The 72089-nt window shown below is 39.5% G+C and overlaps 1 pseudogene; it reads right to left on the bottom strand.

The window, feature by feature from the left end:
• Positions 1–30499: 30499 nt before the first annotated feature.
• Positions 30500–33142, bottom strand: LOC149267523 (pentatricopeptide repeat-containing protein At2g03880, mitochondrial pseudogene; annotated as a pseudogene).
• Between the last annotated feature and the right edge of the window lie 38947 nt (positions 33143–72089).

Below are 72089 nucleotides of genomic sequence, written 5' to 3' on the forward strand. Positions count from 1 at the left end.
AGGAAGGAAAAATTATATTGGAACCGGAAGCAGTCACAGAAACAAGAACTCGACAGCTACGAAATCGATCAATTTCAGAGTATCTTATCAAGTGGAAGAACTTATCCGCTGAAGATTCCACATGGGAGGATGAGAATTTTATGCAGAAGTATCCAGAACTACTCAAGCGTTGAGGACAACACTTTTTTGAAGGAGAGGGGCATGTTGGGTCCCTATAATACTAGTGATTACCCCATTACTATTGTAGTTATACCCCTTATTTATATTGTTGTGCCCCTATTACCCCCATATTGTTATTTCTGTGCCCCATAGAATCCCTCTATTATTATTTTTGTGGCTTTATATTATTATTGTTAGGTCGGTTGGATTATATTGTGACTCCTTAGACTCCTATATATAGAAAGGAGGTTTTGTCATTTGTAGGATCCAAGAATTGTTCATTTATGTAATGTAAAGGAGGTTGCCCCCTCGAAGAGGCTGAATTCTAAGGCGTGGATCTCTCTTTTCTATCTTTTTGTGAGCTGGTTTCATAACATAATATTTCTCCTATTTGTTAAATTGCTTAAACAAATTATTTGCAGTTTTCTATGGAAAATATCAAAATACATACACTGAAGCCTTCACAATTAAAATTCTTTGGAAAATAAATACAAATAAAAATACTAATACATATATAACCACAATGACACAGTTATTTTTGGACAATTGTCCCCGGAAAAAACACAATGTGGGAAAACTGGTGAAACAGATGAGGGGTTCTTTTATTAATTTTCAACAATAATTTTTGTACAAGATACATATAGAAAAAATAGATGAAGAATCACTGAGAGAAATTTACTAATGAATTTCCCACACTCCACAGTGTTTTTATGACCCCGAAGAGGACCTTATTCCCTTTCACTCACCTTCTTGTGACTGCATAGTGCCTGTGTCACTCCTTTGTGCTGATGAACTGCATCCCTCTTCTGTGCTACCCCTTCCATATTTTTCCTGCACTCTTAGACTATTGTTGATGCCCTCTCTCTCCCACATGTAACTCACTCCCTGACTTGATTTTCTCTTGCCGAACTTCAGCCACTGAGAAAATCGATCTGCTTGAGCAACTGAGTATCTGCTCTGGTGTGTTCTCCATCAACCCATCAACTTCTTCTTATAATCTTCTGTTGGAGTACCAATGGCCAAGATTAAAACATAATCGATGGCTAGGATTAACTAGAAATCGATCCATCTCTTATTCTAGAAGATTCTCACCATGATTTAATTAATACCCTTTAATTAACCAGATTTCCTAAGTTTAGACTTAGGAACCATTAAAAAAAAGTTAATTATTTTAATTAAGTCGTCTCTAGGTGGAATTTCCAGAAACGATTTTTGGGTTTTGGAGAATACAAGTATTCTAGCCTCTCCACAAAATTTCATGGCTAGAACACATCCGATGCTACAAAAATCAACACTCCCTCTTAGAGAGGAATGTGTTCTAGTTTTGCAACCCACTAAAGCAACATCCTGTCTTTGCATCATCTCTTGTCACGTTGTTGATGTCTTGCTATTGCTTCCAATCAAATATTGCGTAACTTTGATATGTGTTGCATCTGTGTTGATGCTCACCCCGTTGAACTATTGTCAACTAAGAATATATTGAAAAAGATTCTCCACCATACCCATCTGTTCTCTGAACTGGATGAACTTAGCTCTCCCTAGAGCTTTTATGAGTATGTTTGCTACCTGATCGCCTGTGGGGACATACTGAAGCTGGACTTCCCTAGGTTGAACATAATCTATGATGAAATGACATGTGATATCAATGTGCTTCGACTTATCATGAAATACTAGATTCTCAGAGAGTTTTATGCAACTTTGATTATCACTGTAAACACTGGCCACCCCCATTTCTTCTTGAACAAACTCACCAGAAATTTCCTAATCCATATGGCTTCGCACGTAGTCATGTTGGTCGCCTTATATTTTTCTTATGTTGAGCTTAGTGCTACTGAATTCTACTTCCTATTGCACCAAGAGATCATCTCTGATCCAACGCTGAAGTAGTACCCGAAGGTACTTTTCCTGTCCACTGAACTATCAGTCCAATCTACATCTGTGAATCTTCTCAACCTGACATCATCTCCTCAAGTATATTTCAACCTGAGTCTGATTGTTCTAGGCACATATCTGAGAATGTGTCTAGTTGTTGCCTAATTTACCCTTTTCGGTTCCACCATGAACAGACTAAGGGTATTGACAATGAAACAAATGTTTGGCTTGGTGTTGACTAGATACATGAGTGACCCAATTAGCTGTCTGTACAAGGTGGGGTTGACTTCCTTGTCCCCTGAGGCATCTATCTTTTTCCAGTTAGTAATCATGGGTGTTGCCATGGGTTTGCAATCTTTCATTTTGAATCTCTGCAAAATTTCTGTAGCATATCTCCCTTGCCCAAGGAATATTTCCCCGTTCTTATGCCATACTTCCAACCCCAAAAAATAGCGCATCAACCTCATATCATTCATGTCAAGTTCTTTTGCAAGGTTACTTTTTTGGTCCTTTATGATCCTCGATGATCCTGTCAAAAACAGATCACCCACATATAAAACCAGAATGAGAGGCTCATTCTCCACCATCAGATAGTAGAGATTGGGATATGCATTTCTCTTAATGAATCCAAACTGCTATAAGTAATTGTCAATTCTACCGTACCATATCCTCGGTGCCTGCTTGATCCCATACAGGGCTTTCTTCAATCTGCACACATGAGTGTGTTTCTCACAAGTTTTGAAGCCTTAAGATTCCTCTATGTACACCTCTTCTTCAATCACCCTGATCAAGAATGTTGCCTTGACATCCATCTGATGAATTTCTCTTCCCATCTGCGCTGCTAGGGATATCACGGATTTGATAAAGGTATATCTTTTAACTGGGGCATGGGTATCCTCATAGTCTATTCCTTCTTTTTGTGCATACCCGTTTGAAACGAATCTAGCCTTATACTTCTCTACACTACCATCTGCAACGTGCTTGATCTTGTAGATCCATCTGGAACCCACAACTGATATATCTTCTAGTCTATCCACCACCTCCCAAACATAATTTGTCATGATATAACTGTGCTCTTCTACCATGGCATCCACCCACACCTGATGTTGTGTGGCTTCCTAAAAACTGGAGGGTTTTGCAACCTGGGCCACCAAGGCCTGGTATCTGTCAGGCTGCTTGTGCTGCCTCTTGTCGGTTCCAGGAGCTCCGACAAACTCTTCTGTGTCCTTCAAGGTTTAACGCACTTCCCTATTATTCCTACAACTGGTGGTGGGAGTTTCAATCTGTTCCTCCACCTATTCTTAGAACTTTGTCTGTTGAGAACTTCCTGGATCTCCTGCTACTGAGGATATGCCGGTACTATTCATTGTACTCGAATACCGTGACTATCCCCTTGCTTGTTCTACTTGTGGCCCCTACTGCTGTTGAAATAATGGAACATCTTATGACTAATCTCCTGCAAGCATCTCTTGAAATCTTCTGAAAGCTCTATCTTCCATGCACTTTACATATTGCCTTACTACAATCTTCCTCCTGCCAGGAATGTAGATTCTGTATGCTTTGAGGTCTCGCTATATCCTACGAGATACTGATTTTTTCAGTTTGATCCAACTTACTACGCTTCTCATCTAGAATGTGACAATAGGCCACACTCCTGAATATCCTCAAATGACCTACGTCAGGTTTCTTCCTGATGAAGACTCCCTCTGGCATTTTCTTCCCCAAAGCTCTGTGAGGTGTCCTATTTTTAATGTACAATGTTGTGTTGCATGCTTTTTCCCATAGAAATCTAGGCAAATCCTGATCATACAACATGGCCTTTGCTACCCTGACTATAGTTTTGTTCTTATGTTCCGCTACTCCATTATGCTATGGATTGTAGGGAGTTGTCCACTCTCTTTTGATACCTTCCTTCGCATAGAAATCTATGAAGTATTTATCCATGTATTCTCCACCATTATCTAAATGTAGTATCTTGATCTTTCTCCCTATCCTGTTTTCTACGAGAGGCTTGAACTCTCAAAACCGATCAAAGACCTCATCCTTGGTCTTTAAGAAGTAGATCCAGGTTTTTTGGAATGGTCATCAATAAAGGTGACAAAATACTCACCACCACTAAGATCTCTAGTGGACATAGGGCCGCAAATATCTGAGTGTATCAATCCCAAAATCTCATTGGCTCTATTGTCACTTATGGGGAATGTTTCTTTTGCATACTTCCTAAGTACACATCCTCAACATAGATCATCGTGCTCGGTGTTGAGATATGGAACTCCTGTTACATTCTCTCTTAGTATCCTAAGTTCTCCATGGTGCAAGTGTCCCGTTTGATTGTGCCATACTTCATTCAACTCCTTCTTACTGTTGTTATCACAACCTATAAGTGCCATTAGAGAATCGATCTGCAATCTATATGGCCTGTTGCTCGAGCCCCAATTTATCTCACATTCTTCTAGGTGGGATGCTTGACATATACTTTCCTTCCCACAAATTATACATTGTACCCTTTGTCCTGCAACTGGGACACTGAAATTAGGTTCATACCCAATCCTAGCACATGAAGTGCATTCGTGGCACTAGTGCTGGTTCCTTCTTCCATAGGAAAATCTATGGTGCCTCTCCCTACTAGAGTACACTTAGTTCTATTTCTCATAGTGATCTGGAAGTCCATTTTCTCCTCTTGATAGCTCGAGAAATATTCCCTTACTCCAGTCATGTGAGCTGAAGCTCTGCTATCAATATACCAAACACCAGCTGAAGTCGATCCTGACAGACACACAAATTCATTTTCCAATCTGAAAGATAATTCTGAGGCTTCTTGACTATCCATAATTTATGGTGCTATTTTCCTTCCCAACACTAAATTTGTAGCTGTAAAAATACACGTCCTACTCTGCGTGGAAACTATTGCGTTGCTGCCTCTGCCTCTGACAAATCTCGATCCCGAAAATTTTATTCTTTGTCAACTCACTCAGAGAATTAATTTTCTACGAAACTTTAACCACCTAGCCAATGGACTGCGCAGCCTCTCTGGGGTTTCGAACTGCTATCTATGCAGTGCTTTCAAAATCCTTCTCTTGTCTGCACCCGAGCTCTTCCTGATTTACCGGTGCTCTGATGCCATGTGAAAATTCATTGATCCTGATCCTACTGCAACAACTGATAATATTTCTCCTAATTGTTAAATTTCTTAAACAAATTATTTGCAATTTTCTATGGCAAATGTCAAAATACATACACTGCAGCCTTCACAAATAAAATTCCACGGAAAATAAATATAAAGAAAAATCCTAGCACATATATAACCACAATGACACAATTATTTTTGGACAATTGTCCCCAGGAAAAACCTAATGTTGGAAAACCAATGCAATAGATGAGGGTTTCTTTTATTAATCTTCAATAATAATTTATGTACAAGATACAAATAGACAAAATAGAGGAAGAATCATTGAGAGAAATTTACTGATGAATTTCTCACACTTCACAGCATTTTTCTAACCTCGAAGAGGACCTTCTGCCCTTTCCCTGGCCTTCTTGTGTCACCCCCTGCGTAGTGCCTGCGTCACTCCTCTGCACTAATGAATTGTGTCACTCCTCCGAACTGATGAATTAAGTCACTCCTCTGCACTGATGAATTGCATCCCTCCCTTGTGCTACCCCTTCCATATTTTTCCTACACTCTCAAACTATTGCTGATGCCCTCTCTCTCCCACTTGCAACTCACTCTCTGACTTGATTTTCTCTTGCCGAACTTCAGCCACTGAGAAAATCGATCTGCTTGAGAAACTGAGTATCTTCTCTAGCGTGTTCTCCATCAACCCATTGACTTCTTCTTATAATCTTCTATTGGACTACCAATTATCAAGATTAAAACATAATCGATGGTTAGGATTAATTAGAAATCGATCCATGTCTTCTTCTAGAAGATTCTCACCATGACTTAATTAATACCATTTAATTAACCAGATTTCCTAAGTTTAGACTTAGGAACATTTAAAAAAAGTTAATTATTTTAATTAAGTCGTCTCTAGGTGGAATTTCCAGAAATGATTGTTGGGTTTTGGAGAATACATGTATTCTAGCCTCTCCACAAATTTCGTGGCTAGAATACGTCCGATGCTAGAAAAATCAGCATTCCTCCTCCAATATATTCTACTCTTGTTATTCCCTCTGTTGATGTCATGCTTCCTGTATCCTCTATTTCCTCTTCTTCTCCAATTTTATTTCCGCTTTAAGTATGATTGGATCTAATTTCATATTGCGGCTTCGCTCTCCCCCTAGGCTATATGAAAACTTTCTCTTACCCTTTTTGTGCACTAGGTTGCGCCTCTCTGCTGGTACTACATCTGGAGTGACTTGTTTTTGCGGAGTAACTTGCAATGTTCCAATGAAGCTAACTGGTTCGCGAAACTTGGAGGCATTATAACAATTCTTCAATGCTTCCTCCTCAAGCCTGTGAAAGGTCCCTCTTATCCACTGATAATGAATCCTCACACAATGGTCGTTGCAAACATTCCTTGGATCGTACATATTGAAGTCCAAACAATTGAATCAAAACTCCTCTATTGCCTTGCCTTCAGTGTCAACAACTTTTAGATTCTTGATTTCGTACAATCCGATCTGCATAGGAAGAGCGGGCCAAGGTGCTTTCTTCTTCCTGTGCAAAGCTACTGACAACCCTATGGAGAGATGGTACAAAAATTCTTGAGTGACTAATTAATTGGTGGCATACCTTGGCAGAAGTTGCAAAGACTTCTATTTGCCTAACACTTGAGGAAAGTTCCATTCGACGAGGTAAACCAATCTACTATCTCTGACATTGCTTCCATTGCCCCATGTGACATGCAAGGTGGATCTTCCTCAAAGATCAATTTATACAATGGAATGAGGAAGTGATCAGTCAGCTTTTCCATTGCTCCTCTATGGATGCACTCTAAAAGAAACTTACAATAGATATGCATGACAAGCTCTCTTTGTGTGCAAGTCCAATTCATGCTAGGGAATGCATTGTGAGCGCTGATTGCATCTAGTAGATAGGTAGACATGTAAAATCTAGCTTGATTTCCCTTGGGAGGACTAAGGGAATTAGCTACATGGATCCTCAGCTATTGAGCCAACAAGTCTGACCAATTGAATGGTCTTCCTTCATTCACAACCTGGTTCAATAAAAATGTCCACCCTTCAGGGAAGGCCTCAGTTCTCTGCTGACTGTAGATTCTGCAACATAGAACTATCAAGGTTTGATAGGCCCTCCTGAGAGATTTTGTCTTCTAGGTGTTGGTGGGTGTCTGGCAGAACCTTGTTGGCTCTTTCACCTAGCTTTTCACAATGTCTTTCGTGCTCAAGTAGCTGGTGGCATCGTAGAAGTAAGAGTCGATGAGCGATTCCGGCTCCAACAAATGATACATGAGATGATAATCCGGTCCCAGAAAAGAAGCAAGCATTTTTCCACTAGCATTTTTCAGATTCATAGTCTTTGGATCTATATGGGACAATATCCAATTGATGATGTCTGCACATGGGTAAGCCAGGTACCTGCATGCAACCTTATGTAACCCTGACCATTATACATTGATATACACCTTCCGGTTTTCCAGGTCTGCTTTGAAGCTTCTTGCTGAGAATGATTCATTCACTTTCTGCCATGTGATATCTGATTCTTTCTCTATGAACAATTGAGTATCTGAGTAAACTGGAAAGTTCATTGGCATACTCTCAACTGCCTCCCTAGTGATGCTTTTTGTGGTGTCCTTTGAAGTGGATCTCTTTGGTGCCATGATGTCAATGACTAATGAAGACAAGTGCTCAAAAATTGCAATACTTGTAGGATGAAAATAACTCATGGCAAAGATAAATTAACTTCAGCAAAATGACTCACAAAGAAAGATCACAATAGAAACCACTAGACTGATAAGGGAAATTACACAATTCTTGAGGTGAAGGAGGGAAACTAGCTACATTAACTATGCATTGCGTAGTCTCAGCAATGAGGGTAGCAACTTGAGGCTAGAGATTGCGCAACGCGCAATCTTAGTCTAGGCAGACTGAGGTCAAGACTACACATTGCGTAGTCTCAATGGCCAAGGGACAGGCTTGAACCCTAGAACTACGCAATGCACTATTGTGCTAACTAGGTACTATGCATTTTTCAATCTCAGAGGCCAAGCATCAAGATTGAGCCTTGGACTTGCGCAATGCTCAACTAGACAAGGCAATTGCTAGGCAAGGGAAGGGAAAATTTGACCGAAAAGAGTGTGGAAAATTGACAGACCTGAGTGATGGTGCAAGTTAGAGTGCATATCTGACTAAGGATAGATGGATCAGTGCAAATCAAGTGTAAAATACCAACATTCAAAAGGAAAAACAAACATGCATGGAGAGTTGCCGAAACAATGACCGCTAATAGGAAAAAACAAGAATACTGATGTGACACTTGTAAAAGGCAAACGACGGACTGAACCAACACTTATACAAGCTAATATAAGTTAAAACACCAGCAACCATGAAAATAAACAAGTGAAATAGGACTCATAGAAGCGAAATGAAGAAACATGACAAAAGCAAAACTCACCCAGAAAATCACTGCAAGCTCCACCGAAGGCTCATTGATATCATTGGGAAGGATAGAGCTCCAATATTGAATGTACAAATGAGCTCTAGGGGTGTCCATTATATAGATTTATACTGATTATGGTTTATGATGCGCATGCCTAAAATCAAGGAAAAAACGACACTTGGCGAAAAGTAAAAAATAACAAGTTATGTCATCCTTTGGGAAACTAATTACCCACTCCCTATTTTCTAAGGATGCTTTTTTATTTTTTCTTTTTTCTTTTTCGGGAAACCGACCATTCACACTACTAAGGAAGATTGTGCAATTCCAAAGGACTGGGCAACTTCTTGACATAGTGCATAGCATAGTTTTTGAGTTGAGGAGATGCTTTGTGCAGTTTCTGGGCTCAAGGATGGGCTGCCATCCAAGACTATGTAGTTTATGAGCTCAAGGTATACATGTCATCCTGGATTGTGCAATTCCAATCATCAACGCTGACCTACCTTCCAAGATTGCGTAGTTTCTAGAGGCAAGCCCAACAATGCTGCAAGGTCAAGTCATAAGCTTGCTTGTGACTGCAAAGGTTCAAATCATGATCAAAACAAGGAATCACAAGCACAACATGAAAATATAAGTCTTGATCACAACATGAATACTTGATGAAAGTGAAAGATAAGCTCTTGTGGACAGAAGGGAGGCTCCAAAATCAAAGCATGGGAAAAATTTTGGAGGGTGGTTGTAATAGCTACAACAAGCTCATACACACATTTGACACAAGATATGCTCCTGGAAACCCTTTTGAGAGAAAAACCTACCTGGAAGGTGAGTCTACAAGTAAAACAAAGTATAGCATGTGCCTCGTGTGCTACTACAATGCACCAATCCTCTCTATGTGCTCTACCTCCTATCTCTCTTGGCTATTTTTGCTCAACTATGGAACAAATGCACTTGAAATAATGGAACCCCTTTTCTTCTTAGTAGCTTGATTATAACACAACCTGATAGCCTACTAATGGTTAGGTTTGACTACCTCAAATATTAACCAAAGTTACAATATATATTATTCTACAGTATTTTACATCATTATCACGTGGCTAGCCCTTTTTCATGAATAATGGGCGCTGACGTGGCACCCTCTTGAATTATGGTGGTGAAAATAAGAAGGTCAAGTTTGGAGTGGCATAACTTTTGCATATAGACTTTGATTGACGCAATTCTTGCACCATTGGAAAGGTCTCTATGTGTAGAATAGGAAAAAAATGGTGCAGTGCTAAAGAGGCAAATTTTTACCCCCAAAAAACATCGTTTGATGCCTCAAAATGCTCCCAAAAGTTTTCAGACCCTATTTTTCCAAACTGGGTCCTACCAGTAAAAAAAAATCCCGTGAGATGATTCCTCCACTTTTTCCACTTTGAAAGCATAGAGTTGGATGACAAACAATATAATGATCCAGTCCGAATCAACAAAGGTCCTTGTAGGACTAGGTAAAGACATCACTAAAGTATTTAAAAAGGCCCATTAACCTTTTTTTCTCGTCTTCAAAACATTGGGCCCCTATTTACAACATCTTGGGTTCCTTAGGGGTCCTAATATTAATTGATATTGTTTCACCACTTTCTCTTTTCGAATCCTCTTTATGTTTCTTTTTATTAGTTATCACATTGCTATGAGAGAATGAACCTTCCAAAGGAAAAAGTATGCTTGGGTACTTATTGTCTTTTAATGATATTTATCTCCTTTTTATTGGAACAATCATTGTGGATGAAAGCACATATGCTTTCATCATCAAAGAATACCTACCAATTTTCCTCATTGTTTGGCAAATGAGGATGGTATAAGGATTGTAGAATATAGCCAGGCCTTTCAGTCATTATCTGCCTTTGAGGATTGGAAACGTATACAACGAAGGGATTGGTCAAGGAATTTAATTCAATATGAACATGAGTAATATTAAAATCATGTAATTCAATTTTTTGGCCAAGCAACCTGAGTGTATCAGTTAATAAATTTATTAGAAGGAGAATAAATTTTTTTGATCAAATTAACAATAAGTTTGGAATCACAAAATGTAGTAAGGTATTTGCAACCTAGGCTAAGAACTTGTTCGATTCCCAAGGGTAATGATTCATACTTGAAAATATTATTAGTACAATCAAAATCAAGTCTGAATTCATATTGCTGCATTTTACCATGAGGGGAATAAAGCATAGTTCCTGCACTATTCCCTTCATGGGAAGATGCGCCATCAAAGTGTATGTGCCAAACTTGGTCATCTTGATGAATTTCAAGTGGAGGAGGTAGATCTTCTTTAGTAAAGATAGAATAAACACCAATATCTTCTTCAATATAGTTTACATGGGGTTGAGGTGAACCTTCAAAGTAGGGTGAGATTCTCCCTTCCCTTAAGACAATTATGTTCTTACCATCCTTAGGAAGACCCATATGGATACCATCCAAAGACAAATACCCACTTGTTTTCATTTTCTAGTCTCTACAGAGAAATATTGAGTAGCTACTTATTAGCATGTCCATCACTTGGATATTGTAGGTGGTTCTTATCTTTGGGTGAGAACATAGGACAAATGTGACGTCTTTGATTTCATCGATGGTTTCTTGTAGCAAATTGTTGAAGGCCAAAACTTTCTTGGTTGTGTTTTCAGAACACTGTAAGCCTAGTTCTTTCATGATAATATTTTCCATCACACTAGGGCCTGATCTACCATCAACTAAGAAACAATGTGCAATTTTTTCATGAACATTCATCGAAATGTAAGGAGGATTTTTTGGAAAATTCCTAGACTTATATACAGTGAAAACCTTATCTTCACAGGGATCCTCTTCTTGATGTACCTCAAGGGTATGTACAGTGGTAGGTATTGTTCATTCGAGGAAGGTTTTCAATTGTTATTATTGCTTAGGGATCGTAGCCATATCAAGCAAAGAATCATTAACTTTAATGTCGACCATCTATTTAAGAATATCAAATCAAGGCAAGCTTGAAGAGGAAAAGGGATTATAATTTATATTTGAAGGAGAGGGCACAATGCTAGGGATTTTTTTATTCTCAATTTATTTGAAATATTGATTTCTAGCATTCCGAGCCCTAAAAGTGTTTCTATTTTTGACAACCATCACCTCACTGTCATCAACACAATCTAAAGTTGCAATTGTAGGGTCATTATTTTTTCCAAATATTCTCTCTCGTGCATTTATTTTAATTTCACAAGTTTTCTCACCATGGTATTCCTCGCAAAAATTACACCATGGACAAGAGAGGAGAGAATTTGGTTGATAGACTTGGGGAGGATTCCTTATAAGTGTCAAAGTTGAACCCTTAGAGTGAGGTTGGGCTGCAATCCTCCTTTCAAAGAAGATCATCCAATTACTCATCTCTTGCATGAGTTGGAGGACTAATGATATATTATATTGATTGATATGGTCCTCTAATGGGAGATTGGTTTGGTGTGATTTCTCTTCATATTCCAAATATATTTGAAGTGTAGACCTTAAATTGTCAGTGTTCTTATCTTCTATTCCATGACGGTAGGGGCGAGGCAAAGTGTTGTACTAGTGCATCTTGGCAGCGTGATTCTGTGGCCCGATGATCTCAAGAATTTTGATTGTATAAACTGATTATTGTTTCTTAACCCCATTCTTCTTATGATCAGTAAACAATACAAATTCCCTTTGCAACAAATATTGCCTACATTTGTTCAAAGCTTGAAGAATTACATAGTACTCCTAAATATAAATTGATTGTTGTTTCTTAACCTCATTCTTCTTGCTAAAGAATGCTATGGAATTACATTCTTGGCTCAACACTTCTTAAATCGTTGAACCACTTGCATCACAATCTACTTGAAACACCTAATTGAAATATGGGAGTGTTGATACTGGTTGTTTAGTTATCTTTCTCTTCAAGGTGTTAGGATATTCCGACACATAGGATATAGTTAAGTTCAACTTGGTCTAGTATAGAGTTAGGTTAGAGTTAGGTAAAGTGTGTTTCTTTACCGTTGTACATTTTGTAACTTACAATCCGACGGTCACGATATGTAGTGATCCGACGGTTCACTCTCACCTCGGTATTACCGACACTTGATCCGTGGCTTGACACCCGATTGGTCCATGAGTTCTATTTAAAGCGCATGGAGGGTCATTGTTCGGGTAATCCGTGCATGAGAGAAGCTTATGTAAATTTTCATTCTTTGATTAATAAATTGTCTGTACCCACGTTGGGACAGGCCGTGGACTGTTTCCCTCCTTGCACTCTGAGGGTTTTAACCACGTCAAAAATACTGGTGTATTGATTTGAGATCTGGTTGTGAGCGGTGTCCTCTTGGTATTCTTTCTGAGGAACTTACCCTGTAAATTCCTACATGGTATCAGAGCTATTTGAGGGCCGCGTCCGTTGGTGATCCAAATCTGAAGCCGGTAGAACTGCATGCGGCTGTCGTTTCCTAGATCTGCTGTTTCTGACTGCTTTCGGGCCGAGAGGACTGCTCTGTTGCGTTCGGAGCATCTGTTTCAGTGAGGAACCCCTTTCGTTTCACGCGAAAAGGTTTCCGGTAGCCCTAGCTGCGTCATTTTTCAGATCGGGAGGTATACAGTGTTTTTTTTTTGCAGTTTACTGTCATTTTCTCTCTGCTTATTTCGGTTTCGGTTTATTTAGCCTTTTTTTTTCCGGATCTATACCTTTCATTTCTGCGTATGCTCTTTGCCCTGCGACTCTGTGCGATCTGGGCAAATCAGAAACAGAAAGAAAGGATTTTTCTCATGCGTATGCTCTTTTCCCTGCACCTTAGTGTGATCTCGGAAAATCAGAAACATTGAGAAAAATATTTAGTTTTTCGGCTAAAAGCTAACTTTGAGATTTTTTTTCAATTTCTAGTTTTTTGGCTAAAGCTAACTTCGAGCCGTAAGGTTCGTTTTTCTTTGGATATTCGTGTTGGGTTTTGTGTTTTGTGTTTTGTAGGGGAAAAGAGTCTTCCCAAGGCAAGCACGCAAATCGAGGCCCCCCCCCCTCTCTCTCTCTCTCTCTCTCTCTCTCTCTCTCTCTCTCAAATATTTTGTATAGATCAATTGGTTCAAAGACCTTTTAAGAGAGTAGAGGTCTTGGGTTCAAGTCTCCATTTTGTGGGGGCGGATTTTTTCATTCCCGCACATTCGCGCACTTTGCCGGCAACGTCAACAATTTTTTTTCAAAAAGCCATAACTTCTTCATCCGGAAGCCTTTTTCAGAGCCGTTTTTTTTAAAACCGCCTATTTTTTCGAGATCTATCCATTGGACCACTTACTTTCAGCATCTTCAGCTTCAGTTGTTTTTCAAAAAATGGAAAGTCCATGCCAAGTCATTCTTGACAGCACTAACTACTTCCAATGGGTAGCCTACATGGGAGATTTACTTAGAAGTAAAGGTCTCTTCAGAATAGCCACAGACCAAGAGAAGAAACCCAAAGATGAAGACAAGGCCGAAAAATGGGAAAATAGACAAGATCAAGCACGTGGTTTGATAGGAATGTCTGTTTCTCCTGATCTTAGATTCCACATTGCAGAAATTGAAACTCCTCATGAAGCATTAGAAAAACTTGCTAAAGTTTTTGGGATTAAAAATGAAATTAGAGCCCATCAACTTGAAAATGAGTTGCTTACTTTGGATCCTAATAATTTTTCTTGCATTGAAGATTTCTTGTCCAAATTCAAGACCCTTAGATATCTCTTGGAAGGTGTTAAAGTTAAGAAAGAAGATGGTAACCTTATTTATTCCATCCTTACTAAGTTGGGACCAGCCTACTCTGTATTTGTTTCCACTTTCCATTCTACCAGGGAAGCTTTCATTTGTCAAGGCAAAGACTACAAGCCCCCTTCCTTTGACTCCTTTTGTGATTCCTTAATAAGAGAACAAGAAAAACTCTTACACCTTGGTCTTCTTAATCTTGGAAACTCTTCCTCGAAAGCGTTAGCCGCCCAGCAGCAACCAAATTCAAAGAATCCTAAGAAGTCTTATCCTCAAAGGAATGGTCCTAAACCAACTCAGCCTCAAGATGAAAGATCATTTCAGCAATATGACAAGACCAATAAAAACAAATGGAAGAAGACTGACAGACATTGTAACTTTTGTAATCGAGATGGCCACTTAGAATCTAAATGCTTTAAGAAGATGGAAGCCTTGGAAGCCGCAATGAAGAAACATAACATCCATCTGGAGCCTACTTCAACTTCAACTTCCGGAACGGCATTTTCTGCATGTCATCGTCAATCATCTCAGTCTGGTTATGCATTAAATGTATCTTCTTCTTCTTCTCATTCTCATGAGTGGCTCATTGATTCTGGAGCCTCTTGTCACATGGCCAAAAACCAAGCCATGTTTTCTTCTTTAAATGATTGTAACACCAAAAATATATATGTTGGTGATGATAGATCTCTTAATGTTGTAGGGACTGGAACTGTTCATCTAGACAATGGTCAGTTCAATGATGTATTATGTGTTCCAAACTTATCCTGCAACCTTCTATCTGTCTATCAGATAACTCATTCAGGTGAAGGTAAAATTGTTGAATTTTCACCTCATGATGTTGTAATCAAGGATCTAAAAGATCCTAAACAGATTCTAGCTACTGGTCTTGCTGATGATTCCAAAAGGTTGTATAAGTTTCACAACTTTGGGTCATCCCATCTTCCCTCAGTATTTGTTGCTCATAATGATGAAGTGAGCAAACTTTGGCATGAGCGGTTTGGTCACTTAAACTATCGCTCCCTTCAGCATCTATGTAAAGAAAATATGGTGACAGGTCTTCCTATGGTATCTTGCAAAGATGGTGTTTGTTCCGGATGTGTACTCGGAAAACATCATCGGGACAGTTTTGACAAACGTGCCTCTTGGCACGCCTCAGCCCCTTTACAGCTTGTGCACAGTGATTTATGTGGTCCTCTTCCTGTTGCTTCATTCTCTGGCTGCAAGTACTTCTTAACTTTCATTGATGATTTCTCCAGACGCACTTGGGTATACTTCTTAAAACTCAAGAGCGAAGTATTTACCACCTTTTTGGCCTTCAAAGCATTCGTTGAAAAACAATCTGGACATCAAATTCTTAAGCTAAGAACTGATAATGGTGGAGAATATGTTAAAAATGCATTCATCAACTTTTGCACCGAAAATGGAATTCAAATGCAACATACTGTTCCATACACTCCACAACAAAATGGTGTAGCTGAAAGGAAAAATCGCACCTTAAAGGAAATGGCTAATTGTATGCTGCAATCTAAAGGACTCAGTCTTAGTTTTTGGGCCGAAGCAATTAATTGTGCAAATTATATAATCAATCGCACTCCTACTAAGGTTCTAGAGAATATCACTCCAGAAGAAGCTTGGAGTTCCATTAAACCAGATGTAAGTCACTTTCGTGTGTTTGGAAGTGAAGCATGGGCCCATATTCCAGATGAAAAGCATAAAGCTTAGAACCTAAGAGTGAGAAATGTACTTTTGTTGGATATTCTGAAGATGTAAAAGGTTATAGACTTATTCCATTTAAGTCCAAAAATGTTATCATTAGAAGAGATGTAAAATTTGATGAAAATAAATCGGCCTGCGAGCCTAGTCCGGCGGATGTGCCACCTCTTCCTATCTCTTCTATCTTTGAAAACATTTCTTCTTCTGATGATGAAAGCGAGGATGATAATCCTTCCCCACCTTCTCAGGATCCTCAACTTCCAAGATGGGTCCGTGCTACTCGGGATGCAGCAGGTGATCTTGCCGGTGATCCTACAGATCAGCGACGTACACGTTCTCAGTTTGAAAGAGCCTCTTCTTTACTGGCTCAAGCTCCAGTAAATCATGATCCTGACACTTTTGCAGAAGCTTCAGGCCATCCACATTGGGAAACAGCTATGAATGAAGAATATCATTCATTGATGACAAATGATACATGGGATCTTGTTCCTCTACCAAAGGGACGCAAACTTGTTAGATGCAAATGGGTTTACAGAACCAAGTATGGACCAGATGGGAAAGTTGATAAACATAAAGCTCGTCTAGTTGCTAAGGGCTTTTCACAGGTTGAAGGCATTGACTACACTGAAACCTTCTCTCCAGTTGCCAAAATGAACTCTATCCGCCTTGTTCTTTCCCTTGCTGCCTCTTTAAAATGGGAAGTCCATCAAATGGATGTTAAATCTGCCTTCTTGCATGGGGACTTGCAGGAAGAAATCTATATGGAACAACCCATTGGCTTCATACAAACAGACTCCAGCCTCGTTTGTCGACTTAAGAAATCCCTTTATGGCCTCAAGCAAGCTCCTCGAGCTTGGTATGCCAAAATGGATAGCTTTCTTTTAGAATCTGGCTTTTCTAGGTGTCATTCTGACAATACTGTCTACACCAAGAAAGTGGGCAACTCTCTCATCATCCTTGTTCTTTATGTTGATGATCTTATTCTTACTGGTAGTGATCCCAACCTTATAAACCATGTGAAGTCCAGCCTTAAAAAGAAATTTGAAATGACAGACTTAGGACACTTACACTATTTTCTCGGTCTTCAAGTCTTGCAATCCCAAGAGGGTATTTTCCTTTCCCAGTCCAAGTATGCTTGTGATATTCTTCGTCATTTTCACATGGAAGACTGTAAGCCAGCCCCTTCTCCCTTTCAGTCTGGAGTCAAACTTTCAGTCTCTTGTACTTCTCCTGAAGTTGATGCTACCTTATACCGTCAACTTGTCGGAAAACTCTTGTATTTAACCCATACTCGTCCTGATCTTTCCTTTGCTGTTGGCCTTGTTGCTCGTTTTATGCAAAACCCCCGTGAAAGTCATTGGAAAGCAGCTAAAAGAATACTTCGTTATGTTCGAGGTACAGTACAGTTTGGGATTCATTACAGTGCCAAAGCAGCTCCTCTGTTAGTTGGTTTCACTGATTCTGATTGGGCTGGTGACCTTGATGATCGGAAGTCTACTGCCGGTTATGTCTTCACTCTTGGTTCAGGACCTATTACATGGGCTTGTAAGAAACAGGCTGCCATTTCTCTTTCGTCAGCAGAAGCAGAGTATCGTGGTGCCGTGGAAGCTAGTAAGGAAGCCTTGTGGCTTCGTCAGATCCTATCAGAGTTTGGCTTTGAGCAGCAGCATCCAACCACACTTTGGTGTGATAATCAAAGTGCCATTCAGCTATGCAAAGATCCAGTCCAGCATCAGCGCAGCAAACACATTGAACTACACATGCACTTCATCAGAAAGCTCATTCATGACCATGTTCTTGAAGTGCAATATTGTCCAACAGATGATCAGGTTGCAGACATCTTCACAAAGGCTCTCACAGAGGCGAAGTTCACTAAACTTCGATATATGCTTGGAGTTCAGGAAGTTGTCACTAAGGGGGGATAGGCTCTAGTGCCTCCTTCCTTCTCCTATTGTGTCATATTTGTAAATCCTTCAATCCTATCCCAAGTTGTTCTTAAGGGGGGATGTTAGGATATTCCGACACATAGGATATAGTTAAGTTCAACTTGGTCTAGTATAGAGTTAGGTTAGAGTTAGGTAAAGTGTGTTTCTTTACCGTTGTACATTTTGTAACTTACAATCCGACGGTCACGATATGTAGTGATCCGACGGTTCACTCTCACCTCGGTATTACCGACACTTGATCCGTGGCTTGACACCCGATTGGTCCATGAGTTCTATTTAAAGCGCATGGAGGGTCATTGTTCGGGTAATCCGTGCATGAGAGAAGCTTATGTAAATTTTCATTCTTTGATTAATAAATTGTCTGTACCCACGTTGGGACAGGCCGTGGACTGTTTCCCTCCTTGCACTCTGAGGGTTTTAACCACGTCAAAAATACTGGTGTATTGATTTGAGATCTGGTTGTGAGCGGTGTCCTCTTGGTATTCTTTCTGAGGAACTTACCCTGTAAATTCCTACACAAGGTCTCAAAAGACTTTGTTGATGTTGTTGTTCATTGAAAAAATCCCTTATGCATTCAACTAGTGGTGCAAAAATGCCACTACAGTTCTTATAAAAGCTTGCCAAGCTAAGACAACTTTGTTCACATCAAAGGTGCATCTATGTATTAGCCATCCAATAATAGCTCTTACCTTTTCAGAATCCATTTTTAGACCTTCTAGGGAAATGAAAAAACCCGAACAAATCAACTACTCTTGCAAGAAAATATTTTCCAAGTTAATCAACTTCTCTTCTTTCAACTTTTCAAATGCTTTCTCAATATTACCAAATGTTCTTCAGACCTACTAAAAATCAGAAAATCATCAAGATAACAATGACAAGATTTCAAAGAAAAATCTTCCAAATGTAATTCATCAACCTCATAAATGTACTAGGTGCATAAGTTAATCCAAATGGAATAACCAACCACTCAAACAATACATCCTTCATTTTGAACATAATCTCCCACCCACCACCTTTCCTTATCCAAACATTTTAAAAATCTATCTTTCAAAAGTACTTTTCCCTACACAAGCAATACACAAGGCAATCCATACTTGGCAAGGTTAAACGGTATTTGATGGTAATCTTATTGACAGCCCTTGAATCAACACACATTATCCATCCACCACCTTCTTAGGTGCCAACATTAATAGTAAAACATAGGAACTTAAACTCTCTCATATCAAGCCCCTATCAGGCAATTCTTGTACTTGCATATTTACTTCTTCATCCTTTGCGGGATTCATTCATTAAAGAGATTTATTTGATAGACTTGATCCAGATATCAAGTCTTTCTAATGAGAATTACTTCTCACGGGAGGTATAACAACATGCATGTCATTTGAAACTGTCTCAATTTTGTTCAATACTAATGTTAAATTTCCACTGGCACATACCTCTTTTCATCAATGTCTCAGACTCTTTTCAACGTTATGGCCAAACAAAAATCAACCTTCTCCTTCTTTCTTCAAGCACAACATTACATAGTGGTTGTTGTTGCTACTACCATTGTTGTTATTATTCATCTTTGTCGCCTTCTCCTTTGTCATAGGCAACAATTTGAAACTCTTCCCATTCTTCAGAAATTCATAGGTACTCTTCATACCATCATGGAAATATTTATGGTTCAAACAACCACAGATAATTCCTAGAAGCACATGATAAGCATCCACCTTAATTAGATCACATAATACTTGGTCTATATAGTTATTACCCATATGAAAACTTAAAATGCATTGCTCCATCATGGTGACTAGTTAACCCTTTTGTAGCCATAAAATTGATGTGTGCTAGGATGGGGAATGCATTTCTTCCTATGTTGCACGAAACTTCTAGGAACCCGACATTTCTGGATGTACCCATACCCGAAACTCCGAAACTCAACCATCATGTAATCATCTATGAGAGTTAATATAGACTTGGTTTTCCTTCTAAAGTGTCATCTATGGGTCTTATTTCCCTTTTTTCTTCAATGTGTTAATCACTTGTATATATATATATATATATATATATATATATATATATATATACTCTCTCTCTCTCTCTATATATATATATATATAGAGATATATATATATAGAGAGATATATATATATATCTCTATATATATATATATATATATATCTCTCTCTCTATATATATATATCTCTATATATATATATATATAGAGAGAGAGAGAGAGTATATATATATATATATATATATAACGTTTCGGCCGATGTTTCCATTTTTGGGAGGTGACATTTCTAAACATACCCATTTCAGAAACTCTGAAACGTTTCGGCGCTTCGTGCAACTTAGATTTCTTCTCAATAACCTCCATGGAAAATAGATTTTCCGTACTCCTACCATCTACGACATTTACCTTGAATCTTGCATTTAGATATGAGGTTTATTAGCAATCTCCTTCTCAAGTTGGAGAATATCCTAAACATAAGATCCTCTCCCTATGTGATATGAGCCTAGGCCTCATTTTTTCTTCCTTGATTGTGATTCTCCAGACATCCTGATGCCTCCTGTCCTTATTTACATCCATAGCAAATGATGGTATACCTACTTCTTTGGTCTCTTTCAAAACCTCTACCTCTGCCAATGTTGTTACCTCCTCCAGTATTATGGTTGTTTGTCACTTCATCCTCTTTACCATTGCTAGACTATCCTTTGTAACACTTGTTCTCCCTCTACCCCTAGAGCCTCTTCCTTTGAAGTTCTACTACCATCTCCTATTCAACTTTTCCTCCACCTTTAAAGCAATCTAATAAGCTTCATCTAAAGTACGAAAACATATAGGGTTCTCATCTCATCTTGGATCTAGAACTTCAACCGATTACTGCATCTTGCTACCTTTTGGTACTCTGGCTCTTTAACCTGATCCAAGCAAAAATTTGACGAATTATTCTATATACTCTTGGAAAAATGTCTCCCGTCTCAAATTTTGCACATGCCTACATGAACTCTACTGGTAATAAACATAGAACTTCATCTTACTCACCATTTTCTTCCACATCTTGATCTTTTCTTTTCATCTCTCTACTCTATCTTTAACTTAGTTACAATAGAAGAAACCCTATTGGGGTCTTAAACATTTTCATATTCACTAAACCTCTCAAGCTCTCCTAACCTGTTATTGAGAGCCTCAACATTTAAATTACCACCATAAGAAGAAATTTATAGTGTAGAATTACTTCTTTCCTTAAAAAACTAGATCAATTGCATCTACGGGTGTCTTGCATTATTTTTTCGCTCTTTAGCTATTGCAGATTTTGGTTTTGAATATCCTTCAACATCTCTAGTTCTTCTAGTCTCCAGCTCTTAAACTCTCCTCTTCAATTCCTCCAATTCCTGGTTCTTCATGCCTCCTTAGGCTGCTCCTCTTCATGGTAGAATCCTCATAGTCATCAACCTGACTGCCATTCACAAACCTTCATTCCCAGTGCTGTTTCTCAAGAGCTACACTTCCAACAATCACACACAATGAGATAGCTTTGTCTCAAATTGCAAAACCACAAATTCAAACTGAAACAAATCTGAACAGGAACACATTCATAGGAATAGAGATTTCTTTGATACCACTAGATGCAAGGCTAGGCAATGAAGACTCAAACATTCTCTGTTGTAGAAACAAGCTTGTAGTTCGGAATGTTGCAACCACAAAAGTTTCACCTACACATGGACTTATGAAAACTATAGAACAAACGACAACAAAAAACCACCATGAGAATATAGGAAAACACAAACAACATAGGAGAATGGACATAATCAAAATTTACTTTGCATTAAGGATGGAATTGGCTTGTCATAGCTTTGTCTAGAGGTCCTAGTCTCTCTTCGACATGTACAACGCAACCCATGCATCCGTTGGTTGCAATTATGTTCCCAACTCCTAAATATCAAACTAGATATAGATCGCATAACTTCCTCTCCGCAAACTTATGAGTTGAACCCCACTTTTGGACAAGATTAATCTATTTATAAACTTTTGTCTTTTCATTCCCATCTGAAGGTCAATCATGTTCCCTCAGCTATTTGTCTTCTACATTGATGCTTCTCGTAATTTGCCTCTACAGCAAGCAAATGACTCCTCGTGGATTTTCTAAAATATATTTTAACTTTCTCCCTACCCTAGTTCTACAGCATCATCCTTGGAGTTCCATATCCACGCAATGATGCCACGTACATGTTCGCACAAAGTTCCATTACTCATACTTCATTTCTGTGTTAAAGGTTCTTGAGCTGTAGGCTTTGGTAGATAGGGAATTTTTTCTTCTGTAATAATGATACCAATGACCTTTTTATTTTGACCTCTTAAGTAAACTAACTCAGATTTAAATGAAAGGAGAAAACAAATATTTTTGGGTGATGTTGATCACTTGAAGCCAAGAATGCTCCTGCATCACAATGAATCTCAGAATAACCCCCTCAGTCAAATTCCACGCTGCAATTGAAAAGAAGGAATTCAGAATTAGAGGTTTTGATTGAAAATTTGTTAACAGGGGTTCTCACAATGAAGATTCACCCCTCAAACCCCTGCACTTGGTATGAAAGCATCCATCTAGACGAAAATCTTCAAGCTTGGCTTCACTAGGAAAATGATCAGATATTGATCAAGGACCTTAGTGATAGCTCAAATTTCAAAGTGTTCTAAAGAGTGTTGAACCTGAGCGACCGGATAGATCTCATCTTTTCGAACCAACTAGTGTGGTTCATCGTCAGGACAAGTTATTCTTTCAACTATTATGGATCACAGAAGCCTCAATTCAACTATAGATCTCATCTTCTTGATTCCGACACTGCAAACGGTTCAAAAAACCGACACCATATGACATAGTTATTGCAATTTGAAAAAGTCCAGTAAACTGCAATTTATGGACATTTGACCAAGAATAATTTGATTTTTGGAAATATTAATTAAACATCTTTATTTAAGTTTCGTATTGAGCATGTGGGTAGTATTCAGAAAGTGGGAAATGGTATCTCACACGGACAAAAAGATGTAAATGGTATTCTACGATTTCATGTGATTAACCTTAGTGGTCAACACATAGTAGGGGAAAACTACTTTTCTCGCGCGCTCTCGACCTGATATTGGTCCTACAAGAATCTGCGTGAGATTGCGTGAAAACCGTTCGATTGGACAGGTCACATCGACGGTGGAGATCGTCGGGGTTAGTTGGTGAGTGGACGATGCGATATCCGTTGGATCGAGTGAGATAGATCGACGATAGAGATTCCGCTATTTGAAATGTTTTTGGTGAGGATTATCCCTAACCGCCTCATATGCGTGCCCAAACAGTTATTGTAACGGCTCACCTTTGACAATTTAGCTTGGTAGAGCAGCTAAAAAGGTGGATATGCCATATTTAATTGGAGTTAAGTGCAGTTCACCAAATTTGGTGGAGTATCCCTAGGGGATATTGACTAAATGCACTCCAGGAGCAGTTTTCGACTAGAGAGAGTGAAACAAGAGGCTAGCTAGGATAATTGGAGCCTTCTGAAGCCAATGGAACAACCTAGAGAAGCTGAAGAAGTCATCTTCATAGAGATTTTCATCCACGGATATTTTGGAGCTAAGGGCCACTAGGAGTTGGAGGCAGTTGTAGGAGCTACTAGTACTCGTTCTCAGCGAACCAACAATCATTCCTGACTGTAATGAGTCTTCTGAATCCATCGCAGGGATTTGTAAAAGGATTTGAAGAATTCTAAAGGCCGAGATGCTATAGGGAAGTTTCAAGCAGCCCAGTTCCAACCATGGAGGAAGGCCTAATTTGGGGATGCAGTGCTCATTTTGAGCAAATGATCAGTCTATTTTCGATGTCTGATATGTGCTAGAGACAGTAGATGAGGTTTCAGTGATAGTTAAAGAATTCTGAAGGAGTTAGTGCCATCAAGAAGCTCAGGGTAGCTCAAAGCACTAATTGAAGGAATCAAGTCTAAGGGACCTTAGATCTGTTTGCAGAGTGATGACAGCCATGATAGGCATATAGATGGTATTCTAAGCCCATTGGTCAAGTTCAGTAACCTTTGGAGTTAAGTGAGGAACTTGTAAAAGAAACTTTGCCATAATCCCAAAGAGCCTAGTCAATATGACAAAAGCTCAAGGAGACGTAGCCCATGATATTCAGGTGAACTCCTAAATTAAATTTGTTGTTATGTGTAGATATTTATTTGCTGCATTATATGGTTGTTATATGTGTTTAATATCAGCAGAAACAAATGGACTTAAAGCACTTAAACAATTAAAAGAAAACATACACCTATCTCAAGTATTTAATTATGCAAATGTCATACATAAGCTAGATCATTTATTTTTCAAGCTTTGAATGGGAGGTTCTTGTAGTCATAACAAGTTGTTAAACCCCCATTTCAAATCAAGTGGTATCAGAGCAGGTTGCTTGATTGACAGAGCAATAGGTTTCTTGTTTGACTTGAAAGCTATTGATAGCTAAGTCCAGGAAAAGACAAGAAGGAAGAAGGGCTGAAGGCATTCTCCTTATCTAAAGGACCTCAAGGAAACCCTTGAAGCACAAGAGGGTTTGTTTGCAAAAGGCTGCTTGAATAAGAGTTTGACTCTACTGCCATTTAGTTCAAAAATTTTGTCAATAGATTTTGAAAGCTTTGTGAATTTTGTTGAAGTTCTTTTGTTCATTTTTATAATGACAACTTCTACAAGTGAGTTTTCAAAATCCTCCTCCTTCACAAGATTCTTTGATGAAGACATGAAGCAAGACTTGTTCATCATGATGGATATGGTGAAACAAATGTACGAAGATGAAAGGAAGAGCACAAAACTTCGAGAACAATTGAATTCCATGAAGGAAGAGAAGCAGTTGCTTTTTGACAAGTTGCACGGAATGGAGAGCCAACTTCATATTGCAAATATGAACCTAGAAAGGATGCATGAGTTGGAGACATAGCTTCTTGTTGCCAAAGAAGCCTTAGTCAAGCATCAGTTTGAAGAAGAGGTAAACAATCCTAGTTTGTCTTCAATTTCCTCTAAGAATGTTTATGTTGGTTCTTTTGAAAAACATACAAGAGGCATAGGGTCCAAGTTGATGTCAAAAATGGGCTATGAAGGAAAAGGATTGGGCAAACATGCATAAGGCATTGTTGAGCCAATAATGGTTGAGGAAAGGCCTAAGTATTTGGGTCTTGGCTATGGACAATCTTATGGAGAAAGTTCCAAAGCAGCCATGAAGGCAATTGAAACAGTTCCTAGAAGGAGTTTCATTTTAGGTTCTCTACCTCAAGTTTGTAAAAATTGAATTCATGGGGAATGCAATCATTTGAAACATACTTTGCAAGAAGAAGGTGTTCATAAGCATGCACTCGAACAAGAGAGTTGTGAAAGCTCTAAAATCATTGAAGAGATTGATGGTGTTTCGAAGGGAGCCACTTCTTCATTCGATTCACCTTCTCATGAAGGTAACAAAGGTGAAAGGGAAATGTATAAATCTGATTTCAATCACATTTCTTTTGATTATGTTAAGCATTGTAAATTTCCACATAAGCATTGGAAAAAAAATGCATGTTCCTTTTATGGTTTGGTTAACCATATTGTTTCTAGATGTTGGAAGAAAATGGCCACATACAGGAAACTTTTGAAGAAGAGGAGGCAAGAAGCCAAAGGTCCATTGGACAAGGCAAATTATGCTATAAAGAGGATGAACATGTGTTGCACTTATTGCCATAAGCAAGGACATATTGCTGAAAAGTGTTGGATTTTGAATCCAACAATGCTTCCACGAAATTTGAAGAAGGTGGAAAAAGAAAATGGCAAGAATGGAAATGAAGTTTCCATAATTGATGTGTTTCAGGATGATTCACATGTTGATGTCGATGTGCAGTTAAAGGAAGCGCCTTTGATGTGGATTGGTAAGAAATGGTTAGAGTTCTTATCCAATTAAAGTTGCATGTCTTTTGATTTGATACATTTCTTTGCCAATGGAATGCAAGTTGCGAGGTTTTACCAAAAAGGTGAATGAAAAAGTTGAGTATGAGACTTGCTTTATTGCACCAAAATTATGATAATTTCAGCTTTGTAGGTATATTTACATATGATTAAGGATCTTGTACTTATGATTGTGCTTGAGAGAAAGTTGAAGAATGGAATACATGCATGAGAATGGTGTGTATGAACAAAGGAATGTTGATGATTTCATTGTATTTGAACATGTATGTGTAATTGACTTGATGGTTGATAGCTTTGTTTAAACATGCATGCAATGTCATATCGACTTGGAAAAGTTGATTGTGTCTCCAAGATTGAAAAAGGGAGATAACGATGAAGTGTTTTCACAAGAGGTGGAATTCTTTCTACTTTGAAAAAGAATCGTCAAGTTCTTTTTGTACATGCTTGACTTGGAGAGTCAGTTGTTTGAAAAAGGTATGTTTTTGTCGGCTTGTGATTTAGTCGATCATTTGTACACAAGATGTAAGAGACATGATGATGATTCACATGATGTGAATTTATGTTGTCAAGTTGTTTCTTGCATTATGTTGTTTTTGACAAGATGTCAGAAGAAGATTTGCAGCAGCAAAAGTCGCCATAGAAGTGGCTTGGTAAGAAGTGGTTTGACTTCTTGACCCAATAAAACATACTTTCATTGGTACATATGCAAATTTCAGTTAAGTATGCATATATTTATGATGTAATCTCACGTTTGTTTGAGCCACCTTGGGTCGATGATCAAGGAAGCGATGTTCAGCTACCTTCTGTAAACTTCTCAACAGAAATTCTGAATGAGTTCAAGGAAGACAATTCTTAACAGGAGGACAAGCGCATCCAAGAAGGGAAGTATTGACTACCTTCGAGTTTTGGTTCAAAGGCACTAGCCATGCAAGGCAAGTGTATGGAGGCTAAAAGAAGAGGGTGTTGTACTCTCATCTACTGTACAGATCAATATATCAGTGTTTTGGGGTCCAAAAGATTCCTAATGGGGAGGAGTGATCAAATATTGATCAAGGACCTTAGTGATAGTTCAAATTTCAAAATGTTTGAAAGAGTGTCGAACTTGAGCGACCAGATAGATCTCTTCTTCCTGATTCTGACGCCGTGAACAGTTCGAAAAGCCAACACCGTATGAAGGAGTTATCGCAATTTGAGTAAACTGCAATTTATGGACATTTGACCAAGAATAATTTGATTTTTGGAAATATTAATTAAATGTCTTTCTTTAAGTTCCGTATTGAGCACGTGGGTAGTATTTGGAAAGTGGGAAACGGTATCTCGCGCGGACAAAAAGCTGTAAATGGTATTCTACGATTTCATGCGATTAACCTTAGTGGTCGACACGTAGCATGGGAAAACTACTTTTCTCGCGCGCTCTCAACCTGATATCGGTCGTGCAAGAATCTACACGAGATTGCGCGACAACTGTTCGATTGGACGGGTCACATCGATGGTGGAGATCGTCTGGGTTAGTTGGTGAGCGGATGACGCGATATCCGTTGGATCGAGCGGGATAGATTGATGGTGGAGATTCTGCTATTTGAAATGCTTCCGGTGAGGATTATCCCTAATCGTCGGGATTATACCGCCTCATATGTGTGCCCAAACAGTTATTGTAACGGCTCACCTCCTACGGTTTAGCTTGGCGAAGCGGCTGAAAAGGCAGATATGCCATTTTTAACTGGAGTTAAGTGCAGTTCACTAAATTTGGTGGAGTATCCCTAAGGGATATTGACTAAATGCACTCGAGGAGCAGTTTTCAACAAGAGAGAGTGAAACAAGAGGCTAGCTAGGCTAATTGGAGTCTTCTGAAGCCAATGGAATAGCCCAAAGAAGCTAAAGAAGTCATCTTCATAGAGATTTTCATCCAGGGAGATTTTGGATCTTAGGACCACCAGGAGTTGGAGGCAGTTATAGGAATTACCGGCGCTCGTTCTCAGCGAAACAACAGTGATTCCTGACCGTAATGAACCTTCTGAATCCATTGCAGGGATTTGCAGAAGCATTTGAAGACTTCTAAAGGCCGAGATGCTATAGGGAAGTTTCAGGCATCTTAGTTCCAACTGTGGAGAAAGGCCTAGTTTGGGGACGCAGTGCTCATTTTGAGCAAATGATCAGTGTATTTTCGGTGTCTGATATGTGCTGGAGACAATAGATGAGGTTTCAGTGATAGTTAAAGAATTCTGAAGGAGTTAGTGCCATCAGAAAGCTCAGGGTAGCTTAGAGCACTGATTGAAGGAATCAAGTCTAAGGGAGCTTAGATCTGTTTGCAGAGTGGTGACAACCATGACATGGATATAGATGGTCTTCTAAGCCCATTGGTTCAGTTCAATAATCTTTGGAGTTGAACATGGAACTTGTAAAAGAAACTTTGCCGTAATCCCAAAGAGCCCAGTCAAGATGACAAAAACTCAAAGAGACGTAGCCCACGATATTCGGATGAACTCCTAGATTAAATTTGTTGTTATGTGTAGATGTTTATTTGCTACATTATATGGATGTTATATGTGCTTAAGATCAGCAGAAACAAATGGACTTAAAGAACTTAAACAATTAAAAGAAAGCATACCCCTGTCTCAAGTATTTAATTCCGCAAATGTCATACATAAGCTAAATCATTTATTTGTCAAGCTTTGAGTGGGAGGTTCTTGTAAGCATAACAAGTTGTTAAACCCCCATTTCAGATCAGAAAAAAAACCCTAGTTTTAGAGCTTGATCAAGATTTTCCTGTCAATTGTTTACCTGTGCCTTCTCTTATATTTTGTTGGTTCATGGTTGCTCAATGGACAATGAAGTCCAAAGCAGTGTTGTGAACATCTTGATAACATCCTGATTTTATTTCGAAATCACGATTTTTTGGCCTAGCCAATGTTTGCCGATTTTTACCGATATTTTCCCGATTTTTACTATTTTTTGGTTTTTTAGACCCTTGCTGATTTATCCCGATGCTAATGTTTGTAACATTGGCCCAAAGCAGTTTAATGGAAAGCTAATAACCCTTTTAATGTCTTGGTTATCTTTTCAATATTCTGGTTGTTAAAAAACACTCCGTGTTGAAACCAATGTTGATAATATTGGCTATACTTTGCGAAATATCGTGATATTTTCAAGCAAACAATATTTCGGCAAGTAAATATAGCGATATTTTCAGATTTGAAAATATCACGATATTTTGAAAATCTTGGCTAAATATAGCGATATTTTGAAAATATCGGCTAAGTATCACCATATTTTGAAAATATCGGCTAAATATCATTATTGCTTTATATGTCTAAAAATCTGAGAAAATTGGTTTTTTATGTTTGCTGATATTGTTGATAAATTTTTTTCAGGATCCTCGCTGATATTTTGCCGATACCGATATTTTCAACACTGGTTGAAACTGTAGTTTCAATTTTGGTGGTGTTATGTTCTTTCTGGGTTTCTGTTTAAGCATATGGAAACCCTATTTAATGGTTTTGTACTCCTTTCATCTCCTTTAAATATAACTTTATCAGAAAACAAACCTCCTTTTTTTGTAGCTCTCTCATAAGTATTATCAAATAGATTCTATCTCACATGTATTTTCCCTTGATCTGACTTCGCTAGATTGCCGCTGGCATTATGCATGTCACTATTTCCATTCTTACCACAGGCAGTAACCAAAACCAGAATGCTGCTAAAGGACTCCAGTTTCTGGATTCTGCTTATCTTCTCTACTGTCCAAGTTATGACACCGATACAATGCTTTCCAAATGATGTAATTGGGCCACCCTGGTACTGAGTTATAAATCAACTCCAAAGGAGGTAGAAAACACAACGGAGAGTTCTTTTCCTGTCACTGGAAAATGTGATAAGTCAGAACAATATGGAAGGTCCATGGGATCATAGCGTGGAACAGCCTGCAACTGTAATTCACATAATGGGGTAAGGAGAAATTATAAGATTGGACATGCCCATAGGACAAAATTCTTCTTATTTCGATCATTAAGTGCAACAGGTGTTCATAAGAAGGTGTCACAAGATAGCCCAAGGGGTTAGCTTAACCAGTTATCACCAAGAGTGTTGGACATTTAGCTAGTTCAGTAGCAGTGGGTGCCCAGTTTGAATCTCTCTTGATTAGGTGCACTAGTTTAAATTCATTTGTTTACTAGGGATGCCATCCACAAATATGGGGAAGCATCTGTTGGATTTCTCCACAAGGTTTTCATTGAAAAAAAAGATGCTGTAGGAGTTGAAAAGCATGCTGCTATTATGATCTAAGTTGTATTAGGAGCATGAGAGGTTTGTCTTGGTGTTTAAAGGATTTTACAAATGATTGCATTTGCTGCCATTCAAGTCATTAATTATATGCCATATCTGCAAAATAAAAAATAAAAAAACCTATTTTTTATTTTTTTGGACTGCATGTCTATGCTTGGCTTTGGTTAATATATGCATTTCTGTTGTCCTCAGATTCAAGATGGAGAAGCATTGGAAAATAGTTTCTTGTCTTGAATTTTTGGTTGTGTGAAGATATCAGGTTATTTTTTGTTGTTCATTCTATGCAATCACCAGTAATCCCTACAAGTACAAAGACCATCTTGGAAATGATGAAAGCGGTTAGCATCTCTTACAACAATTTTTCGCCCAACAATCTTAGAGATAACCTTAACTGCATTGTGGCAATCACCACACATGCGAAGGCTATTAATAACTTGAATAGGCATTCCAGGGGGTAAGTTCATTAACCCAAAAGCAATAGCTAGCTTCTCACTGTGGTGATGAAGAGAGTGTTCCTTCATCTCCTGATCTGAATCATGCAATGCAAAATTAGTGTCGGGCACATACCCTGCTGCCTCCATCTGCTGCATCAATGCGTCCAACTTTGCATATATCTCTTTTGCTTGTTCATGCAATCTGTCTTCCACAAGAAACATATGCATCTTATTCTTAACCTCAATCCAGCTACATCCTGGCTGCTTCTTAAATCTGCTATTTCTCAATAATTGTCTCAAATTTGCTACCTCTTCCCACTTATGGGCTGCAGCATAAATATTTGAGAGGAGCACATGTGTTGCAACATCATGTGGTTCTACCTCTAAAATCTGTTCTGCAGCATTCTTTGCTAACTCCACATTACCATGAATTCTGCAAGCTGCAAGCAAAGTCCGCCATACAATAAGATCAGGTTGAAAAGGCATATTTTTGATAAAATTCTCTGCCTCAAACAGGTGCCCAGCACGTCCAAAGAGGTCAACCATACAAGCATAATGTTCCATTCTTGGTATTATTCCATGATCTTGAGGAATAGACCAGAAGTACAGAGTACCTTCATCCACAAGGCCTGCATGACTACATGCATAAAGAACAATAAGGAAGGTGGTGCTATTTGGCTTCATGCCTGTCAGGCACATATTTTCATAATATTGGAGGGCCTCCTTGCCACAGCCATGATGGGCAAGTCCTGCAATCAGAGCATTCCAACCAACTAAGTTGCGCTCTGGCATTTTATCAAAGATGCATTGTGCATCTTCTATATTCCCACATTTGGCATACATGTCCACAAGGGCACTGCCCACCATGGTATCTAACTCAAACCCGGTTTTATTGATGTAGGCATGGACTCGCTTTCCCTGCTGCAGTGCTGCTAGGCTAGAACACGCTTTTAAAACACTGGCAAATGTGAACTTATCTGCATTAATGCCTGCCTGTAGCATTTGGAAAAAGAAACTCAAAGCTTTTTCACCTTGCCCATGTTGAACATATCCTGCAATAATTGATGTCCAAGATATACAATTTTGTGTTGGTATTTGACTGAATAATTTCAATGCATCTTCCATGTTTCCAGCTTTTGCATACATATCGACAGCAGCATTACCCACAGAAACAGCTGACCTAAATCCAGCTTTAATAATGTGAGCATGAACCTGATTGCCCTCTTCCAGAGCCGCTACTGCGGAACATGCATTAAGAACACTGGTGAAAGTAAACACATCAAATTCCACGGTAGCATGTTTCATTTGTATAAATAGCTTTAGGGCTTCCTTAAAGTTTCCATTCTGTACATATCCTGCAATTATTGCATTGAAAGAAACCAAATTCCATTCTGCTATTCTATCAAAAACGTTTCTTGCATCTTCCATGTTTCCACACTTAGCATACATGTCAACAAGGGCACTCGCTACAAAGGCATCCAGTTGAGACGTTTTGATAACATGGGCATGAACCCACTTACCCTGTTCCAAACATGCTAGACCACCGCATGCCCTCAAAACACTGGCAAATGTGTAGCTGTCAATCACTATACCCGACTGCTGCATTAGAGAAAAGACTCTCAGTGCCTGGTCACCATACCCGTTCTGAACACATGCTACAATCATAGATGTCCAAGAGACCAAATTCCTTTCAGGCATTTCATCAAACACTTGGCACGCATCCTCCAGGTTTCCGCATTTGGCATACATATCAAGAAGGGCACTGCCCACATAAACGTCCCCTTGAAATCCAACTTTCAGGATATGAACATGGACCTGCTTCCCTCCTTCCGGAGCGGCCGCCACTGCGCTAGCTCGAAGAACGCTGGCAAAAGAGAACTGATTTGGATTTACACCTGCCATTATCATTCTACAGAAGAGTTTCTGCGCCTCTTCCTCATTACTACACTGAGCATATCCAGCAATCATTGCAGTCCAAGAGACCACGTCTCGTTCAGTCATTGTTTCAAACACTTTGCGTGCATCTTCCAAATTGCCACACTTAACATACATGTTAATGACATTGTTTTGCAGATAATTGTTTCGCTGAAATCCAGTTTTATTTATGAAGGCATGAACCCTTTTTCCCTCTGCAAAAGCCCTCATGTCACTACATAACCGCAAGAGATGAAGGTAGGTACTGGAATCTACCTGGATGCTTTGTTGTTCTGTAAAATTCAGTATGTCCACCGCCTCCTTCAATCGTCTCTCCATGCACAGTTTGATTATACTGTTACAGGTTCTACTAGAAATTTCATGGCTTGCTTTGATAAAAATTAGCCTTTCCTCGGCAGCAAGCTTGCAAATATTTGTCCTGCTACCATGAGGAAACGCCGCATACCAATTTATGTGATTCCAGAGGTGGAATCTAAAAGCAGCTTTCAGAAAACCGTGTGGGTTGTTGGCCGCTACTAATTTGAGCATAGGAGTGAAGATAACATTGTAAAACATATTCATTGCAGAGACTTGTTAAGGAATTCATCTCAATCATACAGTTCAGACAAAACTGAGTTGAACTTACGCTGGAAGATTATTATTATTGACTTAAAACAATCAAGATCAAGTTGCAAATTTGTGTTAATGTGAAACTCCAGAGCGGGTCTGAGTAAGGACCAGGTCGGTTTGAGGATTTTGAATGTCTACAAACAAAGCTACCGAACTTTAGCGGGAAAACCTCAGATTAAGCTTAGTGTCTTCATTGATTATTTTATCACTTACAAACGAGGGAAGTTGATCTTAGAATCAAAATTATTAATACTTGCCTATAATATATTATAGTATACAATATATTAGAAATTTCTCTCTAAGTTGCAAAAGATCAAAGGTATACTACACTATAATATATATTAGCAAGTTGATCACTATTAGTGATTTGCATAACAAGAGGAGAAGATCAAACTAATTTAGGTGGAACGTTTTGTGGTGTGTGATTCAGACTCTAGTTTTGGTTAGCAGCCTCACACTACCGTTGTTATCAACACACCAGTGGAGGTTTCATCTCAAGGCAACTTCAATTTTCTCTCTCTCGTGATTATATTAGACTAACAATCGTTTATGCTTTGAAGCATCTTTTGGTAAAAATCACATTGCAAAAATTATGTCGATGCATTTCAAACCATCTAGTGTGGTTTATTGTCAAGACAAGATGAAGAAATAGATCTAACCATAAGATTAAACAAAGATGGTGCCAAAAATAGATAATCAACTCTAACAGTTAGATTGAAATGACTAGTTTGAATCAAATAAAAATAATATTAAAAATAAGAATAGATCTGAATATTCAATTAAAAATCCCAAAAAATAATAATTTGGGTCAAATTTAACCAAAGAAATAGGGGAAGGTTACCCCAAATAAATGATAAATAAATCAATATCATGGTCAAAATTCAAAGTTATAATTAATTCATATTAAATTAATTAAATAATTAATCAATTTTGTTATCATAATTATTCTTGTTACTATTAACAAAGACGGACAAATAGAATATTGAAAATAACAAGACAAAATTATTTTAAATGAGAATAAAACATTAAATAATAAATTAAAATATTGTTCTTATATTTACATATAGAGGGAAAAAAAATTGGGATGAAGAAATTAATAATAATAAAATCAAAATAAATTAAAGGATGACATAATGAAAAATAGTAAATAATCAAGAATCAAAATAAAGATAAAATAAGCTAGAACCCACAAGGCCATAAAAAAAGGAAACAATGATATGAAACACAGGAAGGGAGGAAAAACTCGAAAAAGGAAAAATTAACCTTAAAATTAGAACCTAAGATGAGATGGTAGGGATCCAACGACTGCTAATGTTCCATCCATCATGTTTATGGATGGACATGATGGATCCCTAATGCTTCCCTAAACTTTCAGTGATGGAAATGGTCAGTCCTTGCAATGACCCGAGCCTCTTCAATGCATATGTGGTGTTTTGTCTTTTCAACACGTTCTACTAATGCTGAGGAGTGGGTCCTCCCATGCTTGATGTCGGTTGCATGCTCTTGAATCCTTTGATTTATTGAGCAGCCAGTCTCACCAATGTAGGGAGTCCCACATGCACATGGGATAACATAGACACCTTTCATGTTCTTAGGGTCCATGGGGTCTTTTACTGACCTTAAGGAGCTATGAATAGTGTTTAGGTGCCTAAAGGTCGAGGGAACCCTATGTTTCCTTAGGATCTTCACAATCTTATCTGTGGTCCCTTGGATAAACGGAAGATGCACCCCTGTGCTCGGATCTTTAGGTTCATTTTTAACCAGGACCTTTATCTGGCTTCTTATTTTTGTCTATGCTATATCTACTTCTATTATATTTTTATGACTCTCAATATGTCTTACTATGCTATATGTGAACACAGTTTTCTTTGACTACCCAACACTACCTATGCATGTAACTATTAATGTGATAGATAGTTAGAATGTTACTAAGTGTCTATGGTTGTCTTTTCTAGGATCATGGGAACAAGTTATTTTCAGTCTACGTGTCTCTGAGATCCCACAATGATTTTTGGAAACAAACGATATCAATGTGAAGTCAGTTGTCTAGTAATATAAATATCTTTATATAGCTTAGATTTGGGGAGATCATCTAGCCACAAATAGAGCCCTACCCATAAGGTCTGTCAAGGTCTCCAATGAAATCGATAATTAAAATATAAATGATTAATTATTAAAGATCATATATTGTTGCGATTAATTTTTTGGGGCTCGATAAGATTAGTCAAAATTAAATATTGTCACACTAATTCCCAACCACTTAAATTATAATTAATTTATAAATATCATTTTCCATATAGAAAATTAAATTCATTCATTAATTTATTATAATGAAAATTTAATAGTTTGATATCTTTACAATAATAATTAAAAAAAAGTATTTTCTTTCAAATTTATTAAACTTATATAATTAATCAACAATTTTACTCAATTTAATTACACAACTAACTTTATATTCTTATCTTCCCATAGATTTCCACTTCCAAACAAATTCCATAATCAAAATTTATAACTAACATAGATCCATATTAACTTCGGATTTACCAAGCCCAGGTTCAAATCTCTTAAGATACAAACCTCATTTAAAGTTAAAATAGATTTGGTCCCTCTCGGCTCATGATAGATCTAGAGTTAATATGGGTTTATGTTGGTTTAAAATTGAGATGGATGGATGAAGATGGATTAGTAACATTTGGTTCAAGTGAATTAATGAAGTCATTGTTTATTTATAACATTTCATAAATGGATGGTTAGTTGAAAATGAATTAATGAGTAGGTTATTTAATACTTTAGACAGATGATGGATAAAAATCAATATTTTTTTACAGTATATTTTAAAAATTCTTGTTTTCTTTTAAATAAATAAGCTATACGTAAATTGATAAAGTAATTATTTTGAACAATTAGATGAATGAAAATGTATTAATAAATTGGCTATTTAATACTTAAGATAGATAAGTACAAACAAATTCATAAATTTCTTTATAGTATTGATCCGAATTGGATCCTAAAAAAACTCTCTATGTTTTCATGACTATTTCAAATTAGGCTAAAAGATTCAAGTCCTAGAAAAGATCAAAACTATCAGAAGGAATCCTCATAACAATTGCAGTTGTGGCCAGAGCGAAGCAACGAGGACCCTCGGTTGAGCGCGCAGACCGTTGGCCCATGGTAAAGCGGAATGGCACAAAACTGGAAAAACCGGAGGCCAGATCAAGAAACATAGGTGAATTCTGATATAGCAGGGCATCCCCCTCAATGAAGGAAAGCCCCGAAGCGCCCAAACCCGAAATCGCTATAAAATTCGGAAAAGTAACAGTTTCGGTTCCGTAGCATGGGATTCCCCAAAATCGGCAGGATATCAGAAGGCTTCGAGGCGGTAAGCAGTTTTGACTGAGTCCCACCCGATGCCACACATCAAATGACACGCATGTGGTAGAAGAGAGAAAAAATTGCCCGCATCGAATGGGTAAATGTCATGCGACTTGTCTGCCTGATATGAAGGACAACCGTAGGAGCTCGGGGGTCCAGATCGATAGTGGAGATATATCCTGATGACTGACCGGATTTGACAAACCAAAAAGCAAGATGACAGGGGATTTGAAGTCTGATGTGGATGATGAGTTGGCAAATGATTCGTGTTTGTGGGCTATCTTGAAGCAAACAAATTAATGACCATTCGAATATGATTCAGGGAATTTTACGCCCAGTTCGTTAGAAAACAAGTGGCCACCTCCCTGTGAAGCATTACCCAGTGATGATGATGCAGAGCAGAGGAATTCGAATGGACAGAGGAAAGGAAACCAGGAGGCCAGGAAGCAGAAACGAGTAGTCAAAGAACAGACTAGCTTTAAAGCCATGAACTGGCAAAAGTAGAACATAGGAGGTAGACAACGAAGAGACACATAAAGCTAATAGTAGAGAACAGAGAGTAGAAGCCGAGCTGACCTGAAGGTAGCATTGAGCCAGACAAAGCCAGAGAGAGTCAGAGAGTCTGTGTACTCCATTCAAGGCTTGAGAGGTTCAAGCAAACTCCTCGGCATAGGGCTGTCATACTACTATGACCCTCAGAGGTCGAGTTTCAGTAAGGAGAGTCTGTGCACTCCATTTCTACTGACTTCACTCTGTTAGTGAGTCTCAAATCAAGCTCATTGTTGTAAAAACTCTGCTTGAAAACATAATAGAGAGGTCACCACTGAAAGGCTGGACCAGGAGACATAGCCCAGGAGCATTGGGTGAACTCCTTATTAAAGTTGTTTTGTTTACATGTTTGACTGTTATGTTTTCTCTGATTGCCTTAGTGTCTATGTATTCTAGCAATCTTATTGATCCGTTGCATAAGTAACATAGGCACATCCATGCACATGAGTCCATAATACCTTTCATTCTTTGTCCTGGATAAATTCCAGATCAAGTGGTAGCAGAGCATAGGGTTACTAAGGCTAGACAAGCTTGTGATGTATTTTGTTGTTGAATGCTAACTAGATTTAAATTAGGAGAAGGAGAATTGTCTGAAACTAACCCAGAAATTGGAAGAGTCTATTCTAAGAGGAAAATGTTAGAAGAAAATCCCTTGGAATCAGACCCCCGGTTCATGGATAGTTTTATGACCCTGAAATCCATGGTGGAGGAAATGTATAGGGACTATAAGAAACATAGAGATGAAGATTCATCCAGCTCTAAACAAGACAAAGGAGTAGAAGAATCTCTCCTCCATGACCACTCTAAAGGCAAAGGGAAAGAATAAAAATTTCTCACGCCTCCTAATAGCCCTGAAAATAAAAAGAAAACATCTTTGATTAAATTAGATGTTAAATTTGATTTACCAATATATGATGGAGAGTTGAATGCAGAGAAGCTGTAAGAAAATTATATATTACGGAGCAATGAAACACATAAAATATTGCAGAAATATAAACACAGAAAACGCACAAAACAAGAGAGACATAGATATACGTGGTTCACCCAGTTTGGGCTACGTCCACCCCGAACAGCCAGTCCTTCCTTTCTATTATCCAGCAAAATGAAGAGACACAACCTACAACAAATCCGTTGTAATATCCTTTGTTTTCTCTCATAGTCTCACCTCTCTGTTTCTCGCTCACAAAAAATACACATCTATATCTCTGCCTCAAATACCCTCATACAAAGAGAGGGGTTGCCTTCTAGGGCAAAAAACCCTAAACTAAACATAAGTTCTACCGTCAGATCATCTGCCTAATGAACGGCCCAGATTGACTAGAAATTACTATACTTTTACAAGGCAATTTTACATTTGTTTTTAGCTTCGGGGGCGTTGCCCCCGAGCCCCCGCCGGGGGACCACTGGCCCCCAGACCCCCCAGCCGGGGGGATCGGCCCCCCCGGACCCCCGCGGGGGGGACAAGTCCCCCCCGCACCCCCCCGCGTGGAGGGGTGTACAAACTTCCTGGGGTATACATTCGGCTGAAACAAAGACCTTTGAACAATCATGCTGCACACACAACAGAAGCTAGATAATTGGATCAGACAGATTGATGTTTATTGTAGAGTGCAAAGCATTGACTCAGACAAGAGTAAGATTCAGCTGGCCAGCCTACGCCTTGGAGGCACTGCCTTGGTATGGTGGGAAGGTAGGACACAAGCTGACATGAAGAAACATGGTAAGATTCTTTCTGTCTGGAGTGAATTTGTTTCTATAATTAAAAAGCAATTCTATCCACTAGCCTACATGCAGCAAGCCATGATGAGCTGGAAAACTCTTTGACAACTAAAAGGGCAAAGTGTACAAGGTTACACCCAAGAATTTAGGAAAAGAGCTTTGATTCTAGGAATTTATTTAGACTCACCTGAGACTCTGTTGAAGTATATAGGTGGTCTACACAGCTACATGAGGCACACTATCCTCATGTTTAATCCCACTAGCATAGATGAGGTATCTGTTTAGGTTACACATCTAGAAGCAAGAGGTAAGAATGGGAACCTAGAAGTTGGGGGATCATCCCAACCCACTGCAAGAAAAAATAAGGAGAAAAGAAAACAGAAATGGAAAGAGAGGAAGACAAACACTGTACGGAAGAGCAAGTCCTCATGCACTCACTCTAAGAAGGATGGGCATGACAATGAACACTACTGGATTCTGCATCCAGAGCTAAAACCTAAGATGTTCGAAGGCAAGAAGAAGAAGACTGTTGTAGCTATTCAAAAAGATTTAGGGTCAGACTCAGGAGATGAAGCAACAATCGAGGCCACAGGTATAAAAGGTAAAAATTCTGAAGCATCTACTAGTAATTCTGCACAATCTACTGATAATGAAGAAAATGATAGAAAAAGATGTGAGCTTTTTCATATTCGAGTTATTTCCAATCATCAAAAGATTGATACTTTATTTGATAGTGGCTCATAAGTAAATTTAATTTCTGAATAAATTGTAAAGAAGTTGGGATTACTAACCACACCTCACAAGAAACCATATCGATTAGGTTGGCTATGTGATAAAGCAAAGCTACAAGTGACTAGACAATGTAAACTAAAGTTTTCTTTTGGGTCAGCATTTGTAGATGAGGTTGATTTAGATATAGTTCCTTTGGATTTATGTGGAATTGTTTTAGGAAGTCCTTACTTGTATGATAGAAAATCTATTTTCTATAGAGCTGAGAACAAGTATCTACTCGTTAAAGATGGAATCGAATATATGGTAAGAGCTCATAAGCTCAAGAATAATTATACTCTCATAAACTCAGGACAGATGAAACGAATTGTAAATTCATGCAAACAATTTTTACTGATGGTTGTAAAGGAAAAGAAACCTGATAAAACCAATGTATTTGAGGGCTATGATGTTAAACAGCAAGCTGATTTAGAAAAAATTGTTTTAGAATATGATGTATTGTTTCAATAACCTAAAGGTTTGCCACCCAAAAAGGAAATAGTGCATGATATTAATTTGCAGCAAGATACTCCATTGCCTAACATCAGAATGTACAGGTTGTCCGCTTTAGAGAATGCAGAAATCAAGAAGCAGGTACATGAGCTGCTCGAGAAGGGGTTCATTAGACCTAGCACATCACCATGTGGGTCTCCAATTGTTTTGGTGAAAAGTAAAGATGGTTCGTGGAGAATGTGCATTGATTACCGAGCACTGAATAAGATAATGATAAAAAATCGTTATCCGCTTCCTCGCGTAGATGATCTATTAGATCAGTTGAAAGAAGTTGTTTGTTTTTCCAAGTTAGACTTGCATAGTGGCTATCATCAAGTCAAAGTTGCAGAGCAAGATGCATGGAAGACTGCTTTCAAAACAAAGCAGGGATTGTATGAGTGGCTGGTTATGCCTTTCGGCTTAACTAATGCTCCCGCTACTTTCATGAGAGTAATGAATGATGTACTCAGACCTTTTCTTGATGATTTTGTTATTGTATATCTGGATGACATTCTTATATTTAGCAAAACGTGGGAAGAAAATTTAAAGCATGTTAAGTAGACACTAGATGTTTTGAAAAGAGAAAAACTTTATGTCAAACTCTCAAAATGTGAATTTGGAAAAATATCTTTGAATTATTTGGGACATATAGTAGGGGGTGGTGAATGGAAGATAGATCCCTCTAAGGTTGCAGTCATTGTAAATTGGCCTAAACACAAATCTGCTATAGAGGTTAGAAGCTTCTTAGGAGCAGCACAATATTGGAGAAAGTTTATTTCTAACTTTTCCTTAATTGCAGTTCCCTTACATGCTTTAACAGGATTGAACAAGGTGTTTCAGTAGGGAGGCCAACACTAGAAAGCCTTCGACACCTTGAAAGAAAAGATTAGTACAACACCAGTACTAGCACTGCCCGATCTTCAAAGACCATTTGAGATTGAAACAGGTGCCAGTGACTATGCCATGGGAGCAGTGTTGATGCAACACGGTAAACCCATATGTTATCATTATGAGACATTTAATTATGTAGTAGTTAACTATCCCACGTATGATAAAGAATTGTATGCATTAGTACAGAGTGTGAAAAAGTAGAAACATTACTTAATGGGAAAAGAGACAGTTATACATATTGATCATCAACCACTTCAATATTTACACTCCCAAACTAAGTTGCAGCAATCAAGACACTATAGATGGATGGGTTTTCTACAACAGTTTCATTTTGTCATCAAATATAAAAAGGGCATACACAATAAAGTTGCAGATATGTTATCTAGACCAATTATACATGCATCTACTATACTTAAGCATAATTCAGTATAACACGAGAGCTACATTGAACAATATGCTCAAGATATAGATTTTAAAGATGTATATGCAACTTTAAGTCAAGGCAAATGAGTAGAAGAATTGGATTATCATATTAAGGACCAACTCTTGTATCATTGTGGGAAGCTATGCATTCCACAAACTGAAAGAGTAAAGATAATTCGAGAAGCACACACTTCTCTAATATCATGTCACTTTGGTGTAAGTAAAATGGTTGCACAGCTGCAAAGATTTTGTTATTGGAAAAAAATGAATGAGACAGTTTCTAGATATGTAAGAGGGTGTACCATGTGTGCTAAAAGCAAGCCCAACAATAGAAAACTAGGCTTGTACACTCCACTACCAATTCCTTCTCATCCTTGGGAAAGTGTTTCCATGGAATTTGTTGGAGGACTGCCAGCAAAATGTGTATTTTAATACCTTGTAACAAATAGATTATAGCTGAACAAATTGAAAATTTGTTCTTTCAGCATGTATGGGTTCATTTTAGATTACCCACTTCCATAATATCTGATCGAGATACCCGATTTGTTGGGAAATTTTGGTCAAGTTTGTGGGAATTAATGGACACCAGGCTGAAGAAAAGCATAGCTTTTCATCCGCAAACAGATGGCCAAACGGAAGTGGTCAACAGGACAGTGATCCAGTTGCTCAGAGGCTATTGTAGCAAGCATCCCAAACTTTGGGATGAACATTTATGTTATGTGCAACATGCTTACAACCGAGCTAAACATTCTTCTACACAGAGATCTCCTTTTGAGACTTGTTTTGGTTTCACATCAAGGTCTCCCTTGGATTTTGTCTTTGGTAAAGACATAGCAGTTGATGGACACAGTGATGTGGACAAGGAAACCAAGTTCATTGAACAAATTCAAGAGATTCACTTGGCAGTACAGGAACAGCTGGAAAAGAGCCAAGCCAAGTACAAGGCAAGGCATGACAAGCATTGGATGGAGCATAGTTTCCAAGTTGGTGACCAAGTCTGGCTATATATCATCAAAGACAGAATGCAAGGTGAAGGTAAGAAGATGAAGCCAATAAGGTATGGACCTTTCAAGATACTTGAAAAAATTGGTGAGAATTCTTTTCGCCTTGATCTACCAGCTTACATGCACATTTACTCAGTTGTTAATGCAGACAACTTGAGACTATTTGAACCTTCATTGATTGAAGATCCCGAAGAGTAGAGTCAATTGCCTTCTATTGATGATTCGTTACCTGAATATCTTAATGAGTTGCAGGAAGATACAATTCTGGACAGGAAGGTAAGAACTACACGCAGAGGAAATGTTGAGTACCTCAAGATCAGACTCAAAGGTTCAAAGCCAAGCAGTGCGAAATGGATAGAAATTGAGCAAGTGAGGAAGAAATACCATCACTTGATTGATGCTTAAAGAAAACCAAATTTTGGTGGTCCAAAAGCTTTTTTAGTGGGAAGGCTGTGATCCGAATTGGATCCTAAAAAAACTCTCTAAGTTTTCATGACTGTTTCAAATTAGGCTAAAAGATTCAAGTCATAGAAAAGATCAAAGCTATCAGAAGGAATCCTCATAACAAATGCAGTTGTGGCCAGAGCGGAGCAACGAGGACCCACAGTCAAGCGTGCAAATCATTGGCCCATGGTAAAGCATAATGGCAAAAAACTGGCAAAACCGGAGGCTAGATCAAGAAACAGAGGTGGATTATGATACACGATTAGCGTTAAGCGCTAATTGCGTATCACAGGGTGTCCCCCTCAGTGAAGGAAAGCCCCGAAGCGCCTGGACTCGAAATTGACATAAAATTCAGAAAAGTAACAGTTTGGTTCCGTAGTGCGGGATTCCCCAAAACTGGCAGGATATCGGAAGGCTTCTAGGCAGTAAACAGTTTTGACTGAGTCTCGCCCGATGCCACACATCGAGTGACACGCGTTCGGTGGAAGAGAGAGAAAAACACCTACATCAGACAGGTAAACGTCATGCGACTTGTCCGCTCGATATGAAGGACGACCGTAGGATCTGGGGGGTCTAGATCGACGGTGGAGATATGTCCTGATGACTGACTAGATTTGACAGGTCAAAAAGCAAGATGACAGAGGATTTGAAGTTCCACTTGGATGATGAGTTGGAAAATGATTCATGTTCGCAGGCGATCTTGAAGCAAACAGATTTAATGGCCATTCGAATATGATTCAGGGAATCTGACACCTAGTTCGTTAGCAAACAGGTGGCCACCTCCCTGCGAGGCATTACCCAGTGATGATGATGCAGAGCAAAGGAATTTGAACGGATAGAGGAAAGGAGGCCAGAAGGCCGGGAAGTGGAAATGAGCAGTCAAAGAACAGACTAGCTTTAAAGCGATGAATTGGCAGAAGTAGAACACAGGAGGCAGACAACGAAGAGACGCAGAAAGCTAATAGTAAAGAATAGAGAGTAGAAGCTGTGCTGACTTGAAGGCAACATCGAGCCAGATAGAGCCAAAGAGAGTCAAAGAGTTTGTGTACTCCATTGAAGGCTTGAGAGGTTCAAGCAAACTCCTTGGCATAGGCCTGTCATACTACTATGACCCTCAGAGGTCAAGTTTCAGTAAGGAGAGTTTGTGCACTCCAGTCCTATTGACTTCACTCTATTAGTGAGTCTCGAATCGAGCTCATTGTTGTAAAAACTCTGCTTGAAAACATAATAGAGAGGCCACCACTAAAAGGATGGACTAGGAGACGTAGCCCTGGAGCATTGGGTGAACTCCTTATTAAACTTGTTTTGTTTACATGTTTGACTGTTATGTTTTCTCTGATTGCCTCAATGTCTATGTATTCTAGCAATCTTATCGATTCGTTGCATAAGTAACATAGGCACATCCATGCACATGAGTCTGTAATACCTTTCATTCTTTGTCCTGGATAAATTCCAGATCAAGTATAGTTTGAATTATTTATATTTAAATTTTCATAAATAAATGTAAATTAATAAATTTTCTTCAATAAAATAAGATGATTAAAATATAACATATTATTTTATAACTAAAAAAATCTTCTTATTATAAAATTGCAATGGATCTTTAAATTCCTTATATCAAATATCAAGTAGTTGAAGGTCTTGGATTGGAGTGTTACTCCTCAAGTTTGATTCTTGAAGCATGAATCCCTTATTCCTTCTTTAGGAGTCAAATTAACAATAAATATAGTGTGATTTGTGAGGAAACATAATGATGAAAGCACAAGAATACTATATCGATTCCCCTGACAGTGAAATGGATGATCTCAATGTCTTTTGTAACCACCCCTCCCATATCCACCCAGTTTCACTGGCCTGCCAAGGTAAACATGAGAGGAGGATCCACTATGACATGACCCAACCTCCTAAGTTCCATCAAGTAAGTGGGGCCGGCTGCAGAAGATAAACTGACAACTCAACACATCCTACATGGGCTACTGTGGTCACTTAGAGGCTGAGTAACCACCCCAGGTGGCAAAAACATAAGTTGGACACCCTTTTTTAGGATCTGATCCATCAATCGTTCCCACAACAAGGCATCCATGCGTTTGGAAGCCTCCAACTTCTCCCACAAGCCTGCTTCCTAGAGGTTGCAATAAAAATTGTTTAGTTCAGAGCATGAGGTCCTAAAGTCTGAGCCCAATTTCCAAGTCAACTTCCATACCACTACCCATAACTCAATGAGACTTTCTAGAATCAATAATGACACTAGGAAAAAGTTATCCATGCAAAATTTCATCAAGGACTTGAGCTAACTAGGCCTAACCATGACAGTCATTTCGTCAACCATGTTGAGGACATGTAATCTACAAGTCACAAATGCATATTTAAACATAGGGGTTTGATACTTATATGAGAATCATCAAGAAGGTTTAATGCCCTCTCATAATAGTTGCAATAACATCTATTATCTCATGCATTCATTAACCATTCATCAATAAATCAAAACACATCAAGATCCATAACCAATATACATCTTATAACCAACAAATGAACATCATATACACCATGATAAAACAAAAATCAAAACCACATAATAAAAAGTACAATTACTCATGAAAATACAAGAGGAAAAGAGCTCTTATTAACATATTCAAAATCTAACCAAGTTAGGGACTTCCATGTACCACTCGACCATAGATTGGGTTGAACCAAATCTCTCTTTCAACCAATCACCCTCGTGCCATATTCCAAGCATGAATGTGGGATCTTATGGAATAATCCAAACAAAACCAAACCAGGGATTCCAGAGGCCAAACCACCTTAACCATCAACCAGTGATTCCACCTCACAGTCAGACATCACTAACACCAACCAAATCGGTCTCTACCCAAGTTATCCAAGGCTCCAAAACGTTTGTCCCAACTGCGGCTCTAGGAACTAATAACTCAACCCACAACCTTCTAGGGCTCCAGGGCATTTTTCCAACCAAGTATCTAGGAGCAGTAACTCAACCCACCAAGGGCTCTAAATAATTTTCCCAACCAAGGCTCCAAGTCTAGTAACTCAACCCAAGTTGTTCCAGGGCTCTAAAGCATTTGTTCCAACCAACAGCTCCAGGAACTAGTAACTCAACCAACAACCATAAGGAACCTAAGAACCAATAAGAAAATAAAGAGTGGAAAAATCAACAACACCATGGCTATCTAGGAATGGCAAGGCTAGGCAAAACCATTGTCAATCCAAGCAATCCCCCATGCCAATGACAAATCATAACCAAATAACCACATGCATATACCATGCATGCCAAAACTAACAAGGAAATCATACATCCAACTCGATAAATGAAAGGCAATATCATTGTAGCTTTTGATCCCTCTATCCCCTTGTGCTTTCATGCTTTTCCTTTACCTTCTTTCTCCAAATCCAATGAAAACTAGACTGCTCCAAGCATGTTCCAACAATGCTCCAAGATTTCTCTAAGTGTGCAAGAGTATGAGAGAGAGAGAATAGAATGAGAGTGCTAAATATTGAACTGAAAAAAGCTATGAACTGATCCTCATAAGCCTTTTTATCATTGAGGCCTTTATTTTCTTCATTTTCCTCTATTTTTCCTTTAATTTTCCTCACATGCAATTATGTGACCTTTCATCTCCCTTTTCTCCTATTTTCCTTTATTTTCATAAATAAAAGCCAGATAATGTTACTTTGCCTTTTCCAATGCCTTTGTCAATTTCCATAGCCATTAATTAATCACTAGTGATCCCCATCACTATGTTTTTCCCAACATTCAGCTTGGAATACATGTCCCATGACCTTGGTTATTATTTTTATTTATTTACATAGGAAATCAACCAGGGGTTGTTACAAACCCCTCCCCTTGGGGGAACACCGCCCTCGACATTCAATGACACTTATGGACCAACAAAACACATGTTTCATGTGGAGATTTATAGCACAACTCGATACACCATACAACTTATTGGAGATTTATAACACAACTCGATACAATATTTACATACATATGCATATATAGACATAACCAAAACACAACATTAAAACATATATATAAGCACATCCACTCAACCGACGAATAGAGAAGGATACATAGCCTGCATTTGATCAACCATCTCCCATGTAGCTTCATCAGGCCCAAAGTGCTTCCACTTCACTTTAACTTGCTCAATTTCTCGATTTCAGAGCATGAGCATCTTTCACTGCAAAATGCGCTAAGGTCCCGACTGAAATTTTCCTTTTGGCTCCACTTGGAATATAGACCATTCAATCACATGATCAACATATTTCATATACTTCTTATGTAATGACACATGGAAAACATCATGGACTTTTACTGTTAGAGGCAGTGCAAGTTGGTAGGCTACTGGTCCAATCCTCTCAAGAATCTTGAAAGGCTTGCAATACTGAGGTTCCAAGTTGGCACATGATCCAATCCTCAAATATCTCTTCTTGGGCTTGATGCGAAAGTACACCTGTTCCCTAACTTGAAATTCCTTAAACACCCTATGTTGATCTGCATAACTCTTCTGCATGTCCTATGTTGCCTTTAAATTATTCTTGATTACCTACATTTCCTATTCCATCTCTGCCAACATGTCTGGTCCAATGAACACCTTGTTCACTTGATCACTCCAACTGATAGGAGTATTACAACTCCGCCTATAAAGTGCCTCAAACGACCTCATCTTCAAAGATTTCCAATACCAATTATTGTATGCAAAATCCACCAGTGGAAGATACTCTTCCCACTTTCACTGTTGATGCATAACATACATTCTTAACATGTCCTTCCAAATCATGTTAACCCTCTCTATCTATCCATCTATCTGCAGATGATAAGTTGTACTTAAATCCAAGTCTATGTTATCTAGGAAATCCCTTCTATGAATAAAAGTGTTCCCTCTAGTCCAATGAGTGGATCTAGTAACAACAGAAACCAATACATGCAAAAATCTCCTAGTTGAAATTAGAATGACATGAGAGAGGAAAGATGGCCTACCTCACTCCTATGTGGTCGCTTTTCGATGTCGATCTCGATCGCCTTACTCCCAGGCTTGATCCTCGCTATTATATTGTGAATGAATACTTGCAAAAGAGATCAAACAAATGCAACAAAAGAAGAACATAGCATATACATTCTAATGTAAACCACATAACAGATCAAGGATCATCATAATAAGAAAGTAGTCATTTACACGCTTATGGAAAGTAAACATGCATTATATTAATAATAAACACAAGAGGGAAGCATACAACCATTGCCTTGATGTTGGAAGCCTCCTTTGGGATGGGTTTCCAAGTCTAAGCCAAGACTTCTCAAGCTCTCCTTTCTCCTTCACAAATTGGAAGAAGTTAGGCACAATTTAGCAGCATCATGACCAATCTAGTCTGACCAACCATTTGAGGGTATAAGGGAATGTATTTATAGGGAAGGAGAGGGAGTTAGGGATCCAAAAAAGGGGGAATAATGTCCACATCTTAAGGGGAAGATCCCTAAAGGTAGGATCAAGGACTAAAAATGGGAGAATCCAACCATATCCTTGTTCAAAAATAATCAGCTTGCCATTCTTGAAGCTTCTAGTAAGAGAAGCTTCTGCTCCATTTTTAGAGAAACTGCCTGAAGAGGATCAGCGCAGATTTTTCTATCCAAAGTCGTGATGCCAACACTAGTCACTATTTATACCAAAGGGTATCACCATGAGTTTTCCTTCTAAAAGTAGCATTGGGCTTGCAAATAAGGTTTTTTGACAAGCTCTTCTAGAATTACTTAAAGGCATTTCTTCTTCTTTTCTTCAGGGATGCTTTGGTCAATGTTTTTCATGGTGAATTCATTGACAGCTTTTGTCACTTTGTGACATTTTGGGAAAATTTTGATAGCTCGGCGTATGAGATAGGGAGTGCGACAAATTACTATATAATAGATGCCCCTAAATCATGAAGCCAGAATAGGAAGTGATGGCTGAAGCGATTTACAAGTCAAGGCAAGGACTTTGGAGAACTACCATCTGGAGAACTGCAAATCAAACATAATGCAACATATATGACATCTCTGAGTAAGGATTTAACAATACACGAATCCACAGAATGGGCACAACCATCCGATTAGAAAGGATCATGTGTATGGATCCACGACATGGACACAACCATCCATATAGAAGGAATCATGTATACAATCATGAATACTAAATAACTCCACGTAACCTAGATCTATTAGATGAAATCCAGGGTCTTCATCTTTGTCCCGATCCAACCAAAGTATGAATCTAACCATGTGAATAAATTTTTTGAAGTCGAACATGGTAGAAACCACTTGATTACCAGTCAATGATGTAAACTACTAACAGGCACGAGAGGAACCACCAATAATGAAAATGGTTCTCAAGCTACACCAGCAAAATCCATGAGTGTGAACAATGAAGTTGAAGTCGAACACTCATAAAATCATCCGATCGAAGGCCAATGATGTGAACCTATCGTCAAATGTAAAGAACCTTCCATTGAGGCATGCAAGCTCCAAGGTATTGAAAGGGAGTTTCTAGATCATCTTCCTGGATAATGAGTTGGAGTCGAAAGGAAGTTATCCATTGAAGGAGGGCCATAATGTTTACCACATCATCAACATGAAAAAAATGACTTTGTAAATTTGGTGAGAGTGATTCAGGATTGTAGCAGAGAAGGTCAAATGGGGTATAAGAGGTTTGAATTTGCAGACGAAACTTCTCTTGAACATATCAGTGACATGACTCTAGAGTTTGGCAGCATTTGATTCAAATGGGATTAATGGTCATGATGACGATAGGTGATAATAAAATGAGAGGCAAATGGATTTCCCAAACCCAAGAAGGCAAGTGACTAAGTGAGGATATCCCAAACCCGACATGAAATGAAAATGAGTGTCATGTTCATGAGCGACATGTTGTCTTTCATACAAAATACTAGACATATTTACTTCCATTTTTCCACCGCTATTTTTAGTGGGTACCTCTTTATTTTTAATTACAAGCTTGAAGAGGATACCATATTCTTGTCGTATAAGCTCATCCTTCAGATGAATCCATCCTAGTATTTTTAATGAGCCCTAGGAAGGAGTAGCTCGGTCTCATCATAGTAACAAGTCCTTCGTCGTTTTAGTTTTACGAGTCTGACAGAGGGGTAACTCGACATCTTTTTCATGTTTAGAGAGTTTGAAAAAGAGGCAAAAAGGAAATCTCCAGAGGTCCCTTTTTGTAGATAGTCTCTCGAATCCGAAAAGGTAGAAAAAAATATTCAAGAGAAACTCTTAGCCATGTTTTACTAAGGTATTCCTTTTTTGTAGCTAGTCTATCTTAGTCCGGAAAAGGGTTAAACTTATACTGAGTAGACATATTTTCATTTACTTTTATGAGTTTGAAAAGGCAAGTGCTCGACAATCTTTTTATATTTTGAGAGTTTGAGAATAGCTTAAAGATGAATCCTCTTAGAGGAACGAGTGGTGTAAAAGGATAGAAACTAGTTCTAGTGATGATGGAACTGCTCAAAACATGTAAAGGTCAAGAGGCTAGCTAATAAGACGACTCATCACAAATGTTCCTTAGGAAAGGGTAAAATGACCAAGTGAAAGCGTATGATCGACCAAAGAGATGGTGGCGATGGAATGAAAAATCCAAGGCTAATCTAGCAAAAATAGGTTGATAAAGCTGGCAATCACAAGAAGTAAAGTGAGAATGGTTTCATTTTTACACAAGATTGAAACAAAGATAAACTATGCTTGAAATGAGTTTGCATGCACCTAACATAATGACTCAATTCGAGGTACATGCCTGCCAAGCTTCATTTCGTTCACCTAATTAGACTACTGGTTACTATGGATGGAAAGAAGTTTCATTTACGAGATCAAGTGAAAGACTCGACTAGGAATTTACAAGATCTAAACAATGAATCGAATTGAAAGGGGATCTGTTTCATTTTTTTTAGAGCTTGACATGGGAAAATAACCATGCTCATGACACCTTGTTTTATTTTTTAACGAGCTTGACACGAGTAAAGGAACTATGCCCATAGGGACCTATTTCCTTTTTAAACGAGGTTGACATAATAAAAGAACTATCCTCATGGGGAACTATTTCATTTTCTAACAAGGTTGACATAGTAAAAGAACTATCCTCATGACACTTATTTCAATTTTTAACTAGGTTGACATAGTAAATGAACTATCCTCATGGAACTAATCATGGAATATAAGAGACCATGGCTTCCAAGAGGTTCTCATCAGATGGAAGAAAAACACTCTGGAAGGGATACCTATCAAGGGATTTAATGGAAAGATCAGGTTCCAATGTTCCCAGTACATGATGCATTATAGACACGGGCATGGAACAGGTGGCCACATAATTAACCCATGGTGGGGATGATACAACTTGCTCAAATGGACCATTTAGGGAAGATGGTTGATCGGAAGTAAAATTAGGACCAACGAACAAAAGTTTATCAATGGCCACAAATCTTCCTTCATGCAAAAAACATATGACCTGAAAGAGAAGAGATAAGGGCTCCCATGACATAGACATAGTCATGACCGAGGAGAAAATTAAAATATAAAGGGTCTTGACCAACCATCACATCGAGATACATGATTTTTCCTCCCAAAGTAATATGAAACTTAGGAAGGATCCCTAATGGTTGACTGGTTCCTCTGTTAAAAGCTAACAGATTCTAGGTAATAGGCACAAGCTGTGGAGAACCTAAATCTTGTCAAGTAGTTGAGGACAAGATATTAACATACATTCCTTTATCTACTATTGTGCCAGGTACGATGATAAGCTTGTACGATGATATGGAAAAGCACATAAGAAGGAAGATGATATCTTGCTAGTCGACTCCAATCAAAGAAAGTGGCCAAACTACTTGGAGGGGGTGCCATTGGGATGGGAGAATTCCCCCGTTGCATTACAGGATAAACCATATGACAAATCAAGGAGCATCATAATAAGTAAGTAGTCATTTACACGCTTATGGAAAGTAAGCATGCATTGTATTAATATTAAACACAAGAGGGAAGCATACAACCACCGCCTTGACGTTGAAAGCCTCCTTCGGGATGGGTTTCTTAGTCCAAGCCAAGACTTCTCAATCTCTCATTTCTCCTTCACAAATTGGCAGGAATTAGGCATAATTTAGCAGCAACATGACCAATCTAGTCTGATCAACCATTTGAGGGTATAATGGAATGTATTTATAGGGAAGGAGAGGGAGTTAGAGATCCACAAAAGGGGGAAGAAGGTCTACATCTTAAGGGGAAGATCCCTAAAGGTAGGATCAAGGACTCAAAATGGGAGAACTCGACCATATCCTTATTCAACAATAACCAACTCGTCATTCTCGAGGCTTCTAGTAAGAGAATCTTCTGCTCCATTTTTGGAGAAACTGCCTGAAGAGGATCAACACAGATTTTCCTATCCAAAGTCGTGCTGCCAACACTAGTCACTAGTTAGAAAAAAGGGTACTAGAACGAGTTTTCCCGCTAAAATTAGCATTGGGATTGCAAATAGGGTTTTTTGACAAGATCTTCCAGAATTACTTCAAGTCATTTCTTCTTCTTTTCTTTAGGGATGCTCTAATCAATGTTTTTCCTGGTGAATTTATTGACAACTTTTGTCACTTTGCGACATTTTGGGCAAAGTTTGACAACTTAGGGTATGAGACAAGGAGTGCAACAAATTATTGTATAAAAATCTATACTTAGACCTACAAATAACTCTTTCCAAAATGTGGAAGTGAACGTGGAATCTATGTCTGACACAATCTTCGTAGGAATACCATGTAACCTCACTACCTTTTTGATGAAGACTTGTGCTACTTCATTAGCTAAATTCGTAGACTTAACTGGAATGGAGTGCACTACCATTTTCATATTTCCACCACAACCATAATAGAACCATGTTTTCTAGGTGTCCTCGTCAAACCTATAATGAAATCCATGGAAATGACCTCCCATTTCCACTCTGGAATCGAAATCGGATGCAATTAACCACCTGGATGGTTACACTCTACTTTTACCTATTGAAAATCCAAGAACCTCATAACAAACTTTGCCACCTCTTTCTTCAAATTCGGCCAATAGTAGAATTTCTTAACCACTGTCAATGTCTTTTGATATCTTGGGTGACCTGAATACAATTTAACATGAAATTACCTCAATATAAGCTTCTTGAGCTCATTGTTGTTTGACACATAGATCATGTCCCTAAATATGACCAAACCATCTACCGTGAGATGATAGTCCACATCCTTTTCACCTATACCCTGATGTTGTAACCTATGCTTAAGTCACTGGTGTACTACCTACAAGATTTGATCCTATAAATTTCTCCCATATGAACTCATAGCTGCTATGTGATTTACTTTCACTCTTATTCTAAGAGCATTTGCAACCTTGTTCTCTTTTCCCTTAATTTACCTGATCTCGAAGTCAAAATCACTGATCATAACCAACAACCTACCTTTCCTGGCATTTATATTTGGTTGGTCAAATTACTATCTCAATCCACTGTGATCACTCATCAAGATGAACCTCCGACCAAGAAGAAAATGTCTCCACATCTTCAATGCATGGGTGATAGTTGCCAACTCAAGATCATACATCACATAGTTCTGCTCGTTCTCATTCAATTTCCTTGACTCATAACATACTATCTATCCTTCTTGCATCAAAAATCCACCAAGTCCTCTCTTGCAAGCATTTTTACATACCACAAACTCTTTATCTGGATCTGTGATCTTTAGAACTGGAGTGTTTGTAAGAAATTGCTTCAACTGCTAAAAAGTAGCTGCACATTCCTTTGTTCATTCAAATTTCTCCCCTTTTCACTACAAGGATGTAATATGATAAGTAATCCATGATAATTTCTTGATGAACCATCTGTAATAACTTGCTAATCCCATAAAAGGTCTGACCTCGTCCAAATTCCTAGGAGTTTCCCACTCCATGATAGCTCTGATCTTTTCCGGGTCCGTTGCTATACCTTCCTTGGAAACCATATGCCCCAAGTAATGAAAATTTGTCTAAAAGAAACTACATTTACTAAGTTTGGCATACAACTGATGTTCTCTTAGAAATCTCTACACTACTGCTAGATGTTTTGCAGTATCTTCCTCATTCTTAGAATATATCAATATGTCATCAATGAATACAATCACAAAATTGTCCAGATAAGGATGCAACACACTATTCATCAAACAAATGAAAGTAGTTGGAGCATTAGTCAAACCAAAAGGAACCACAACAAACTCATAATGCCCATACCTCGTCCGGAAAGCATTCTTGTAGATGTCCTCTTCTTTGATGCATACTTGATGATATCCTGATCTTAAATCGATCTTCGAGAACACTATTTCTCCCCTTCAACTGATCAAACAAATCATCAATCCTTGGCAAAACGTACCTAATATTGATGGTTACCTTGTTCAATTGCTTGTAATCAATACATAACTTGAGCGTACCATCCTTCTTCTTCACAAATAATACTGGTGCACCCAAAGTCGACACACTTTGCCTAATGTATCCCTTATCTAGCATTTCCTTCAACTGCAACTTCAATGCCACTAATTACATAGTTCTCATCTTGTAAAATGCCTTTGATACTAGTGCTACCCCAAGCATCAACTCAATAGAAAAGTCCACTTCCCTATGAGGTGGTAACTCTAAGATATCTGCTGGGAATACATCTTGAAACTGTTACAAAACTGAGTATCGCTTCAAGACCTCAACATCCTCAACATCCTTACCTTTATCACTAGAAATATGAATTGAAAATAATACACATCCTTTCCCATGACTACGCTTTTCCTACATAACTGTAACCTTTCTCACTGATGTCACCTTCTTCTTACCCTACAAGATTCTCTATTCCCCATTGTCATCCAAGCACTCAATATATTTTTCATAACAATCCACATTATTCCCGTGAAGATACAACCACTTCTTACCCAATAGCATAATATACGATCCCAACGGAAGCACATTTAAATGTGTTGATGTAGACATACCATTCAACTCAAATGCAGAAGCTCTTACCCAATGATGAACTCTTTTTTTGGTACCTGTAGCCAACTGCACTAACTAATATTATGCATGCATTTCTTTATTCAAACCACACTTATCCACCATGTCAGGACTGCTATAACTATAGATCCAGGGTCAATAAAAATAGAACCAACTTGATCACAAATCTTACCTTCCATCTCGATAATAGATGCATGATAATCAACCTGCATATTATCCAAAGATGCATAAATCCGAGGAATACTCTATCCAACATGCCAAACTATTTGTGCCTCCTCAACACTCTAGTTTTTCTGTCTTCCACTTTGATGTTGTGGACAATCTCTCCTGCCATGATCCTTTCCACAACTCCAACACTATAAAAACTTCCCACCATCACACTTTTTTACCTCCTTAGACTGAAATCCTTGTCCTCTGTGAACTTCATTGAACTTCTTGTGCAGTTTTTCATTCTCCTTGTCATCTATATCCTATGGTTTTCCTCCCTTCTTGACCCACTTTCCCTTATTCTTCTCATTTATCTTCCAATCTTGCTTAGTCTTAGACCCACTCTTTGATTTCTCATAAAAATGCTTCAACTTTTTGATCGATTCCTCCAATGATCTAGGCTCATCAAACTCGATCATCTCTTTGAATAATACTGACAACCCATTGATGTATCTCTTAATATTTGCTTTCTCCTCCTTAAGATAAGACAAATATCTAAAAAAATCCAAGAATCTGCTAGTATAATCCTCATCAATCATAGGTCCAATCTTTAACTCATAGATTTCCTTTGCCCTATCACCATAGTATCTCTCATATATATCATTTTTCTTGAAAAGTCTCTCAAACTCACTCCAAGTCAACTTCTCTTCCTGAATGCTTTTGACATTCTTCATATCTTCCCACCAAATGTATGCTTTCCCTTTAAGACTAAAGGTAGCTATCTCGACTTTCATATTCTCTGAATAATCATGCAACCGAAAGAACCTATTCATCCCAAGAAACCATGCTTCTTCATCTTGTGACTTCTTCATTTCTCCATTGAATCTAGGAGGCTTTTATTTATTGATTAACTCATCTAGAAAATACTGCTTCTCACTCCTCCTATATGGATGGTGACGGTGATGATGATGTTGTCTCTTTGAACCAGAACTAGAATATAACCCATGGTCATTACCCCTCTTGTCAGGTGTATCCAAGAACCCACCATATCTGACTATGTCATCCTTGTCAAACCTGTATCCTGATTGATACATGCTACCATATGCCCCATTGGTCATTTACTCATGTCCATGATTGATCATAAGTGGTCCCCGTCTATGCAAATATGATAGACTCTGAAGGATGACTGCATTAACCTTTGCTTGTTTCTCTTGTTCCCTAGCAAGTATTTCTTGTGACTGAATGCTCATGTCATTATTTGCCTTGAAACTTCTGATCTATGCTTTCAAACTTCTCAATGTGTTTGCTATGTCAAGGGAGTACTCATCACCATGTTGCTCATCTGATCTATAGGGAGAATCACAAGAATTGTAGTCCACCATTTTTCTTGTCATATTTTATCATCTACTTTCTGTAAGAGTACCATGTCAGATAAACCAAATACAAACATAATCAACATACCTCAATGAAGTTCAAGGGAGGCTATCTCATCTACAAAATCAATCCAGATTAGCACAATACATGTATATATACATAATCATATCAATATTCTGACACCATGCATGACAACACCAATTTTATACCATGAAATCATACATGATAATCATAATCATAACAAACATATAAACACTTACATGCAGGCATGAAAAACACATTCTACCCATCTAGTCCAAGTGTTTACCCTGGGAGCTCTGATACCATTATGTAACCAACCCTCACATATCTACCCAGTTTCACTCGCCTGTTAAGGTAAACATGAGAGGAGGAGCTACTATGACATGAATCAACATCATAGGTTCCATTAAGTAAGTGGGGCCGACAACAAAAGACAAACTACCAATTCAACACATCCTACAGGGGCTACAGGTCACTTAGAGGATGAGTAACCACCTTAGGTGGTGTTGATGGTGTTGGACCTCCCAACATGTCAAGGGGATCTCCCCGGTTAATAATTCCCAATTAGACCTTATACCATTTAATGTAGAAGTCCCAGCAGTGGGTCGTAAGGTAATGCCTTGACCACGATGTCGTATAGAGGCAAGTAAGATAACTTTGTCAGTAGCAAGGGTGTGACTGATGTAGTGAGTCAAGGAATGAGTATGAGAGGTTCCAACACTTCAAAGGGAGAGGAAGGTGAAGGTGAGTTCCAGGTTGAAAGGGATCAATCCCAACTGGGCTAGGAACACACAACACAAAGGATGTGCACAACTTCTGGCAGATCAGTCGATATGGATGCGACAGTCACAAAATACAAAGTAAGATAACACAAACAAAACTCACAGATCAGTTTGATACGAGTGTGATGGTTGATATAACAAGGTTCAAAGAAAAGTCTATCTGATGTCCGACAGAGCAGTCGACATGGACAGTGACAACATTAACAAAATATGAAACACATTAACAAAAAGATTCATATAATTTCATACAAATTAGTTCATATACAAGTACGTAAGTTAAACAACATATATCATTAAGGCAACTGGAGCAGTCCAACTACAATAACAACATATGCATGAAAATGTGTTGGTTTTTATTATATAAAGAACTGTAAGTCACAATCATACAATACACCATGTAAACCTACTAGCCCCATCAGTGGAACATTACAACCACATCTGCCTGCTCCTGTAAAGAGATGTACAAGCTCCGTGCAGTGAAGAAGCCAAGGTGCGTTACAATACTGTCCAAGCCTTCTTCAAGATAGTCTTAATAGAAGCTTGGCTGACCAAAATCCCTTACAATGAGTTATGAGGGACTATTTATAGCAAAGGGTGGGGTGACCCTTGACATTCCCCTTTGTGACAGTTCAACTACCCTCATGACTCTTCACCTACTCTATTACTGTTACATCCAACCATTTGAATTACAATTGACATGACTCAACATTACAGTGCACATGCACTCATGTGAGATAACATGGATTGAGAAAGCCTTGCAAGACATCACTGACACTTGGTTTGTTGTGATGAGACCAAATATTTGACATGATTTTGACGGTGAAGGTAGTGATCTGATGCCAAGATTGGTGATTCGTGATGGTGTGCATGCACCTCATGATATCATCTTGCTGAAGCAAACTCTTGTCTCTATTGCAACTGGTGCATTGGTTCGGGCCCTTCATCCAACTCGTCTGCTAACATGTGCATGGTCTTCTTGGGTACGGTTGAACCGGAGACACACTGATGCATAGTGTCCGTGCTAATCTTCAAGTGTGTGTTGGTGGTCATGCATTTCAACTTGCCGAAGTACATGTTCAGCCCCAGTTGGACTTTCTTTTTGTCTTCGCCTTGATGAGTGCGTTGAATGGGTTGGATTGCATGCGTGCACACAATGAGATGCATGCTGTTGAATTCCTTACATGCAATCAACCACACTACTCACCATGTTTGCTCCGCGTCAGCTGCAGGGATAGATCATTAACTCATACTAGTGTAGTTTCATCCACGAGTGCATGTTGCACTCACTGTTGTTCCTGTTCCTGCTGCAACTCATTGGATTGTTTGTGCAGCTTCATGTTCTTCCTGAGTTTCTGCTTTAGAACATGCAACTCATTCTTTGTTCCATCTTCCACCTTCACGTGATATTCTTGTCGCATTGTCACTTCATAGCTTGAGTCTCCAAAGTTTCTTTCATTATTAATGGATCTGCTTGATCTTGAAACTTTTCTCCACCTCTATGTTGTCAACAACCTTTCTCTTTCATTTGCTGCATTTTCTACATTTGCTACATTCAGTATGCTGCCTTCAACTGTTGTTCATGATGCTGCTTGCTGTGATGTTGCTACTTGATGTCCTTGTCCATGAACAAATTGATGTCTTCGTGAGTAGGTAAGCCCATGGACACTTGATCAACTCCATCCCCAAGCGTGCTCTCCACGGTTTCTTCATCTCTGCTCTCTTGGAAACCATTGTACCTGTACTGCTGAGAGGCAGATGAACACCTGTGATACCGGGAAACATGGAAACACTCATAGCAAGCAATTTGTTAATCAAAAACCAAAATGAACATGAGAATTGAGTTGCAACATACCTGGGTGAATGATCATGAAGGTTGCACAATTTCGGCTGGGAGGTTGGGAGACCGACTGCCAAGACTACAAAAGGGACAATCTGGGCTCTTGAGAGACTGACTGACTGCTGGAAGTGCGCAATGCACAATCCAATCGGGCAATTGGTTGTTGGGATTGCACAATGTGAGATTTTAGCTGGGGAAACACTGTTGGCCCAGGGACAAATTTGTGCAAATTTTGGGTTAGGCAGCCACTGACCTCCAGAAATGCGCAGTTCAGTCTAGGAGGCCAGTGTTGGGTCAAAATGCATAAATCTGGATAGGAAGGTGAGTCTTTCTTCTCCAGATTGTGCAATGCAGCCTTGGTGAAGGCAGAGACTGGGCCAAGGTTGGCCCGACTTGCTGACGGGCAACTGAAAGAAAGTAAGTCGATGAAATGCACGACGACACTAAGTGATAATCAGTGCATGCAAAACATGAATGGAAGATTGAGCAAATAGATCAACATGCATGTGGATGAGGCTGTTCGCCGGTTGGGTGAACGTCCGTGCAAAACAGTTTCATGCATGCAACAACAGTGAGATGGAAATGAAAACTGAAACAGAGCTAGAACAAGCTAGTGTACATGTAAAAGAAAACAAGTGTTCAAAGAAATCAAGCAAACAGTACTGATACAAGCGAAAACCCAAAAAGCGATAGAAATGCTACACAAGGCATGGGAAGTGGGCTTACCACAAAACAATTGAGTTGAATGTGCTGATTGCTCCTAGATGTGATGTGGGATGTTAGAGCTGCAAGGTTGATGTGAGGAATGAGCTCTGCAATGTCTGGTTAATGAGTTTTGATAACATCGAGGTTGTGACGCGCATGCCACAAATCTAGGGGAAGCGAAACTTGGTGGGAGGTTTTTGAATTTCTCCTTGCATGTAACCTCCAACTACTAAATATAGATCCCTGAGACAAGGGATGCTTTTGCATGTTGCCTTGGGAGAAGCAGCCTATGCATGCAAGTTTTTTTTGCTCAGTCCCGGAGGGAACTGGTCAACTCGGCTGCACAAGCAACCGACTACTCGACTGCTCGATTGCTGGAGAAAAATGTGCATTCCTAACTGTAAGCTAAGATGATTTCCCAAGGGGATTCCGCAATTTCTGGGTCCAGTAGCTGACTGCTACCCAGATTTTTGTAAATCCTGGGCTGAACAGCCTGTTGATGGGAAAAATTGTGTAAATCTTGCTCGGAGGTTTGTCTGGCAGGGTTGCGCAATCTTGGAGACTAGCAGGCTGTTAGAGAGGATTATGCAATTTCTGGAGGGAAAGGTTGGTTTCCATCTAGGAATGTGCAATTTTGAAGGGGAAGCTACTCAACCTGCAACTGGACCAAATCCAGGTGAGTAGCCTATGAAGGGAAAAAATCAATCTGTGATCGACAGGCTGCCTTTGAGCAAGAAAGACACTAAAGCTTGAGGACTTGATGAAGCAGGGCAAGCTGTTGTGAAGGTTGGTAGGGAGGCTCCAAAACAGGCTAAGGAAAAATTTTGGAGGGTGGTTGTAGCTGCTACAACACTTGGTGACACACTGGTATAACTCCAACTCTCTAAATGGACCTTGTTCGTGAAAAGTGAGTCTAACACCTCCAGAAGTATTGTTCAGTTTTCAGCTCATCTTGGTTTCACACTAACTTGATTGTAAGATGTAGCATCTGCCAAACCCTTGGTCGATTGAAACACATTCCAAGCCAAGGAAACACAATTTTTTCAATTGGGTTGAGGGGTATATAGGTGCACAAGAAGTATAGTCGTTAGAGTCTTAGTTTCATCTCTGGTGTTGCTTCACTTCCAGCAGGCCTTGATAGTACCCCGGTGGAGTCACAAAGGAACACAAGCATGGCTCTGCTGCCAGCGAGCCTAGTCAATACCCCGACGGAGTTACTTGCATCACCTCCCTACACAGGAAGCCTTTCTCTTCTTTCACCTTATTCATTTTTCATTTTAAATTTTTTGACTTTTCATTTTTTTTCATTTTCATTTTCACTGTGCATAGCACTTATTCATTTTAGAGGCAAAAGAGGGATCCTGACTTATTGAGAGCAGAGGAGGTTGTTCCAGCAGAGAAGTAGTTTATTATATCTCTGACGTGCCTATTAAGGTTTCCCCCCTTACCTTACTCTACTTGTCTGAGATGACAAGAGTTAACCCAAAAACAATCGACTAGAGAAGGTGACACTAGTTAGCGCGCAAGCGTTGTGCTTACACTAAGGTTCACTTCAAAGAGTACATATTTTCCTTCGATGTATCATGGACTAAGAGTAAAAAGTTCATCATATAGAGGCAAGATGATAGATAACCAAGTAGTGGTAGCTATATAAACCCTCTTGTACTTTACCTAGCTCGTTTCATGAGTCACACACGGTTTCATGGAAAACTAACCTATGAATGAAACAAGCGAATGAACTAACAATCAACAAAGCAAAGAAAAATTAGAAGCAAAAATGAAAGTGAATCAAGTAAACAAACAAGCAAGCAGACAAACAAGCAATCAAAACACGAAAGCAAACAAGCATGCAAGCAAACAACTAAAAGCAAACACTACTCCTACTCCTACACTAACGGTGCATGGGCCTGATCATGTGAAGTGATACTTCCAATGTAGCCGCTAGTGCATTGGTAGACCCATGTGGGTGAAGGCTTGGTCTGCGAGTAATACAGTTGTGCGGACCAACATACAAGAAATATATGACAGTGAAGAAATCTACACTTTGTGTTTCAAAGTGCCCATGGGACATAAGTGAGTGCATTTGCATGACGGACAGTTCGTGGACTTATCATGGTGTTATGTGACACTACGTGCAACTTTGAAGAAAAAACACACTCTTGACTTAGACATGCAAGCAAACGAAAGAAACAAAGATAACTTGCATTGCGAATGAGTGCTTGCAATGTAATACTCCTCCAATGCATGAGCGATGGGATCGTGCAGTTCAAGTAGAGGAAGTTTGATATGTGTGTGAGATGGATCTTCAATTCATACAGATGAGTGATGAGGAGCCTTGGGTGATTGAACAATTTCATGATCAGAAGTGAGATTAACCCCAAGAGAGCAAGGACCTGACATAACCATCAACTCATTGTTATAGCTCCAAATCTCACTCTTATGGTTTGTGATGCTGCACTCATGGCCTAGGGCAACCCCTCCTCCCAGACCTGGTCCAAAAATTTAAAAAACAGTGTTTTATTCCCTATACGCGACATTGCCCTGAGTTAAACGCGTGTACACGCGGGTCTGTTATACCCAACCCGCGTGTATCTATTAAAACACTTAAAAAATAATAAATTCCTCTTTTTCGGGCGGAGATCGCGGGTTTTACCTGCTGGATCACCTGTTATTGCCCGTGGCCCAACTGTTCCCAACTAACTCCTAACTAGAAAACTACTTTGGAGAGGGTATAAAAAGACATTAAAGGGAAGGCCAAGGAGAGAGAAGAGAGAAAGATTATTATGCTGAGATTTTTCCCTTAGACCAGGTCTGAAGTCCTTGGTGCTTTCTGCACTTCCCCCATTTTGCATAGGAAACCCTTGTTTCCATGTGTCTTGGTGATCATTCATCCTTGATATCATCATTTGAGTAGGACTTGGAAGGAGCTCTTGTTGGAGGCTTGAGGTTGGAACGAATCCGGGAGGAAGCTTTGCTTGGAGCCTGCTGAAGGTGTTCAGGTGATATCTTTCCGATATATGTACTTTATTTGCCTTTATATATAAAGAAACACGTCTTTGTTCCCGAAACAATCTTTCTTTATGCTTATGAGATTCTTGTCTTGAATTCTTATGCAAGTGGTTACTTAAAGATTTTTATAACTAACTTTATAGCATAAAGATGGTTTATACATAAATATCTGTACATGTACTGTGGTGTTCCTTGATTTGTTTGACTTGCAGATCGAAGGAAGAAGAAGGGAACTCCAAGAAGGGTTTGGACCCTAAAGGCCTTCTCGAATGTAGGACCTTAGGTACGTACCCTAAACATTAGAATTTGCTTAAAAGTAAAAATGATGGCTGTGTGTGTGTTTCTTTGAATAAGCAATTTTCAGTCTGGTAGAGTCTTAGCCCAAAGGACCCTAGGGGTACTTTCCCTTCAACCAGAATTGGCAACTCCGCTGGGGACAACACTCTTGTTGTTCCTAGTTTGGGTAGTCTTCAAGCCAATCAAGGCTCAGCCCCTCTGTTTGTTGGCTCTGACTGTCTGATCTTTTCTTGAACTCCAAGTTTGTCTAGTTTTTCAGTCTGTTATTTTTTATTTTTCTTGAAAGACTTCAGATACGCTCTTTTTCTGGATTACAGAAGCGTATATACGCAAGTTGCACTAAGTGAACCCGCGTATACGCAGGTTTCCTTAGTTTCAGTCGCGTATACACGCATTCTGCACTTAATTGCAGGCGCGTATATTACATAAATTTCAAGATTTATAAATTTTCTTTTTGCTGAATGTTGTCTGGTGGTTTGGGTCAGTGTCAAGCAGTTATTTCTCCAGTAACAGTTCTCTGTTTGACAGGGGGCATCTTGTTTTGAACTCTCTCTAGTCATAAGGAGTATTAGTCTTGTTTTCGTTGATTGCAAACGTCATTGATTTTTGACACACAAGATTTCTGTTTAAGAATCTTGATTGCTCTGTTTCGGCAGAGTGGGAAGATTGGGTTCAATCTTTGTGTCCATTTTTGCTTTCATGACACTTTTTGTTTGCTTAACGAAATCATTTTTATGACCATTTGCTCCTTCGTTTCGGGAAGTTTGTTTGTTACCATTTTCTTGAAACTTGTCTTTTGATATTTAGGACTTTCATTGCTGCTTTTGATTGTCAAAAGCGATTTCGAACACATTTTATTTTTGTTGAGTTTTCATCATTTGAAAGGTGTCAATTCACAAAAGTGTTTGGTTGCTTGTTTATCAATCATTGGTGTCAGTTTTTGGGAGCTTTCCTTTGAAAAAGACTTTTTTGGTTTGATTGAAAGAAAATCTTTCGAAAGTTTTTGAGTTTCGCTTTCTTAAACTTGCTTCTCATTTGATTTCCTTTTTTGCGAAGTGAAAGTGCTTTGTTTTTTATCTTAGAACTTGTTTTTATTGTTTGGACGAAATGATTGGTAACACATCATCTTCTATCTAAGCATTTTAGTGGCAAGACAAAATTTGGTAAAGCAGCAACTTTCCTTCTTTGTTTTTAGAGTAGTCTTTGAATCTTGCATCCACATATAGTTCTTGCATTAGGGTAAGATTTGCATCTCTTTTTAGGCATATTTAGTTTTGTTAGTTTTTGTGAGTGTGGAGTCTGAAAAGAAAAAGAAAAAATTTGTTTATATTAGAAGTACCTCTGAACCTCATAGAAATTGCTTTTCATCGAAAACAAAAGTGCATGTGCATGTAGCTAAGTTTTATTAATTTCTTTTGCGTCCATAAAAACACCACAAGTTTCATCTCCATAACCCTGTGACTTAAAGAACAGCCTAATAAAATCAAGCGCTTAATTAAAATCCACTAGAACTTTTTGTTTTAGTTATTACACCAACAAGTTTAGGATTTTAGGGCCTTGGAATAGGCGAGTGGAGAGTTAACTCTCCAAGGCCACATAAAACGTCAAACATAAGAGTCTGATTAACGAGAGTAAATCCAATAGCGTTAGGAAGACCAGGAAAGCTCCGGATCTGGGAGTTAAGCACGAGGGTCTGTGAAGACAGGGAAGAGAGATACCCCCTCTCCTACTTGCCCGAACTTACCTCACGACTGTTCCGCCTGGCTTCTGCGACGAGTTGGTACCCATAGTTGCCTCTCCTATGGATCTGCATAGGTGGCTGCCGAGGGGAATCCCGTGGCACCTGAGGTCGACGTTGTATCACTCTCGACAATACTACTGGAGGGCACCCTTGCGAAGCTTGGGGGCTTGCACCGGCGCAGGCTGTTGTTAGGAGGTCAGCGTAACTTCCTCTGATACCTTCGCTGATAGGACTGGGCCCTCATCATCCCAAACTATCTTCGGAAGGCCCTTTGATTCACTTTCTCGTATTTTGGTGTCCGGTCCTAATCACCCGGAGCGGAAATACTTGAAAGTTGTTTGACTGGCTGTTTCTTTAGGAACTTTATAGTGTGTGCTCTGTGCTCCTAGTCGGCTTAGCTTTTAATTTTTTGAGTCTTTAGTTAGATCATAACAAAAAATTCAAAGTGGCTGACCGGTCTCCAAGACGGTCTCGAAGACTTCGTGGTCTCTCGCCACCTAGTTTAGAGCCTTCTCCTAGAAGGCGCAGAGGGGATACTACCGGTAGGGCCCGTCCCACGCCGGTTGACGCATCGGGGATTGATCCTCCTCTCGGGGATATTAGCGGCCAGGCAAGGCCTGGCACTTCTGAGCAAGAGAGGGACACTCCAGTCCCTTCTCGAGTTAGCTTTCAAGCGGAGAATAACGTAGAGGTAGAAGAACTTTCAGAATCATTAGTGATTCCAAATTCTCCACTACCATCTAGTTATCCAGACGTATTGCAATACGTTGGGACTCCGTCACATAGACCAGCGAGTCCAGGTTACGCTACGCGCTTACCATTTATGATCACTACTGGAAGCATGGCTTCTACGAGTGCTGCGACTATGCAAACCCCAACATCGGTGCAAGGGGGAGGAACCATTTCCATCCCCTCCGCTTCCTTGTTCGGATCGTTTGTTAGCACATCTTTGGTGGGGTCTATCTCCATTCCGTCCATGAGTGGAAATGCCCAAACCAATGCTTTTAGTACTGGTTCCTTCCTTTTTGGCACCCAATCACAGGGTATTCCATCGGTTCCGTTCAGTGCCGCTACGTCCATGATGGGCGGATCGGCTTCATTCCAGGGTTTTCCTTTCGGAAGTGGTCATATCCCACATTCCAACCCAACGGTAGGATCCATGCCTTTTTCTTCAATAGGACAAAGCAGAAATCCTTTCCAAGGTTGGAATAACCCTGGGGTTAGCAACGCAGGAACTGCGAATCCATTTATCGGCCAACAAGGAAGTAGGCCGTATTCCACAGTTACCATGTTTCAAAGTATTCCTCCCCTTGCTTCGGCTTGGAACCCATATCAGGGGTTATCAACTCCTTACCATTCTTTAGGAGGGAACTTTGCAGGCTATGGAGGTTATACGGCAGGAGTTGGTCAAACTCCAAATTTTGCTGGACCACAAGGTTTGCCTTTTGGTTCAGCCGGTTCTAATGGTCACTTCAGGCAGCTTGGTGCCTCCCAAATCCCAGGACAATCTTTTCAGAACTTTGGGAGTTCTGCCCAGTCTGGGTGGAATCCCCTAGGTCCTCCTAGGCTTCCGTTTCTGGCAACGTTAAACTTGCCAGATCTCACTAAGCTAACGAACGACCCTATCAGATACAATCCGGCCTGGCCTCCGGTCCCAACCAAACTCCCTTCGGACATTCCAAAATTCGAAGGGAAGAGTGGTGAAGATCCGGGCGATCATGTAACCACATTCCATTTGTGGTGCTCATCCAACTCCCTCATCGAAGATTCGATTAGGTTGAGACTCTTTCAGCGCACCTTGACTGGTAATGCGGCTAAATGGTATATAGAGTTGCCAAGGGGCAGCTTTACATCGTTCGCAGACTTAGCTAATATCTTCTTGAATCACTTCCAGTTGCCTGTCCGCTATGATGCCGGAACTGAACTTCTGGCTACCTTTCGTCAAGATAAGGCAACCCACATTTCTGATCACATTCAGGAATGGAGACGGAGAAAGAGGCTCATCAAAGCCGAAATCCCTCCGGAGTACCGTCTAGAGTGGTTTTTGAAGTCTTTGCAACCCGAGATCTCCAAGGATGTCTCCATGTCTGGGGTCTATTCTGAGGAGCAAGCCATTTTCAGGGCCCAGCAGTTAGAACTGATTTACTCTCAGTCTGGGATCGTCCAAAAGTACTTGCCAGATGCTCCTGGATCTAAGGTTGATTTAGCTAAGCCGAAGCCAGGTCCGCACGCGGATGGCATTGTGGGGTCAGTAGACTCGACTACAGTGAACTTGTTGAATCAATTGCAGCAGTTGTCATTACAAACTGCTCCTAACAACCAAGTCACAATGTCTAATCCTCAAGCTTCCCAAAATTCTTCCATTAACGCCGTCCAATCCGATAACCCCAAAGGAAATCAAAATTCCAATGGGAAAAAGAAAGGACGTGGTAAGAAGAAGAATTCGGAGGGGAAGCCCAATGCAAATAAATCCGGCAACAACGCTGGTGGTGGTAAAGGTGAGTCGAGAAAGAAAGTTAAGTTCCCTTGCAAGTTATGCAGTGGGGACCATCTAACTCATCTTTGCCCTAGAATTGAAGACGCTCAGCGCTTGTTAGGACAGCAAGGGACTTCTAGTTCGCAAGCTGTGTTAACTAACCCGTTTCCCCAAGGGCGGCAACTTCTTGCTGGCGCGAATTCGAATCCTGGGACCTCCTCAGGGGGCAACCAGGAAGGGGAAAAAGCATCAAATGTTTTTATGATGGGTTCAAACGTTAACGTGACTACTCGGTCACGTGATTATGGTGAAGCCGAAACATCTAAGGATAAAACGGTTCCCGGAAGTAATGACCTTCATATTGAGCGACCTCTTGTTGAGACTATGCCTAGGATACCGAAAGGTTCCGCCAAACGCGCGACGATTAACCCTAATGCTAGGGCCGCCCAAAATTACTCCATTGTGGAGGATTTGGCTCAAAGCCCGTGTGCTATGTCCGCTTTGGAAGTTCTCCAATCGTGTCCGTCTCAGAGAAGTGCTTTACTCTCCGCCATTGGAGCAGTCGATCCAGCTAACTCGTTAGTGCTCTCTTTTGACATGTCAAATGTAAAAAAGAGACTCCCTCATCATATGGCTTTTCAGGTAAAGTCAACATACCGGAAAATCAATATTTTTCGCACCGTTATAGATGAAGGAGCTTCCACATGTGTCATGTCCATGTCATGTTGGAAGGCTATTGGTTCACCTTCGGCCGTTCCTTCACCAACCGTCTTAACTGCATTTGATGGCCATTCTCACAAGCCGCATGGGATTATCCCGGCCTTTCCTATATGTGTTGGAGGGAAGGTCGTTAATATCGAAGTGGAAGTCGTAGATGCTAACCTAGATTATAATCTCCTATTAGGAAGGAACTGGGTGTACGAGATGGAAGCCGTTGTATCGACTCTGTTTCGTGTCATTTGCTTTCCTCATGAGGGGAAAATCGTTAAGGTTGATCAATTGGACTATGCTCCAATCGATCCTCAAGCAACCTCCGACTCTACTGTTCCTTTGGTGGATAACCCTCACCCGCCGACTGAGAATTTAGGAGTAGGGATGTATTCCTCATTGATGGGTACATTTGATCTTCCCTCTCCTTTTGCAAGAATCAATGCTATTTCATCATCCAAGGAGTATTCTCGAGAAGAGTTCTTCCGAACTCATTATTTTTCTGACCCTTGGACCTTGCCTTCACCTACCACCACATTAGTCGAAGGACAAGTGAATGGAATGGCGTTTCCTATATCTGCAGCCGAGCTTAGATATCAGTCTATCGTAGACTCTGCAGATAACCATTCTACTCCTTTTTCCGAAGAGGAATTAGATGGTCATGTGGCCCCCGCTTGGAGCTTTGATTCTAACTCTGCCTTGGACTGCTTAGATTCGGTTCTACCTTCTGAAGAAGCAATCCTCGAAGTAATGATGGATATAGATCGACCTTGGGAAGACTTACACCATCGTTCATATTTTCTTCCTCCATTGCAGGAAGTGGAATCTAAATTCTCCGAGCTCGTTGATAGTGATGTTTGTATGGTGTCGAACCCTTTGGCTCCAACACACGTACGTGCCGAAGGTAATATGTCGGTAATCTCAAAAACGATACCTATAAACATCTCTAAGAATCCTAACATCGTCGAGAATATCTTCATCGGAATTGAGTGTTCCCCTGAAGAAATTCAAATTTATACCGACCTATTCAAGGAATATCGGGATGTATTTGCTTGGTCTTATGAGGAAATGCCCGGCATTGATCCTTCTATCGTCCAACATGAGATCAAGACGTATGAAAACGCAAAACCGATTCGTCAAAGGCTTCGGCCGGTTAACCCTAGGAAAGCAGCGGCTATCAAAGCTGAGGTTGAGAAACTGCTAAGGGCGGGTTTTATATACCCTGTTCCTCTTACAGATTGGGTTTCGAATCCAGTCCCTGTGGACAAAAAGCAAGGAACAATCCGCGTATGCATCGATTTTAGGGACTTAAACAAGGCTTGTCCAAAAGACAATTACCCCACGCCATTCATTGATCAGATTATCGACGAGTGTGCGGGTAATGAGATTTTCTCCTTTATGGATGGTTTCTCAGGTTATAATCAAATTTCTATTCGTCCTGAGGATCAGCATAAAACTGCCTTCATATGTCCCTGGGGTACCTTTGCATATCGAAAGATGCCCTTTGGTCTTAAAAACGCTGGAGCCACGTTTCAGCGGGCCATGTCCTACGCTTTCCACGACATCAAACATGTCATCGAAGCATACTTAGATGATCTCGCTGCTCGTTCTCGAAAGAGAACAGATCACCCTAGTCATCTTCGATTGGTCTTTGAGCGATGTCGTTTCTATAAAATCCGGTTGAATCCCAATAAGTGCGTTTTCGCAGTTACATCCGGTCGGTTGTTAGGGTTTATAGTGTCCAATGAAGGGATTCGGGTTGATCCCTTCAAGGTTGAGGCAATAGTTCAGTTGCCTCCCCCGTCCTCAATCCGTCAACTTCAAAGTCTTCAAGGGAAGGCCAATTTCTTGAGACGGTTTATAGCAAACTACGCCGAGATCACTAAAGGGTTCATGCGTTTGCTACGGAAAGGAGTTCCATTTGTATGGGATGACTTTGCGCAGCGGTCGTTTGATGCTTTGAAAAAGGCATTAGTCTCTGCCCCGCTTTTGAGTCCACCGGATTATGGTAGAGACTTCCTTTTATACATCGCTGCAGCAGAATCTACCATTGGTATGGTTCTAGTTCAGGAAGACGATGCTCTTGTCGAGCACGTAATTTATTAATAATAATAATAATAATATCTATTTTTAAGGTCACAGCCAAGCCAGACACCAAATTGGTGTATGAGACCCCCTTGTTTGTGGGACAAGAGACCCACCTCCGCGCAGCGATTTGACTGCTAAGTCTACGAAGGCATACATACTCTACCCCCTCTGGTTTTGAACCTGTGACCTCTTAGGAGGAAACACATGCTCTTAACCATTATTTGAGCCGAGGCTTAATAGGCCCTGAACTTCGCTATTCTCCGGTTGAGATGTTGGCCTTGGCAGCTGTCCATGCTGTCCAGAGGCTCCGTCATTATATTTTGCTACGCAAAACTTTTGTCCTAGCAACGGTCAATCCATTCCAATTTGTCCTCAGTAGGCGAGTGATTGGGGGCAAATATAATAGATGGATAGTTATTTTACAAGAATTCGACCTCGAGTTCTTGTCCGCCAAGTCTAAGAAATCTATGGTTTTTGCGGAGCTAATTTCTGAGCTTCCTTGTGGAGAAGATATTGTTTATGAGGAAAATTTACCCGACGAGCATATATTCCTCATCTCTTCACAAGACCCTTGGTATGGAGATATCATTGTTTATCTCCAGACTTCGAAGTTTCCCTCTGCTTTCTCCAAGGATGAACGTCGTAAGTTACGTCACCTGGCTAAAAACTATGTTATCATTGGTGACACATTATACCGTCGAGGGGTTGATTCAATTCTTCGACGTTGTTTAACCTTAGAGGAAGCGGAGTCTGTTCTTAATGATTGCCACAGTGGAGCTTGTGGTGGTCATCTATCCGGGCTTGCTACAGCCCAGCGCATCTTACGTGCCGGCTACTTTTTGCCTTCACTCTTTAAGGACTGTGTGGAAGCGGTTAAACGCTGTCACCCGTGTCAAATTTTTACTCGCAAGATGCGCGCGCATCCAGCTCCCCTTTTTCCCGTTGTCACCGTCGGTCCCTTCACTAAGTGGGGTATTGATTTTACGACTTGTAATCCGCCTTCAGCGGCGAATCACAAGTACATTATCATGGCCGTAGACTACTTCACGAAGTGGGCAGAGGCCATGCCTACTTATAAGAACGATAGTGACACGACAGCTTTGTTTCTTTTCAATCAAGTTATCTCAAGATTCGGTATCCCAAGAGAGATTGTCACCGACCATGGCAGTCATTTCCAAAATCAGCTAATGTCTGAATTGGCTTTTAAATTAGGTTTCCGTCAGGAGCATTCGTCCCCTTACTATCCTCAGGCCAATGGACAGGTTGAGGCAGTCAATAAAACTCTTAAGACGATACTCCAACGGACAATCGATAAGAATCGGTCCAATTGGCACATTATGTTGTATCCGGCTCTTTGGGCATACCGAACCTCCGTCAAAACGGCTACTGGTTTTACTCCTTTTCAGTTAGTTTACGGGATGGAATCTATCTTTCCGGTCGAATGTGAAATTCCATCTCTGAAATTGGCTGTAGAGCTTCTTCCTGAGACTTCGAGTCTCGAGGAGCGCCTAGTTCACCTGGAACATCTCGATGAGCAGCGTCGAGATGCCGCCACGATGAATGAGGCCCATAAGAAAAGGGTCAAAACTCAGTATGATAAGTCTGTCCGTCCTCGTGTCTTTGCTGAAGGTGACCTTGTCTTGGTCTATGACCAAGATAAGGACGCCTTGGGGGCAGGCAAATTCAAGCCCATGTGGTACGGTCCTTTCATTATCAAACGAGTCTTAGAAAAAGGATCGTATGAGTTAATTGATTTCGAAGGAAACAAGCTGGCGGAGCCCCGAAATGGGCTCTATTTAAAGAAGTATTTTTCTTAGTTTTACCAGGCAATGGCTTCTTTGTATTTTATGTGTATTTGTACATATATTATCGAGCGTTTTCTGATATCAGCACTTTTTGGTCTGCCTTGGCAGGTGCTGATGGATGATTTGATTTATTTTGGATTCGCCGATGGTGCTAGTCGGCACACTCGGAATCTTGCTTCCGCAGCTTGGGTACTTTATTACCCAACTGGT

The sequence above is a fragment of the Pinus tabuliformis genome, chromosome 6 (assembly GCF_031772625.1).
Source record: "Pinus tabuliformis cultivar Carrire ecotype Pingquan chromosome 6, CPIR1, whole genome shotgun sequence".
Lineage (NCBI taxonomy): Eukaryota > Viridiplantae > Streptophyta > Pinopsida > Pinales > Pinaceae > Pinus > Pinus tabuliformis.